Raw genomic sequence first — 70,457 nt, forward strand, 5'->3', positions numbered from 1 at the left:
TACAAACTATTCAAACACATTTACAAACTATTCAAACACATTTACAAACTATTACAACAAATTAGGAGAATTACTTTTATTAATGATTAATTATCAATTACTATAACTGTGAAGCAAGGCTGTACAGCAGGCTAGGTCCAGTATAAGTGGGTGAAAGGTGAATTTATCGTGTACCTGGCGGCATAATTCACTGATTAGATGATCCACAGACACGTCACATCTAATGTCTAATAAATCTTTGAATGTGTGATGTCAGGGTCCAGACACCTCTGTGTAGTTTTACTGCTCGCCACAATCACAACACGCTGATAAACGCTGAGGTGAAGGCCAGCAGAGGAGCTTCAGCCTCAGGGTTAATGACCTCCACCTGACTTCCATTCCTGGTCGGAGCCTGCGTTGAAAAGATAAAAACATTTTTCATCTCACAAGTAAAGGTTTTTGAAGAACTATTTTGCAAATGTGTTTATTTTATTATTATTTTTAAATGTATGCTTTGTAATATTAATAAGATAGATAGATAGATAGATAGATAGATAGATAGATAGATAGATAGATAGATAGATAGATAGATAGATAGATAGATAGATAGATAGATAGATAGATAGATAGATAGATAGATAGATAGATAGATAGATAGATAGATAGATAGATAGATAGATAGATAGATAGATAGATAGATAGATAGAGTTTCTTTCAGGATCAACTTTAAAATTCTGGTTCTTACTTTCAGATCTATTCATGGTCAGACCTTCCATCAGTGATCTGATCCAGCCTTACACCCCAGCTCGGGCTCTGAGGTCTGTGGATCAGAATCTACTGATGGTTCCTGAACTTCAGGACCAGAGGAGAGAAATCCTTCCAGGCTGTTGCTCCTAAGCTTTGGAACCATCTCTGTGTTTGATGATCTACTGACTCCTTCAAGAAACATCTTACGAAGTTTTTATTTGTTCAGGCTTTTCCTTGATTTTCTGGAACTCCTGTTGTGTTATCAGTTTTATCTTGACCTTTAAAGTATATACTTTATTGAATATTGTTTTGATTGTTTAAGCGCTTTGTGACCCTGGTCAAATAAAAATGACTTACTTACTTACTTACCCTGTTTCATGAATAAAAGTTTGCTGATTCTGAATCTGTTAAAGTTATAGACAGATAAGCAGATATAAATGTATTAATCCCAATTAGCTACAGATAATACATTTTCAAATTTGTTATTCATATATATTAATATAAAAAAATGATATAATATTGTCTTAAAGATGTATTTCTTATTTAAAACAACAATATAATTACAACAACAATACAATTACTAAAATAAAAATAACGGTAGTTGCATTTTTTTAATTACTTTTTTTGATATCATTATCCTCCCATAGTAATCGTTAATAAATAATTTGATTTTTCTTTTATTTGTTCATAAAAAAATTCCTCGCCTAATCCGAAAGCGGATGTGACGCGTTGACTACACGTGACAACACGTGACGTCAGTGTTGGTAGTAGAAAACAAACATGGCGGACTCTGAAGCTGTCCCTGTGGTGTATTTTGTCGTCAGTAATATTCCTGCCATGTTTCGCTCCGCGGACCTTAGGAACTACTTCAGTCAGTTCATAGAGAGCGGAGGCTTCCACTGCTTCCACTACCGGCACCGACCGGAGCGTCTGCGGGAGGCGGAGAGCGAGAGAGCGGTGAAGGAGGACCAGGCGGTGGTGGAGGGAGAAGCTTCGGAGGAACCGTCCTCGGACAGCAGCTCCTCCAGGAAGGAACCGTCCTCGGACAGCAGCTCCTCCAGGAAGGAACCGTCCTCCGACAGCAGCTCCTCCAGGAAGGAAGCGTCCAAGTCGTGCTGTTGTGTCGCGGCGGTGAGGGCGAGAGACGCCGAGAGGTTCTTCAAGATGTATTCTGGGAACCATTGGATCGACAAGAAGGGGAGCTGGCTGTCGAGGAGATGTGTCATCAGACGAGTGAAGGTCTCACAGAAGGAAGGTGAAGAAACACAACGAGTGTAGTAACAAGTATATGTTTGTAGTATTGTCCAGTACTTGACTCTGGTGTTGTGATAGTGTAGTAACAAGTATATATGTGTAGTATTGTCCAGTACTTGACTCTGGTGTTGTGATAGTGTAGTAACAAGTATATATGTGTAGTATTGTCCAGTACTTGACTCTGGTGTTGTGATACTGTAGTAACAAGTATATATGTGTAGTATTGTCCAGTACTTGACTCTGGTGTTGTGATACTGTAGTAACAAGTATATATGTGTAGTATTGTCCAGTACTTGACTCTGGTGTTGTGATACTGTAGTAACAAGTATATATGTGTAGTATTGTCCAGTACTTGACTCTGGTGTTGTGATACTGTAGTAACAAGTATATATGTGCAGTATTGTCCAGTACTTGACTCTGGTGTTGTGATACTGTAGTAACAAGTATATATGTGTAGTATTGTCCAGTACTTGACTCTGGTGTTGTGATACTGTAGTAACAAGTATATATGTGTAGTATTGTCCAGTACTTGACTCTCGTGTTGTGATACTGTAGTAACAAGTATATATGTGCAGTATTGTCCAGTACTTGACTCTGGTGTTGTGATACTGTAGTAACAAGTATATATGTGCAGTATTGTCCAGTACTTGACTCTGGTGTTATGATAGTGTAGTAACAAGTATATATGTGTAGTATTGTCCAGTACTTGACTCTGGTGTTGTGATAGAGTAGTAACAAGTATATATGTGTAGTATTGTCCAGTACTTGACTCTGGTGTTGTGATAGAGTAGTAACAAGTATATATGTGTAGTATTGTCCAGTACTTGACTCTGGTGTTGTGATAGTGTAGTAACAAGTATATATATGTGTAGTATTGTCCAGTACTTGACTCTGGTGTTGTAGTATTTACAGACCACATGACTCTTGACGAAGTCGTAACTGCTTTCATTTGTTTTCAAACCAAAATTTGTCCAAATATCAGCTTTAAAAGTTGCTGTAGTCACTGTATCCTCTCGTTCTCAGTCATCATTGTTCATATCTGCTGAGGACGCTATATGTGGAATGAACAGATATTTAATTGCAACACAAAGATGAACAAATGCTGTGAATATGTGCATTTTATTGTTGATTATTTTATTTTATCCAAATATAGAAATCATTTACAATTTTAACAACTATTATTAGGTAAAAAAAAGTAAATAATTCAATATATAAGTAATAATAGATTGTTGTAGTTGTGTTTTTTCTCTATTTTGAATTCATGTTATTTTTTAAAGAAGGGGTGTCTCTCTTTGAAGGGGTGTCTCTCCTGCCACAGGGTTCTTTTAAAGACAAATATCTTGTACATACATTAAAGTTGTGTGTTTACTTCCAGACGAGGACTTGTTTCCCTACAAGACCAAGTTCCAGCAGCGCCACCGTGTGTCCACGAGCGAACACTTCACGCGAGCCGACCTCAGGAGCCTGTCGGAGCTCAACCCTCCCGCCCTGATGCAGAACGGTAACGTGGGGACCCCCATCAAGGTGTTCCTCCAGCTCATCCAGTCCTGCCGTCTGCCTCCGCGCCTCATCCGGAAGCTGGGTCTGGCTTTTCCCAAGACCAGCTCCAATCGTCGCTACGGCAACGTTCACTTCCAGTACTGGGACACTGACACGATGCCGGCCACCGAGGACACCATCTTGACGGCGGCGGGGCACGAGATAGCGGGACCTGGAGTTTTGGCGTCTCGATCGTCGAGCGGGAAGAAGGAGGAAGTGGATGAAATGACCAGCGAGCCGGAGAGAGAGGAGGATGAAGAAGGAGAAGAAGAAGGGAGCGATGATGTACAGTCGAACGCAGACGATGTAGGTTTAACGCGTTTGTTCGAGTGTGATTGTCGCTTCTTCACGTGTTTTCGAGTGCGATTGTTTCTTCCTCACGTGTTTTCGAGTGTAGTTGTTTCTTCCTCACGTGTTTTCGAGTGTAGTTGTTTCTTCTTCACATGTTTTCGAGTGTAGTTGTTTCTTCTTCACGTGTTTGAGTGTAGTTGTTTCTTCTTCACGTGTTTTCGAGTGTAGTTGTTTCTTCTTCACGTGTTTTCGAGTGTAGTTGTTTCTTCTTCACGTGTTTTCGAGTGTAGTTGTTTCTTCTTCACGTGTTTGAGTGTAGTTGTTTCTTCTTCACGTGTTTTCGAGTGCGATTGTTTCTTCTTCACGTGTTTTCGAGTGCAATTGTTTCTTCTTCACGTGTTTTCGAGTGCGATTGTTTCTTCTTCACGTGTTTGAGTGTAGTTGTTTCTTCTTCACGTGTTTGAGTGTAGTTGTTTCTTCTTCACGTGTTTTCGAGTGCGATTGTTTCTTCTTCACGTGTTTTCGAGTGTAGTTGTTTCTTCTTCACGTGTTTTCGAGTGTAGTTGTTTCTTCTTCACGTGTTTTCGAGTGCGATTGTTTCTTCTTCACGTGTTTTCGAGTGCGATTGTTTCTTCTTCACGTGTTTTCGGGTGCGTTTGTTTCTTCTTCACGTGTTTTCGAGTGTAGTTGTTTCTTCTTCACGTGTTTTCGAGTGCGATTGTTTCTTCTTCACGTGTTTTCGAGTGCGATTGTTTCTTCTTCACGTGTTTTCGAGTGCGATTGTTTCTTCTTCACGTGTTTTCGAGTGCGATTGTTTCTTCTTCACGTGTTTTCGAGTGCGATTGTTTCTTCTTCACGTGTTTGAGTGTAGTTGTTTCTTCTTCACGTGTTTTCGAGTGTGATTGTTTCTTCTTCGCGTGTTTTCGAGTGCGATTGTTTCTTCTTCACGTGTTTTCGAGTGTAGTTGTTTCTTCTTCACGTGTTTTCGAGTGCGATTGTTTCTTCTTCACGTGTTTTCGAGTGCGATTGTTTCTTCTTCGCCTGTTTTCGAGTGCGATTGTTTCTTCTTCGCCTGTTTTCGAGTGCGATTGTTTCTTCTTCACGTGTTTTCGAGTGCAATTGTTTCTTCTTCACGTGTTTTCGAATGCAATTGTTTCTTCTTCACGTGTTTTTGGGTGCGATTGTTTCTTCATCACGCGTTTTCAAGTGTGATTGTTTCTTCTTCACGTGTTTCTCTCGCCGCAGGACGACGACCGCTGTGAGGAGTGGGAACGCCACGAGGCGCTGCATGAAGACGTGACGAGTCAGGAACGATGCAAAGAAAGACTGTTCGAGGAGGAGATCGAGCTGAAGTGGGAGAAGGGCGGCTCAGGCCTGGTGTTCTACACCGACGCCCAGTACTGGCAGGAAGAAGAAGGAGGTAAATGTACACACAGGAAGTCTGTCAAAGGGTTGAGTGGTTTTATTTTGAAAATAATACTCAGTTCGTGAAGAGAGGGTTTTTATTTTTAATGAATTCGTTTTTTAGATCAGGGGTCCCCGGCCTTTTTTGCCTCACTGGTTTAATGTGAGACAAGATTTGGCAAGTACCATTTCAGTCCAGACACTTCCTACATGATGACGACTGACGTCACAAACGCTGAAGTCTCTTCAAAAGCTTTTTATGAGTAAAAAAACATAAAAAACATTCAATATAAATGTGAAATATGTTGTCGAAATTATCCTTCAATCGCACAACTGAAGTTAATTTTCACTCATCAAAACCTTTTTTTTTAAAGACGTTAGCAACGTCACCAAGTGTCCGGACCAGAATAGTGGGCGATGCAGCGTGTGGCGGATAAATAGAAAAATGATACGACCAGCGTAAAAACTGTTTATTGTGTGTTCAATATAATAACAAGACACCTGAACCCACTGTGAACTCTTTTACAACTTTATTTACAGCGCACTCGTAACATCACGCTAAAAACATAACAGAACGTAACATCCACTCTCTGTTGTCTCTATCATGCTCTTCTGCGTGCTCTCTGGTCGCCAAGGTAACGTGTAAACATACCTTCAAAATAAAATGATGAAGGTGAAATACAGATGCACCACGAAATGAGCATAGAATGTGTGTTTTACTCACCATAACACGCTAACATATCACTTGAGAATCCGGTTATCTTTCAAAATAAAACATTGCGACTTGTTTAATTTAAAAAAGCAGAGATTATGCAAATGTTTTATCCTTTCTCTGTGGACCGGTACCTAATGACCCACTGCATATGTATTTATGGAAGCCATAAACACATTTATTTGGAGACCTTGAGAGTTATAACAAGGGTTAAGGACGGTTAAAGATCTCAGCTATTATCTTCGTATGTCACAATATCAACAAGCCTTAAATGTCCTATATTTTTAATTTGCAATAAAGATAGTATTTTATTTTGAAAGGCTTTTTGGGCCAAACAAAATGACGAGTTTTCCCTTATTAAGCCCCCATTCCTTAAGTTTGAAACCCACACCTAACATGATATATATTTAACTCGCTCTTAAATGTGTTATTCTATAAATGTTATTTGAATTGAAATATTTCTTTTGCAGATTTTGACGAGCAAACGACGGACGACTGGGACGTGGACATGAGCGTCTACTATGACAAAGGTAACGGTCAAGACTCTTTCCTGCTCAGTGTCGCAGGGCTTTGACCGCTCGACTGCTTCACCACAGACGGAGGAGACATGGACGCCCGTGACTTCATGAGGATGCGCTACGAGAAGAGGCTGCGCGAGGGTCTGGAGGACGGAGCGGGTCACAACCAGGCCATCGGCAACTTCGAGAAGTTCACGAAGGTACGAACGCGAGAGAAAAACACGGTGTTAAGATGGATGTTCTCACGAGTAGATGTTCTGGTGACAGGGTTTCGGTCGCCGCCTGATGGAGAGCCAAGGCTGGAAGGATGGCGAAGGTCTGGGGAACAGCCAGGTCGGGATTTCAGATGCCCTGGAAAGTGAAGGACAACATCCACATTGTAAACGAGGCTTCGGGTAAATCAAAGTGTTTCCATTGGTAAAAAATGACTCATTTGTTATAATAATAATAACATTATTTTGTTGCGCAGGTATCATGGAGAGAAGCTTCAGCGGTTCAACCATAAGAAGCCGAAGACAGATTTTCTCATCACCACCGTGTACGATAAACCTAAAGACATCGATGAAGGTGACACGTTGCAAAGACGACAACCGAACACCAGCATGAAGTACAGAGAGTGGCAGCAAGGGGGCAGCATTGGACTTCGAAGATGACCTCTTTTTTTTTTAATAAACGTATTTAAATTTTACTTTTGATGTATTAAATATTTTACATGACTTCTTTTCACTGTCGAGTGTTTTTTTTCTTAATGTATTTATTGTTTTCTTCTACCAATGTATAAAATCTATCTATTTCAGTTAATGTTATCATGTACTCAGGCGACTAACTTCCAGAAGAGAATTTAATGTTAAAATTGTAAAAGAAAAGTCACAAGATCCACTTTTAAATAAATAATATGCCATTTTGTTGCCGTATAACCTGAAACAAAAATAGCTTTTAATGTTGTTTACGAATCAGTGACGTCACCCGGAAGTAGTTCAGCATAGCTTAGCATGTTAGCATCTACGCAAACACATGGATAAAGCGGGAGGTTGTATCAATTTGTAGTCAAGGATACAAACATACTTTCCGCGTTGTGTTATTTTGTTTTGTGAACAATTGTTCTTTATTGTTTATTCAAAGCAACATGACGCGTTTTTATTCCACACGTGAAGTGAGAAAGTCTAATATGAGGACTAAGACTTGTTGATTTGATCCCACCGGGACACCGTCTCGGACAAAACTAATATCTCTTAAGAGATACTTTTTTATCATCATTTTGTCATAATGTCCGGTCGTTCTGCCCCCTCTCTGAACTTCGGCCAGGTGGTCATCGGTCCTCCGGGCTCAGGTAAGACCACCTACTGCCTGGCCATGCAGGAGTTCCTGACTCACCTGGGGCGCCAGGTGGTGGTCGTCAACATGGACCCCGCCAACGAGGGGCTCCCCTACAAGTGTGACGTCGACATCTCCGAGCTGGTGACTCTGAGTGATGTGATGGACGGTCTTAAGCTCGGACCCAACGGGGGTCTCCTCTACTGCATGGACTACGTGGAGGCCAACATGGACTGGCTGGAGAACAAGCTGAAACCCTTCAGAGACTCTTACTTCCTGTTCGACTGTCCCGGGCAGGTGGAGCTTTACACCAGCCAGAGCTCAGTGAAGAACATCTTCTCACAGTTGTCCAAGTGGAACTTCAGGGTACGTGTCAGATGGACCCGGAGCTTGTAATCCATCTGTTTGTAGCTTGAGCCGCTCTAGTAGAAGAACTCACATTTCTCTGATCCTTAAAACTCTTCACTGGCTGCCAGTTTCTTTCAGGATCGACTTTTATAATTCTGGTTCTTACTTTCAGATCTATTCATGGTCAGACCTTCCATCAGTGATCTGATCCAGACTTACACCCCTGGATAAAATCTTATCTTATCTTAAATTACCCTTTAAAAGTCTAAACAAGGTCTTGGTTCATGAAAGGCCTTAATTGACATTAAAATGTCTGGAATAAAACCTTTAAAAATGATTTTAAAAAAATTATAAGTATTGCACAAAATGAAAACATCGGAACTAAATTAAAAAACGTTACAACTAACATTTCGCCTGAGGAGGCGAGTACACAGTAAGGAAGTTTATTTTACCTTTAAAAACATGAACATTTTTGGTAAACTTGTCCCTAAAATGAATTCAATGTTCATTGATTGTCGATTAAGTCTTACATTTAATAACAAATGCTTCTTAAAATGACTTAAGTGGTAGAAACCCTAAGTGTTTATTTTCCTGTATTTGTTTTGTCTCTTCAAGCTCTGTTCGGTTCACCTGGTGGACTCTCACTACTGCGCCGACCCGGCCAAGTTTATCTCCGTGTTGTGCACCTCGTTGTCCACCATGTTGCACGTGGAGCTTCCTCACGTCAACATCCTGTCCAAGATGGACCTGATCGAGCAGTACGGCAAACTAGGTAAAGACCAGTTTCATAAGAGTCGTTATAAATCTGCTGATGTTGAATAAATGTTATTGATCGTACCTTCTCTGTCTCCTCCAGCCTTCAACTTGGACTTCTACACAGAGGTCATGGACCTCACCTACCTCCTGGATCACCTGGCAGCAGATCCTTTCTTCAAGAAGTTCCATCATCTGAACGTAAAGCTGGCGGAGGTCGTTCAAGACTACAGTCTGGTCTCCTTCGTGTCCATGAACGTGCAGGTTTGTTTCAGTCGATATTCAACTAACGGTCTTAAGGTCAATATAAAAACCAGTAGAAACAGAAGAAGAGAAAGGAGTAGAAAGAAGAGAGGAAGATTGTCGGTGGGAAGTTGGCGTGTAATCACAGAAGTAATATTACATTTATTTATTTCTGAATCTTTGATACGCTTCACAGCAGAGGAACATTTTATTCTCTTAATATCATCAACACTGATTAAAACAAGCGAAACAAAAACACGACTGTCCTTGGATCCTGCAGCAAACTGACCTCACTTTATCCCTCGTTTATTTTCATTTTATTAATACTTTTAAACCTTTATCAATCACAGATAAAATGGATTTTGACAAGGCTACGAATATCTTTCGTATACCTCAAGTAGAAAAGTGTAAATTCGGGCAGGATCAAATATAAATACACTTAATTTAAACACAATTTAAAGGTGATAAACACGTATAAATAAGGATATTATGCTCACGGATACTTCCTCTCTCAGCCAATCAGTGATCAACATACTTCTATTGTCGTATTCAACAATAATGAGCTTCACACAGGTTTGTGAAACTGTTCAATTATATAAATACTTGTAATGTAATGTATTTCAATATGTTTTTAAGATGACAAAGATACATGTGTGAGTCTAGAAATGTGATCAATTTATTGGTTAAACACTCTTTAACAGGTTCTTCAATTAGTTCAATCAATAAATACATTGAACGAGTGACATCACACTGTAATTGAACTAAATGATGATTGAAATAAGAATTAAACTACGTTTATTTGGAGCATTTTCACGTCAAAATGATCTAACTTTTATCATGCAAATTTACTTTTATGATTATTTTTTTATTGATAAACCTTTTTTCTTTTTTTTTATAATTCAATAATTTATATATATTGAAATCTTGATTTTTTTTTTTTTGTATTATTTAATAGTTGAATGATAAAATGTAAACATTTTCAAAATAAATATAATTATTTTATTGTCAATAATACTAATTATTAAAAGAAATACTAGTTATATTTTCTTTATTTTATTCGATACGCAGAATTGGACTTAATATGTAGAGTTTAGTATAAGATGATGGTATAATAGCACCTTGTAATTTAATTTAAACGTCTACGAATGAGAAAATATTTTAAAAAATGGATTTTTTAAATATTGGAAGTAGAACATCAAACATTATGTGTTTAAATAAATTAACTCATTTTGAAAATGTAATTATTAAAAATAAAAAGAACAAATTGAACCTTACAATACAAAAAAAATTCAATTAATTGAAATTCAATGCTTTAAAAAACAACTTCTTAATAATGTGTAACTTTGACAATTAAAAATTGTCACGACACTGATGCTCAAAACAACACATTTATCGAAGCGAGAGAAATCAAGTTTCTGAACGTCCGGCGTAACTTGTGTCGATCATCACTTTAGTTTCAAACGAGGTTGGACTCGTCCTCATATATTCCTTCCTTTCGTCGACTAAATCATCCTGAGCAGTTGAAAATGCACGAGCGGATCAATTTGCTGCAGATGGATGGCTCTGTTAGAGCCGAGTGGGCCGCCTTGTCATCGCTCCTTTATGGAGACGGATCGGGTCCAGAGACGGGAGTCTGGGCCGGTGCCGCCCGTCACTTCAGGTGCGCCAGTCGTTTATAGGAATGGAGGCGCGTCAGTCTTGTTTGTTCAAGGTGAGGAGAAGACGTCTTAATGTTCACGTCTTGAGTAAGAACACATTTAGCTTCAAACGACCACAAGAAAAAAAAAAAAAAGCCTTGAAATCATTTTCTTTTTTATCCCAAACTTGGCTGATGAGACGTTTTCTTCTCCAGAAGAAACAGTTCACAGCTTGTAAACCTCTCTGAAGATGATTGAATTGCAACTTTATTGTCGGATTTCTGGAGAGAAAGTATGTTATTGTGTCTCGAGCAGCTGAGCCGTGTGACCAGTGATGTCATTCAACGACGCCGCAGATGTTTTTGTTTTTTTGTTCATTTCGCCAAGACTAGTAAAAACCGTGTTAATCCTGGAGTCTCCTTCAAACAAATACACATTTCTTCTCTCGGCTCCACAGACTTTAACATTTTGCTCCTCATTTAAACCAGTTCCAGAAAGTGGATCAAAAGTAAAAATGAGGCAAATAAACATTGATCATTGACATCAGAATATTGTATTAGATTTAACAGTTTTTAACTGAAATCTTTTTAAGCTTTTAGCATATTTTCTTTGGTATGATTTGAATTAATTTGAAAGGTTCATTTTAGGATATTTTCTAATAATCAAATTTAATAATTTGAATATTTAAAAAAACGAATTATTCTTACAAATAGGGTTAATTATATGATTCCAAATGTTCCAAAAATAAAATGTCTAAATTCAATATAATTTAATTTGTATCGCTTTAAATTCAATATAAAATGTTGGTGTGTAATAGTAACTACACTCAATCCCATTGGTTTGGATCCACGATGATGATTTGACAGCTTATATGTCGTCACATGATCATCTGCGTGTTGAATGATTGGCCGAAAGTTCCGTCAAGTAGCTCGGTGCTCTGTTGGTCTTGTCTGGTGACTCTATTATACCAATTGTATATTGAATTTAAAAGGGTATAAATAAAATAGCATTACATTTTGAAAATGTATTTTTTAGTTATTCGAATTAGAATATTAAACTTTATGTGTAAAAAAAAAAAAAAGAATAATAATAATTTTGAAAATATTCGATTAAAAAAAAAAGAATAAAATTAGCAAAAAAAAAATTCTTTCACTGTAATAGTAATTTCATTTAACACAATTAATATAACTAAATAAATATAATATCAATATAGTTATAAATATATAAAAAATATAGTTTTATTTTGTTTATAATATAGTTATAAAAACTTAGTTAAAACTTTGTAATGTTGAATATATTCTGATGACACTGACGTACTTTTGTACTTAAGCGATAACGACGTGAACATGTTTATCTGCAGGACAAGGACAGCATGATCCAGGTCCTGAGAGCCGTGGACAAGGCCAACGGCTACTGCTACGGAGATCTGGAGGAAAGAAACGTTCAGGCCATGATGTCAGCGGCTGTGGGAGCAGACTTCCAGTTCAACACGTATCCTTTCCCACCATCATCTTCGTCATCTTCGTCTTCTTCGTCCTCGATGACTCACTTAACGTGACTCACTTTATAAAGTCCAGCTGCAATGAGTTCAGACTCCAGGATGTCACCGAGCACCTGGAGATTTTTGTGTATATATATATATATTATTAATATATTTGTTTTAGTCCAAAGAATAAATACAAATATCAGACAACCAGGAAGAAAAAATAATAATATATATATTATGATATTCAAATAAATATATAAAAACATATAATAAAAACAACAATGATGGTTATAAAAAATACTAATGGACACAAATGTATACAAATACATAAACAAAGTAAAATTGTGTAGAAATATCTCTATATATATTGAAAAAACAGAAAGGGAAAAAAAAGTTTTTTCGTACTTTTATCACAGAACTTCATTTACAATGAATTTACTTTTTTTTTTATACAATTTTAGTGGCACAAGAATTTTTAAATTTAAGATTTTTTAACTTAGCAAGTATAGTTATTTTGGTTCATCAAAAAAGCAGTTAAAAAAAAAAAGAATTTCCCTTTTTTTTCTTTCTTTGAAACGTCATCATTTCCTATCTCTGCTTGAAATACATTTGTCTAAACAGATACGCTGCCCTCTAGTGGTGGGAGGCCGTCACTTTTCAGGAAACCTCGACATCCATAGTGGAAACTTGTGTCCTTAAATGATATTAAACATTTCAGTATAATTATCACCTGAACTACAGTTTGAAAACCGCTAACCTCCAGAACCGTACACCTCTGTGTGAGTAATGATTGCGTGATCTTTCTTTAACGCTTCACCCTGCAGTACTCCGGAGCGTTACGTCGACACCAGTGGAAAGACTGTCGAGGAGGAAATGATGGACTTGTGAAGTGAAAAAAAAACCCTAATAACCTCGGAAAAGAAACGGATCATGGTTTCGAAGCGTCAACATCCATCACGGTTGGCCTGAATTCTGAGGAAATATATTTGGGTGAAACATCAACTTAATGAAGGACTTTACTGAGGGAAAATAATGACAAGACTTTTCAATAAAATGTTACAAATACAAATGTGCTTCTCTGGTTTTTGACGGCATACATTTTTATTCTGTGAATACCTTTTACTACATGCTACTAGAAATATATTCAGGGAGTATTTTTGCCTTTGTACAAAGTCCTTTGTGTGTGTGTTGTGAAGGGTCTGGCGATACGATACGTATCACGATAGAGGGTCAATAAAACGACATATAGTGATACTGTAGTAACAAGTATATATTTGAAGTATTGTGGAGTACTTGACTCTGGTGTTGTGATAGTGTAGTAACAAGTATACAGTATATGTATAGTACTATCGAGTACTTGAGTCTGGTGTTGTGATAGTGTAGTAACAAGTATATATGTGTAGTATTGTCCAGTACTTGACTCTGGTGTTGTGATAGTGTAGTAACAAGTATATATGTGTAGTATTGTCCAGTACTTGACTCTGGTGTTGTGATAGTGTAGTAACAAGTATATATGTGTAGTATTGTCCAGTACTTGACTCTGGTGTTGTGATAGTGTAGTAACAAGTATATATGTGTAGTATTGTCCAGTACTTGACTCTGGTGTTGTGATAGTGTAGTAACAAGTATATATGTGTAGTATTGTCCAGTACTTTACTCTGGTGTTGTGATAGTGTAGTAACAAGTATATATGTGTAGTATTGTCCAGTACTTGACTCTGGTGTTGTAGTATTTACAGACCACATGACTCTTGACGAAGTCCTAACTGATTTTATTTGTTTTCAAACCAAAATATGTCCAATGATCTGCTTTAACTGTATCCTCCTGTCCTCAGTCATCGTCGGGATCTCACAGGATTTCATTGTTCCTTTAGCTGCAGAAGGCATGACTTATGCATAACACTTACTTTCTAATATTTCTAAATAACAATAATAATAATAGTGTTACAATTAATGCATTAAATAAATACATTTAAATGTACATATATATATATATTTTTTCTTTTTTTTACAAAATTAAGGTAAATATACATTATGAATTGAATTAAAACCAGGAACAAAATAAAAATGTATATCTTTAATCAACATTTACAATTAGAAATATACATCGTAGGACTTGTTGGCACCTTAATGCATAAAACACCAAATATGTCACCTGCCTGTCGCCCTGTGCAGCTGGGAACTCTGTATATGACAATCTAGCAGTAAAGAGAAAATGCATATGAAAAAGCACATGTTAATCGGGGTCTTCAACTTATCTTTTCCATCAGCAACACTTATCATCCTCTCGTCAAATCTAGTTAAATCCCTAAATCATCCGCAAACATCATCGCCAAATAAACTTTTTTTTAGGGGATCTGAGGGGGGGCGGGTATCTACGAGCTCAACGACTGACACGTCCCAGAAGAAACCGCTGATGGAACGACCTCTATCGTTCTTGTCTTCCTCTCCTCCGCCTGCAGGTGGCGCTAGGCATGCTTTTCAAAATCCTCGTTATTTCCTCCCCCCACCCCCAGTACATCCACTCCGTGTTTCCCCTGCAGCCGGAGCAGAAGAATGAAGTCAGGCGGGGAGAGGAAGCCACATTAAATCTGTCTCTCTGCACAACTGTGTCTGCTCTGGATGAAGATCCTCTGCTGGTCCAGGGTCCTGGTCCCTCATCCTGGTCCCTCATCCTGGTCCCTCATCCTGGTCCCTCATCCTGGAGGTGTCCCCTCAAAACATCAGTCCAGAACAGCCCCTGTGTGTGTGTGTCATAAATGCCCTTCAAACGTCTCTCACTCTGTGTGTGTGTGTGTTGTCACGCAACAGTAATATAATTGAGTGTATGGAGTGTGTGTGTGTGTGTGCGTGTGTGTGCGTGTGTGTGTGTGTGCTGTGGTGCGGAGGAGAATTTACAAGAGCAGCTTGTGCAAAAGCTCAGTGCTGCTTCAGGGGGTGTGTCAGGCAGAATGTTAAATTGTGTTGCGATGTTTGTACATGTGATCAAGTGTGTGTCTTTTCTCACTGGCACTTCCTGCCTGCTCTGCCCCCCCTAGAGGTGTGTGTGTGCGCGTGCGCGCGTGGAGGTTATATGGAACTGAATATAAAGTGAAGGAGAGGGAGGATAGGAACGGCTGCCCCACTTTAGTCGACACACATTTCTCTTCTTCTTCTTTTTTTTTTAAACACACTCTCACACACACACTTCCCATGTTCGTGCACACACACACACACACACACACACCCTGCCAAAATATCTGCTTCATTTGACCGAGGGGAGGAGACAAATGCTCCCATTTTTTTCTCCCCCTAAATTGTTGAGAGACTTTGAAAGTGTCCATGCATCATCCGTCTGCTAGATAAGGTCTGCGAGTGTGAGTGTGTGTGTGTGTGTGAGGGGGAGAGAGTGTGTGTGTTTTTTCTTTCCTCGCAGTTGTGTGTTCCAGGCGCCCATCCCCCCACCGCGAGCACAGAGTGTTTCTGCTGGAGTGAGAGACAGACAGAGGAGAGGAGAGGGGGAGGAAGAGGAGAGCAGGCAGGGGAGGGAAAGAGAGGGAATGTGCATTGCTAGTCTCTTTTGCTGCAAGGCTTCCTCCTTCTGCCGTGGAAAAAACACTGTCTTTTTTATGTTTAACTCACACAATGTGGCCCCAAAACACACCATTTTCTGATTCAAAACCAACAAATAAACCCACTTTCACTTGTGAAATACTTTTAAAAAATAGAATCCGACTTTACTCATATACGTGTTGTTGGGTTTAAGAGAAAAATTATGAGATTTTGAGGATCAATTGCGTGATTTTTGACTGTTTATTCAAGAGAAACTTGATCAAAACAATATTGCGCTTGTAGAGAGGAAGAGGAGGAAAAAAAAAGCCGCTCCGGATTCCAGTCCGGGTTTTGCATCTCCCCGCGCGGGTCAGTAAAATGGCTGTATCTAACGAAGCCTCGTGTTGGTTGGGTTCGATTCCTGCCTCTGCCCGGGCTCAGTAACTCCCACAACAATCTCTGTCGCTTCTCCTTCGCCGCGTTTGTATGGAACCTACATCGCCTCTTTAAAAAAAACAACAACCGCGGAACCAAGGGGAAGGGGGGGTGTTCGGAAAGCCGGGATTCGGTTCCGGCCCAAAAAAAGCGATGGGAATGAAGGTGAAGGATAAATGGTTCTAGAGAATAACGTTCGATTGTGAGAGAGAGAGAGAGAGAGAGAGAGCGGTGGGGGGGTGAGTATCATGGCCGCTCAGGTCGCCACTCTCAACACCAGCCCGCCTTCCGAGCTCAAGAAACCCGAGTCCAAGGAGGACTCGGCACCGGGCGAGACAAAGCAGTCGGAGAAAAAGCAGCCGGGTCTGGACGGCGGGTCACCGGGTCGCGGGGGAGATCTGCAGGACGGCGGCGACGCTGGAAATGCAGCGGGAGGAGGGGAGCCCGAAATGAAGAACGGGAATGGGAACCCGCCCAGGGCTAACAATAATAACCAGAATGACTCCCTCGGACCGGAGGGGAGTAATAATAACACCCACCCGGCTATGGCCCACCATCACGGCCCCGCGTTCACGCCCGCCTCGCACGGCTACAGCCAGCACTACGGTCGGGCCCCTTTTCATCAACATGGCGGACAACAAAGCCCTGGCATGGTCGCTCAGTCGAGCAACATCATGGACCCGTATCAGCCCCACGACTTCTCCAACCACCAGTTCAACAACTACAACCCGAACCGGACACCGTATCCGGGCCAGGGCTACGGCATGAACTCCCCGCGGGCGCCCGGGAAGCAGCAGCAGGTAGCGGCGGCGGCGGGCGGACCAGCCGCCGGATCCTACAGCAACCAGAGATATAACATCGGGAACCCGCAGCCCACGTCCACGCCGACGCTCAACAAGCTGCTCACCTCGCCCAGCTCCACCCGGGGCTACTCGAACTACCCGTCGGGGGACTACAGTAGCCAGGAAGGAGCTAGCAAGGGAGCCGCGGACACTAGCGGCCAGTACGGAGGCAGCAGCAGCCCGGCCTGGCAGCAACAAAGGGCCCATCACCCGTCGCCGATGAGTCCGGGAAGTGCCGGGCAACCCTTAGCTAGAAGCCAGGTAAAAACCCCCCACAAAAACAAACCATATGAATGTTTTTTAAGACTTTTCTCGCCGCTTTTTCCTCGCGACTAGTTGAACAACGTAGCAGCCATTGTCTGGTTCTCAAAGACTCTAAAATGGCGTCCTCTCCCCGTGTGTGTGTGTTTTCTGCTTCACGACAGACCGTTAAATGAACGTTTTAGCTTCGGTTCTTTAGTCTTTAAGTCCACCGTGTCGAGGGGAGAGACGACGGAAGGTTAAGTTGGTCCCGGGGAGGCGAAGGAGGCCCGAGTTTTTTAGTGAAGGAGGCTCAGAACCGGAGGAGCGAGCGGGTCGGTTTCTGTAGCTTCCATGGCTCTGCTCTGAGGTCTCTGCTCTCTCGCTTTTATCTTTAAAATACGTCGAATATGAACCAATAAAGGTATTTTTTTTCTTCTTCTTAAAGTTCAAAGGAATAGTTGAAGCCATTTCCCACGCACTCGTATCTGAAGTATTTCTTAGTAATGTGTGTTTTTTCTGGAGTTACACGTTCATATAATGGTCGTGAACGAGGCTCACTTTTCTTCAAACTTAAAAATGTCAAAATACTTTCCTCATACTCGCCTGTAATGTCCTTCTTGTGTTGAAATCCCAACGTGAAAAAACTGTAAATAAGTTTATATTTGAAGCTTGATTGTAGCAGGTGTCTATAAGAAGCAAGAATTGGGAATAAACACAAATAATGGAGTCTCAAGATGTGCTGAGATGCCACTGTTTCTGCTACAAACACGCTTAAAATATATGGAATTATTATCATTTTTGTCTGAACAATTTCTCATATCCAAGCTTCAATACATACGTGACCTAACAGACCAGTAGTATTGGGGTATTTGTATGTTTTTAAGTGTCTTTTTGGACGTAGAAAAGTGAGCCCCCTTTAGCGACCATTATACGAACATACATTTCTGCCTATAACTCCAAAAAGGCACAAATTACTCTTTCAATCCTTAGTTGACATGATGGCGAGTAAAAAAACGAGTTAAATTTTGGGGTTACCATGACTTTAAGTAGGTCCAGGGAGGCTTGACCTGGTACAGAAGAACGAGCAGGTGGTTGTAGGTTCTATTTGTAACTTCTGGTCGACCCTCATTATTTTTATATATATATACACAGTGTTAAAAATTAACAAATTGCTTTGTAACGTCTGTATTTGGCTGAATTGGATTCAGGAAATACGGTGTAAGAAATGTCTAAAAAGAAAATTTGAATTAAAACGTGTCCTTGAAGCATTTGAAAAGATGGTAAAATAACGTGTAATAGTTGTCTACACTCAAGTTAACTTCTGGTCCAGTCACCAAAGTAGTTTGTGTGATCATAGTGTTGTGTGTGGGTGTGTGACGGGCGTCCGGGATTTGAATTATGGAGGTAAAAAATGTGTCGGAGCCACGAGGTAGATGGTTGGTCTTGGGTTGAACGTCAAACCGGGATCTGATTGGCTCCTCATTCGATGCTCATTGATCATGATGTGTTGCGACAGCAGCTGATACGAACACACACACGAGCTAATACACATGCATCGGTTACGTTTTATGGGCGATGAGGATGTTTTCAGATGCCGTACAGGGATCAATAAAGTTTTACCTTACCTTACCTTACCGACCTCTATGACTCATGTGAGGTGTTACGACTTCAGCTAAACTTGAATCCTTGTGACTAGTAAAGTTTTTATGTCGGATCCTCATTGTTCAGACCCAATAGATGGTGCCCTCTCCTGCCCGGGCCTGGACACTGGCGTGTAGCCCGTCTGTCTAGAATGGCACACAAGTTCAACTGTGTGACTGCAAGAATTCCCCCAATACGACCCCCCCAACCCCCATCCAAGCCAATCAGGAGTCGGTCCACCATCTCTCACCCACCAAGGGAGTTTCCTCTGTCTTATGCAGATTAGCCATGTGCAGCTCTTATTTATTTCATTTAGATCCGTTTGTAAAGTCAGTCGCTGGATCCGGTTTGTTATTGTTTTTTTGGCAAAGGCTACGCTCTGGGATTCGGTCGCGTTTAAATGATTCAAAATATTCACCCCCCCCCCCTGTAGTTGAGATTAAAATTGATTTGTATTACAACACTTGACGATAAAATTGCTTCTTATGTTTCGTGAAAAGAGCCAGAGAGTATGTTCCCTTTCCCAGCTCGAGGTTGTGAAAGTACTTCCTGATTTTTATGTGTCATTCGTCCTGGTCGTGTGACTAACATGAGAAAACGTATCACTTTCAGTCGGTACTGCTGTGTGTTGAGTGGGAAAGAAGATGTTTCGTGATACAGTTGGAACAAGGATGTGTTGAGCTTCTTGTGTAGTAAAAATGTCAGAGTTGACACAAGATGAAGACTGGGTTGGATCTACAGTATAGTTGAATTTCACAAGAGAAGAAATGAAGCTTGAAGGTTGATTTATTTACAGTTACGAATACAAATATCAATAATATGTAAATGTATTCTGTTCTCATACTCCTAGTTAAGTGTAAATGTTTTTTAATAAAACTTAAATTGGTCATTTTGACGACACCATCACATCTTAAAATGATTGATTCTAACACTAATAATCTGTTTTTCTACATCCTAATGTGGTTCCTTCTCTCCTCAGCCCTCTGGTCCGATCGATCCTATGGCTAAGATGAGAGGACAGCCTTATGGTTCTGGCAGTCCGTACGCTCAACAATCGCAACAGGGGCCGCCCACTGGTCCCCAGCAGGGTTCGGGTTACCCCGGTCAGGGGTACGGCCCGCCGACTCCCCAGCGATACCCAGTGGGAATGCAAGGACGTACCCCAGGCAGCATGGCTGGCATGCCTTACGGCCCTCAGGTACGTGATCGGAAGATCGTTCGGTGTCTTGTTTTCTGGTTTTAATCCGAGTCTGTGCTTCTCAGATGGGATCTTACGGACAGCAGGGGCCCGGCGGATACGGCTCTCAGGGCCAGGGACCGTACTATGGTCAGCCGGGTCAGGGCCCTCATCCTGGGCAGCAGCAGCAGCCTCCGTATTCTCAGCCTCCACAGGCCCAAGCGGGAGGACAAACGCCATATCCTGGGCAACCTCACCCGCCTCCAACGTCTGCCCCGCACGGTCAAAGTGGCGGTCCCCCTTATCAGCCCACACACATGCCCCCGCAGTCGGGGCCAGGGTCATCCCAAGGACCCCCGCAGACCCAGCCACCTTACTCCCAAACCTCAGCCCAACAGCCCGGCCAGCCCCCCTACGGCCAACAGCAGGGTCCACCTAGTCAGGCCTCGCAGCAGCCCGGTTCTCAGGCCCCTCCAGGACCCCAGGGGCAGTCAAACTACCCGGGACCGGCGCAGGGACCTCAGCAACCCCCGTCGCAGCAACAACAGACACAGTCTCAGCCTCCTCAGCACTCGCAGGGGCCGCCTGCAGGGTACCCCCCGAACCCCCAGCAACAGCAAGCACAACAGACACCTTATCAGCGGTTCCCACCTTCACGAGAGCAGGTACCCTTCGCTCTAAATCCTCCACGTGCGGAAGTGTATCTGTCTGTGAATATAACTTCATAACTGTCTCTCAGGAGGTGTCCCAGGACTCCTTCCAGTCCAACGCCTCGTCGTCCGCGCAGGCTAAGATCGGACCGGAAGACGGTCAAGGCCGACCCTCCAGCCTTCCGGTCAGACACGCTTATGTAATTTTCAGCTTTACTTTTGAAAGCTTTTTTTACTCTATTCATGCATGTCACCCATGTTCATTTGTGTTGACGAGAATGTTCAATATTGTCCTTCGTGTACAAGATGAGGATTTATTCTCCTCAAGTTGAGTCGTCACCGAAGTTCACAGAAAAGATTAAACGTACATTATATTAAGACATACAGTACATGTATTAAAATAAAAATGATAATAACATAAACGACAAAAAATAATCATTATTAATAAAAAAGTGATAAATATTAGCAGCAATAAACATTAGTACAAGTACACTCACTACAAAAGTACTTAAGTGATAAGTTAAATATCTAGCTTTGGTAAGTATTGGCCATTAACTAGTAACTAAGGGCTCTTTAATTATTAATGTGCAGCATTGTGGCTACAAATGTTTAAACAACCAAATGTACAACTGAAGAGTCAGTTTGTTTTTGTGTGAAAAATCACATGGCAAGGATTGAGCTACATGCTGACTCAGCTGCCATCCTACAAACCTTTGTTACCATGACAACAGCAAGAGCCGTGCACGAGTTTCTCCCTTTGAAAAAAAAAAAGAAAAAGAGAGACATGAGGGGATAAAAAAGCAACCCTGGATTTCCGAGATGAGCCTATGTTAGCAACCCGCGATAACGTCTCTGACGTCTCGTATTGATCTTCTCTTGTTGTGCTCAGGACTTGTCGGGGTCTATCGACGACCTGCCCACGTGTACAGAGGGGGCTCTGAGTCCCGGTGTGAGCACGTCGGGGGTGTCGAGCAGCCAAGGGGAGCAGAGTAACCCGGCCCAGTCGCCCTTCTCCCCGCATACGTCCCCACACCTGCCGGGCATCCGAGGGCCCTCGCCTTCCCCCGCCGGCTCCCCCGCCAGCACGCCTCGAGCAGGACCCCTGTCCCCTGCAAACATGCCTGGTATACGACTTTTAATGAATCATTTCGTTCTCTATAGTGTTTTATATGAGCCAACTTTGTAGTGAATTTCAAATTAGTAATTGTATTTCAGTGTTTACTGTCATACATAACTTGAAATATTCTTCCACAGTAACCCAGATGCCTCCTCGGCCCTCGAGTGTGCAGTCGGACGGGAGCCTTCATCCGGCGATGAGTCAATCTCCCATGGCTCAGGAGAGAGGTGAGTTGTGGATTAAAGTTCACGTCTGAATAAAGTTGCTCATGTTCTCTGTGGCTCCCCTCGAAGGATTCATGCAGAGAAACCCTCAGATGCCCCCGTATGGCTCCCCGCAGTCGGCCTCGGCGCTGTCCCCCCGCCAGTCGTCAGGGGGCCAGATGCATTCTGGGATGGGACCATATCAGCAGAACAACTCTATGGGCGGATATGGACAACCAGGAGCACAGTATGGCCCTCAAGGTGATTTCAATATATACATTTTATCTCCCATTTATTTCTATTAAACCTTTTAACTTGTATAGAGATTCATATGAGAATTTGTAGAACATTAATTGTAAAAGAAATCTTTCCGAATAGTATATATTTGTTACAATATATATTTAAACATTTAACAAATGGATAAAAACTATACATGTAATGAATTGAACCAGAACTATCGATGGATTTGTTGTTGAAAACCAAGTACAAATACCAATCTACATAAGTATAAATGTATACATTCATGATCCTTTTTTGCTTATTTACTCATTTGTTGTGTAATTTTCGTTATCATTATTATATAAAGTATTAATTTCCAGTTATCTCGTTTATATTTATGCCATTTTAACCAGTCTTTCTCTAAAATATTGTATTAATCTCCATTTATAAGCGAGTCTCTCCATTAATTCTGTATTTTAAACAATGTTAATCAGCTGCTTCAAGTCAGCAGGTTTGAACCATTTCTTAGTTCTTACTTTCCATGATTTTTAAACCAAATATTGATCCTCTTTTGGTACAAATCTCACAATACATATTACGACAATAAGGTGGGATCTTATATCCCAACATCCAAGAAATTGTGTATATTATTCCGACTGTATTATTATACAATTCTAAAAGATGTTTCTATATAATCCCTAACATAGTTGTTGTTCTTTCAGCTAATTCCATTAGTTTTTAATCAGAATGAAAGGGTGTTCTTTAAAAACATGATGTTAAAAAAGTGTTTTTTGTCTGGTTTTCAACTTAAGTGCCTGTATTTCCTTGTGTGGGATGCATCCTTGCTTCATAGCAATGCTATTGTAAGTCCCTCCCTCTGACTCTGTCGCAGCTATTAATAGCAGCGAGGCAGAGAGTCAGCTGACGTACCAGAGCCTCCTGTCAGTAGAGCTCATGCTGTGACGAAAGCTTGTTGCTCCGAGAGCTAGCAAAAGATCTCCCTGAACTTTAGTGTCATTGTTCCTCTGACGACCAACACCATTGTGTCACTCAAACAACCCCCTCCACCGTGTGTCGCCCTCCTCAGGTTATCCTCGGCAGCCCGGCTATGGAAACATGCCCAACACCAACTATCCCGGGCCAAACATGGGTCCGATGGGTCAAGGTGGCGGGCAGCAGTACCCCGGCATGCCCCCCGGACGCATGCCTCCCAATCAAATGGGGCCGCGTCCGTACGGCCCGAATATGAATCCCAACATGGGTCCAAATATGAATCCCAACATGCCGCCCAACATGGGGAACATGCCGCCCCAGGTGGCCTCGGGAATGTGTCCTCCTCCAGGCATGAACAGGAAGCCCCAGGACCCCGCCGCCATGCAGCACCACGCCTCCAACTCCATGCACAACAGGTTTGTTGCGAGTTCTTCTCCAGGGGAGTCTTGACATAAAATTTGAAACCTTTGCTGAACACTTTATTTTTATGACATTTTTAATGTGCAAAGACATCAAAATGAGATTCACGTTCGAATTTGTAGAACATTTATCCTGTTTTGTCAACATGGAAAGAAACTTGTTTCTTTTCAAGTTAAAATATTGTAACTTTCCAAAAGAATGCATTAAGAAAAATAATAATAAACATATAATTGTTATTTTTGGAGAGCCTCAACTGGCAGAATTTGTTTTTCTCCCTAGCAATGTTTTTTCAGGGTCAAAGTGACCCAAAGGCCTAAAACCAAATGTGTTTGTGGCATCCCTTGTGTTGTCTCTGGGTCAAGGTGAACAAACCTCCCTGGCTTCCATAAATACTTATGCAGTGGTGGAGGTCGTTTACCTTGACCCTGAGACAACACAAAGGATACCACAAACGCATTGTTTTAAAGCCTTTGGGTCCTCATTTCCACTACATTTTCAAGTAAAAAAGAATAAAACTAGAAATACAAAACTCAGTTTTTAAAAAAAAAAAGTGCAGAAAAGGTAACCTAGTCAAACCCAGAATACTAAATTCACTTGAATAACTGCCTATTTTCTTTAAAAATATTGGAAAAATTTGCAATTGTTTGAAAGTCCATTTGATATTTTTTTGTTTTAATTTGTTCTTTGAAGTTATTACTGTTTACTGTTCAGTTATAGTGTGATATCCTACGCTCTTGAACGCACCACCTCAATCTCATCTTTTGTCCTCCAGGATGCCCGGGTATCCCAACATGTCTCCGGGTATGATGGCCTCTGGTCCACCGTACGGTCCTCCGATGAACAACATGCCGGGGATGATGAACGCTCAAGGTGGCTCGCCGTACCCCATGGGGCCGAACATGGCTAATAACTCGAGTGGTGTGTTTGAGGGTTAAAAATGATTTATGAATCCATGAATGTCTTCATATTAACTCGGTACCTTCATGTTTGCAGGTATGGCCCCCAGTCCTGAGATGAACAACAAGATGAATAACAAAGTGGAAGGCGGCGCGCCACCCAAGCCTGAACCTAAAGCGAAGGTACGCTGATCTTCTCTCTGAAGAACACTTGATAAGAATGTCGGTTTTCTGAAATATTTTTTTCTCCTCGTCTCCGAAAACAGAAGTCCAACTCCTCCACCACCACCAGCGAGAAGATCATGCGCTTGTACGAGTTGGGTCCGGAGCCCGACAGGAAGATGTGGGTGGATCGTTACCTGGCCTTCATCGAGGAGAAGGCCATGGGCATGACCAACCTCCCGGCCGTCGGGCGGAAACCCCTCGACCTCTTCCGGCTGTACGTGTCCGTCAAAGAGATCGGAGGCATGACGCAGGTTAGCGACGACACCCTCGTGGATCATCGACCGCCTTTTTGCTTCGTCGTAATCACATCTTCGTTTTCAGGTGAACAAGAACAAGAAGTGGCGAGATCTGGCCACTTCTCTGAACGTGGGTACATCCAGCAGCGCCGCCAGTTCTCTGAAGAAACAGTACATCCAGTGTTTATATGCCTTTGAGTGCAAAATCGAGCGTGGCGAGGACCCTCCCCCGGAGATTTTCACCGACAACAAGAAGAACCAAGCTGCTAAGGTCCAGCCTCCCTCTCCAGGTCAGTCCTTCATCTCGTCCATCATCTCTTGTGACACTTCTGTCAAACACCCGAGTCGGGCCCGGTTCATTAAAGTCTGTGCTGTATCTTCTCTACTTCCAAACTGAAGCGTCACTCTGCTCCACAGCTGGGTCGGGATCCTTGCAGGGCCCGCAGACGCCCCAGTCCACCAGCAGCTCCATGGCCGAGGGTGGCGACTTGAAACCTCCGACCCCGGCCTCCACCCCTCATTCCCAGATGCCATCCATGCCACCAGGGTCCAGGTGAGTCTTTCTTATTCAAACTCTTTATCTCTGTGGCGTCGACGGCACTAACGCCATTCCCCGCGTTCCCTCCTTTTTCCTCCTTCATATCCGCTTCTTTGCCAGGAACAGCGTTAACCTCCAAGACCCCTTCTCTGATGGAAGTGACCCGGCGTTCCCTCGAAAGAACTTGACACCCAACTCGGCCTATCAGCCGGGAATGACCCCCGAGATGCGCATGAGCGGCTACGAACCCAACAAGGATCCGTTCACCAACATGCGGAAAGGTAAACACCAGAGCCACAGCAAGTGCGTCTCAGACGTCAATAACAACGATGTGAATGATTTGTTTCAGTCGGGGAGCAGTTTCTACCTGCCAGCCAGGGACCCAACAGTGGCGTGGGCGACCAGCAACAACAACCGCAGCCTCCATTCAACCGAGGGCCACCTGGGGCGATGGGCTCGATGCCAATGGGGCCCAGACACCAGTACCCTTATGGACCAGGCTACGACCGGAGGTAGGAACATGTTTCTGTTTTTTGGAGTTTTTATTTACCAAAGCTGGAGTAAAGAAGATGATTTATGTCAGTTTGTAAAGTTAGTGACTCTTACAATGTTTTTTTATAATAAGCCCTGGATTTGTGAATGGTTTCCTCACTAAAATATGTAGGTAGGTAGAACTTTATTGATCCCTCAGGAGGTCTCCTTCGGGAAATTGTTTTTCCTATTAGACACAGCAATTCAGACGATTAATCATAAATATAAGAACAAGAACAAAGAGAAATAAAAGAAAAGAGATGCACAATCTAAGTCTAAAGATAAAGAAAAAAGATCAAAGACAAACGATACAAAGATGTAACATAGAACAGAATGTCACAATGCTTCACTCCTGCCTCTAAACTCAGAATTGTACAATCTAATAGCCCGAGGAATGAATGAGTCCTTGAGTCTATTAGTATTGCATCATGGGAGGAGCATTCGTGCTCCATCTGCCTCTCTGCTCACTGAGGACGGTGTTCAGAGGATGACTGTCATCATATACGTAAATACAAAAAAATAAACTATTGATTGAACATTTGCTGATATATCTGATTGTTGAAGCCTTGGTCTTTCACAGTCGTCCCTCGTTCATTGTGGAGTTAACGTTATGAAAACTCTTTTCTTTTATACGTACATCATAATTATTGGATAAAGATAAAGGACAAGGTTTAAAACAACTAATTTATTTGATCTTTCAAACTCAACATATGAGATGCTGTCCCTCTCAACAACACTCTCTGTAACATCAACCTAAAGAACTTCCCGTAATGCTTTGCCGCCCAGCCAACCAATCACAGTTGTTGATCATATTTGATGAAACCGTAGCATTTAATTTTAGTATTTTTGTGACCAATCAGCCGTCGCTAAATAGAGAAGTGTTTGGAAGGGCATCATGGGAATTCAGTTTTGCCGGCACTATAAGTAAAGGGGTAACGATGATTGTTACCTCCTACTAGGTATTGTGGTTGTGTTGTAAAATAAATCCCTTTTATGTGGGAAGATATCATTTTGCTGTAGGTCTTCGACTTCGACGTATAACGCCAAATCAGTTTGATAAATATTTAGATTAATTGATCTGTTAATTGTTTTGTTGCAAAATTCAACATATCTGTGTGTTTAAAACGATCCGTATTAGAAAATGTTTGAATTGTTTGAGGTAACATTAAAACGTATGTATTAAATAAATATAAAATGAGATGAACAACATACAAGATGCCCGTACATGGGCATTTAAAGATTAAATAATTGGGCTAAATAGCATTTAAAACTTTCATCGACTTTCTAAAGAATCAGATTTTTGACTTAAACTAACGGATCCCTCACTTTGTATAGAAACGAATGACGGCTCCAACAATTAGTCTGAGATTGTTTCCCCGCCTTCAGTTAAACAAAAGTATGTATTGTAAAGACAAATGTATGCAGCCCTGGAATGCTCCTTATTTAGACTCGTGAATCAAATGAAGCTGTTGAGAGACATGTTCTCTGATGTGTCTTTGTAACGGATTTCAAAGTGCAGACATTTATATGATGTGTGCGTATTAGAAGCGTCTATGCAAGGATCACATGTTTTTTATTCTAGGACTCGTAGACACAACACTGCCCCCGGCTCCTTATCTTCATGTTCTTGTGTTCATTGAAAAAACTAATGCCAATGTTTGAAAGTACTTTATAGAGGACTTTATATTATTATTTTCCATTTTCACAAAGCCCCTTTGTCACTAATGGTCAGCGGAATCTGGCGATACGATGTGTATCATGATACAGTGACAACAATGTGATGTATTGTGATACTGTAGTAACAAGTATATATGTGTAGTATTGTCGACTACTTAACTCTGGTGTTGTAGTATTTACAGACCACATGACTCTTGACGAAGTCGTAACTGATTTAATTTGTTTTCAAAATATATCCAAACATCAGCTTTAAAAGCTGCTGAAGTCACTGTATCCTCTCGTCCTCAGTCATCATAACATTGCTTATATTGTGTTATTTAAGTATATTGATATATATTCTTACTACTAATGTCGCTGTTTAGTTTTAGTGAAGTTGGGGAATTAGCTACTTTAATCGGTGAGCTTTAAAGCAAAGTCTAGTTGTCATGGCAACAACAAAGGTACAACTGAAATAAAGCTAAAATGACATCACAAATGGAATAGAATTCTGAACGTTGAGTTCTCCCATCGTTACGATCAATACCGTGCGGTAGTTGCTGTGAAGTGGCCGATTAAGATGATCTGATCCGATGCTGCTCCTTGTCCTCGTCCTCTACATCGGGGACACTCGAAGTCGTCATTAACGACGATTTTCTTTTCCAGACCAGAGCCGTCTATGGGCCCAGAAGGCAACATGGGAGCAAGCGGTTCTCAGCCTAACCCGATGATGCCCGCCAACGCCGATGCAGGGATGTACTCGCCAAACCGCTTCCCACCGCAGCAGCCACGGTCAGTGGACTATTGAACCGCTTGAAAAGGTTCTTAATGTTGTGGACGACGGGTTCACGGTCAGGATTTCATTAACTGGGTTTTAAATGTACTCGGAGTGAAAACTATAAGAGCGACACAAGAATCCAGGAACTACTTATTTTAGCGTTAAACGTTGACTCAGTGTTCACTCCAGTCCGATCAGCAGCCGTGTACTCTTGATTTGATTTAGAGCATAACGTGTATTTTTCCATTGAAACTCACGAGATTTGACTTCTCAGGCATGATTCCTATGGTAATCAGTATCCTGGGCAGGGAACGCCCCCTACTGGCGCCTACCCAAACCAACAGCCTGGAATGTATCCACAGCAACAACAGGTATTTTGTAGAAGTATATCAGTGTCTTCATCAATAATTTCTATTATTTGATGGTATTTTTTTACCTGAGGTGGTACTATGTGTAGAAGTATATCGGTGTCTTCATCAATCATTTCTATCATTTGATGGTATTTTTGTATTTATTTGACATTTAAACATTTATTTTTATTTCAATTATTCAAAAATATGTTTTCCCAATTCAGTATTTAATCTGTGGCTTTTAAATTCTCCATAAATATGTTGGTATATATATAATAGTGGCAACATTTTTATGTCCCATTAAGAATGTTATGAATTAAAAATGGATCGTTTTGTATTGTATAAATCCAAATATCAAACTGTGTATAAAATGTTTCTTTAAAAAAAACGTGTAATTCTAAAAATTAAATGCTTAACAAGACAAAACTTCAGTAGAAAAATTTGAGTTTTGACATTCTTATCTGATTGATGAACCTTCATACTATGCAGCTAATGTATTTAAATAGATTTCAATCAATTAGCTGCTTTTTAATTTGTGACGTTTTCATTTGTGCTCAGGCGTACAAGCGTCCAATGGAGGGAGGCTACCCTCCATCCAAGCGACATGAGGCCGACTACAGCGGGCCTTACCCTGGTGGACAACCTCCATCACAGCCGCAGCCAGGAGGCGCCACTGCGCCCTCTTCAGGACAGCAGGAGTCCTACAATCAGTACAGTGCCACCGGACCCTACCCCGGGTCTGACCGCAGACCCCCTGGTCCTGGCAATCAGTTCCCGTTCTCGTTCGGCCGCGAGCGGATGCAAGGAGGGTCGGGACCCAACTCTCAGCCTTCCATGCCTCCTCAGATGATGCCTTCAGGCCCAGACGGTCCTCAGGGAGCCATGTGGCAGGGACCACGAGACATGAACTATCAGAACTACCACAACCGACCCGGCTGTCCCGGGGGCCCACCCCAAGGACCCGGGTACCCCGGCATGAACCGCTCGGAAGAGATGATGTCCGCTGACCAGCGCATGAATCACGACGGGCAGTGGGGGGGTCAGATGGGCCCGCGGCAGCCTCCGTACGGTCCACAAGGACCCGGGCAGCCCATGCCCAGATCGGTGCAGTCCAACTACCAGCAGCCTCAGGGTGTCCAGAACCACATTCCACAAGTGTCCAGCCCAGCGTCCATGCCTCGCCCCATGGAGAGCCGGACCTCCCCGAGTAAATCTCCCTACATGCACGGGGTCATGAAGATGCAGAAGGCCGGCCCCCCAGTGCCTGCCTCGCACATCGTGCCCCCCCCAGGACAGTCGCCGCTAATAAGACGAGACATGCCTTTTCCCATGGGCTCCATAGAAGCTTCGCATCCCATCCTGAAGCCACGGCGGAGACTCACCATGAAGGAGATCGGTACGTTCTCTACTCACTCACGATATTTCAGTGCCAGGCTTGAACCTCTTTCCCCCCAAAACCAGGAACCCCTGAAGCGTGGAGGGTGATGATGTCATTAAAGTCCGGTCTACTGGCTGAGAGCACCTGGGCCCTGGACACCATCAACATTCTCCTCTACGACGACAACAGTATTTCCACCTTCGATCTTAACTTGGTGAGTATTTATCATGAACTGTATAGCAATAAAAATGTATTAAGGGGCCACATTTTATACAGTGGCTACAGTGGCTCTTGTCAATCAAAAATGATGGAGAAAAACAATTATTTAATTGTTTTATAGAATTGTATCGTATATAAACCTTAACAATGCAATATTTTTTTAACGATGCTGTAGTAAGCACCAGCACTGTATTAAAACATTTTTCGTCTTTCAAATCATGATTTAAAAATGTACAAACGGCTTTCTATAATTTATATTACAATTAACTATAAAATAAATAAACCAATCACGTGCAAATATTCAGAAACTTTACTGCCAGTGTTGTAAACACAACACAGGATTTATTTTGTCCTATTCCAAAATAAAACAATGAAATAATATAAATGAAATCAATGAATGGCATTTGTTCATTTTTGTGTTACAATTTAACCCCATACATAACAAGATCCAGGTGATGACTGAGGACGAGAGGATACAGTGAGTCCAGCAGCTTTTAAAGCTGATGTTTGGACATATTTTGGTTTGAAAACAAATGAAAGCAGAGTCGAGAGTCATGTGGTCTGTAAATAAATGTAAACACCAGAGTCAAGTACTGGACAATACTACACATATATACTTGTTACTACACTATCACTATATATCGTATCATGGCCCCCTAGTCAGGATTGTTGTGGTCAGTTGAGAAATCTGGTCGTCTAATGTTTTGGTTCTTCTCTTTCTAGTTGCCTGGTCTCCTGGAGTTGGTGGTGGAGTATTTCAGACGATGCCTCATAGAAATCTTTGGTATTCTTCGGGAGTACGAGGTCGGGGACCCCGGCCAGAAGACGCTTCTCGATCCCGACGCCTTGAAGCTAGAGTCTGAAGACGGGGGAGATGTACCCCAAACCGAAGACATGGACGACGAAGACGAGGACGAGGAGGACGAGGACGAGTCGGAAAGAAACGAAGTGCAAAGACCCGTCATCAAGCAGGAGAAACTACCGGAGTGCTCGGAGAGGAAAGATGAGAAGCCCGTGGACGAAGACGTGAAGGCCAAACCGTCTTCAGCGGAGCCCTCGGAACCCTCGACGCCGTTGACCAGCGGCGATCGACCCAAACAAGCCAGCAAGTTCGACAAGTATCCTCTGAAGGTGGTCCGAAAGAGAGACCCGTTCGCCGCCTGCCTGGCCAGAAACCACCCCAACGGTTTCAACAGTGGTCTCCTCCATTGGAGCGCCGGAGGAGGAGACTCTACCGAGCACATTCAGACACACTTTGAACCCTGCAAGGACTTCCTGGAACCAAGAGAACGATTTCCCGTCCCTCAAAAACTGCTGAAAAGGCAAATCCGAGAAGATCTGCAGGAGTCCTGTTTGCCGCCGGAGCCGGAGAAGGACGAGAGCAAAGAGCCCGGAGAGGGTCCTCCCTCCGAGAAAGAGCCGGACTCGTCCTCCCTCGACGGAGAGAAGAAACCCGACGAGACGGACGAGAAGAGCATCGACGAGAACGATCCACCGCTCTCTTCTATCGGCAGCATGTTCAGTCCGCGGCCCCGGCAGACGGGTCCCATCCTGGAGGACGAGCCCCACAGTAAGGACGAGGGTCCGTTGATCGCTCTGGCGCACTGGCAGGATTCACTAGCCAAGAGGTGCGTCTGCATCTCCAACATCGTGCGCAGCCTTTCCTTCGTGCCCGGGAACGACCACGAGATGTCCAAACACCCGGGTCTCCTGCTCCTGCTGGGTCGTCTGATCCTGCTTCACCACCGGCACCCCGAGCGCAAGCAGGCGCCGCTCACCTACGAGAAGGACGAGGAGACGGAGGAGGGCTCGGGCCAGAGGGACGAGTGGTGGTGGGACTGCCTGGAGCTGCTCCGAGAAAACACGTTGGTCACTTTGGCGAACATCTCCGGCCAGCTGGACCTGTCCCTCTACCCCGAGAGCATCTGCCTGCCCCTCCTGGACGGTCTGCTGCACTGGGCCGTGTGTCCGTCCGCAGAGGCCCAGGATCCATTCCCTAGTCTGGGCCCACACAGTGCGCTCTCACCTCAAAGACTGGTCCTGGAGACCCTGAGCAAGCTGAGCATCCAGGACAACAACGTGGACCTCATCTTGGCCACGCCCCCCTTCGGCCGGCTAGAAAAGCTGTACGGCAACCTGGTGCGTCTCATCGGCGACAGGAAGGTGGCGGTCTGCCGGGAGATGGCGGTGGTTCTGCTGGCGAACTTGGCCCAGGGCGACACGATAGCGGCGCGAGCCATCGCCGTGCAGAAGGGCAGCGTGGGGAACTTGCTGGGCTTCCTCGAGGACAGTCTCGCCGCCACCCAGCTCCAGCAGAGCCAGACCTCCCTGCTGCACCTCCAGGGGATGCATTTTGAACCCACGAGTCCGGACATGATGCGACGAGCCGCCCGGGCTCTGCACGCCTTAGCCAAGGTGGAGGAGAACCACTCGGAGTTCACGCTACACGAGTCCAGACTCCTCGACCTGTCGGTGTCGCCCCTTATGAACTCGCTGGTTTCTCATGTTATTTGTGATGTACTTTTTTTGATAGGCCAGTCATGACAGCTGTAGGGAGCCACGGCTCCACTCTAAGGCGGGGGGGACGGGGGGTCCTCTTCCCCCCCTTCCCTGGTTAACCTGGCTTGTGTATAACGGGGCAAGGAAATTTCAAATGACTGTTTTAATTTATGAAACTCCTTCAGATTCCATTCTGAGCCCTCTTGTACTCTGTCAGTGGATCACACACACACACATACACACACACATACACACACACACACACACCAGGATGCCCAGAAAAAGTGACACTACTTACAAACGCCAACTGGACGACGCGGAGCTGAGCACCACGATTGGGAGACTGTTCTGCACTAAAGGGGGGGAAAAAAAGTACTTTTTTTTTTTTTTGATAAAGATAAATAAATGATTAAATAAATAGCTGAAAAACAAAAACTGTAACCAAAGTTGCTGTCTCGTTTACAGTGAGTTTGGGAGCCCTCGCTTTTCCCCCGGAGGGCGTCCAATGAGTCTGTAACTGGCCCACGTTCAGAGGTGAAGCAGACTTGACAAGTGGCCTACTGGTTATAGTTGCCGTAGTTTGGATGATCACCAGTCAGCCTGACGACACGGGCGACCTGCTGTCAATAGAAACCTTCACCGGGGAGGCCTGTGCAGTGTGCAGTAGATTGTAGGACTTTTTCTGTACTGTACTGCTCTTGAGTGTAAAAGCATTCTGTAAAACACACCGTTTCACGCGGAGGCCGGCGACGCCGCTCGTCTAGAGTTCCGAGGTCATTTATAGTTTTGGTGTTCGACAGAAAAACGGCTTTCTTCCCCAAAGTATCAAGAACCTACAACACCCTTACCTCCTCTTATCCCTTGATTGTATGAATACCCTATTGAAAAAGAAATCACCTCTTAGGACTGGTTTTCGACTCGACAACAGCGTTGCTGTGGTGTATATATCACGTTGTACATTACACTCTCTGTGTCTGTCTCTGTCTGTGTCACTCTTTCTCACTCTTGTTCTCGGGGAGTGACGGGAGGCGCTCGCCGGTGCAGACCCACTCTTCTGGTCTCTGTAGGACGACAGACACAGCTCAAAACATGTTCTTCTGGTACAACAAAAATAAAATAGATGAAGTACACACTTGACAACCTTTTTTTTTTTTTCTTTTTCTTTTTCTTTCTTTCTTCCTCCGGTCATGGATTCTGCATATTTGTATTTCAGACTATGTAGCTAAGACAACATGTAAATCTCCCCCCCCCTCCTTTTTTTTGGCTCAATGAATATCATTTATTCAGTATGAAATCTTTATACTATATGTTCCACGTGGTAAGAATAAATGTACATGAAATCTTCGTAAGCTGTTTGATGGGTTTTGTTCGTACGAAATATACAAGTATTTATAAAACCACACTTCACACACTATCATGAAGAGTAAACATCGTCGACTTGTGATGACGTTAAATGGGGGGATGTGACTGATGGATGCATTCACCTCTGCCTACATTTTTTATTTTTTTTAATGGCATAAATATATGACTAAAATACTTCATTTTTAATAAGTTGCCTTATTAATTCATTAAGGTGCGCAGTGACGTCTTTATTATGCGTCGGTGAACACACTGGTTACGTAGTAGACAAAAGTAATAATTGGAAAAAGAAAGATATCAGAACAAAAATTGTTTGCATTTTGTCCATAACATAAAACTATTTTCCACATTTATATTTAATTATTTATTAGAAGACGAGGTCAAATGATTTAAAGAAGGTCATCGCCACATTTGGTAAGTAAACAACTATAAAGTTACAGAAAATTACATTTCTTGAGCTAAAAAAAAAACACTAAAATAGACCGAATATAATTTGTAACGTCGTTAATTTTACCTGGTCAAATTTAAATTATTTTTAATTCCTGAATAAGACCATACACTCCGGTGTACAAGTCAAGTAACTTGACCAGTAAGACGTGTTTTTTCTTAAAGAGTGGGTTCATTTTAAATATTAATACCGTTTCTAAAAAATAAGATTCGCGTCAATTTAAACATCAGTTATTAACGGACGTTAGTGATTTTCTCTACATTTTTTGTGCGACATTTTACGCGGCACAGAGCGCCATCTTTCGGTAGAGGTGTGGAAATGCAGACTCAGATTGACCCGGAAACTGTTAACACACAAGTTTCACCTTTAATTATATTTAATTATAAACACTGTGGTGATAGATGTGTGAAGCGAAACGTTATGTGAAAACGAAAAAAAAAAACGTTTTAAAAACTGAAGGTGTTTTATGATGGAAATCTTGAGCGTCGCTAACCCGGAAGTGAACGAGCGATCGGAAACGAGCTGATGCGGTGTTTGATACACAGACAAAAGGTTTCCTCTGATCGACATATTCTCTGTTTTTAAACGTTCACGGTTCTTCTGGGTCGCGTGTCGCCATCTTAGAATGTCTGTCCGGTGCAGAAACGCCACATTCACCGCGAGACGTTCACGGAGGAGGAGCTCAGCGGCGGGAATGTGTCGATGTTGACAGTGTTCCGGCCTGAGAGTCGTCGCTGTCGCTGACCATGGACGTCAAGACGGTCCTGGAGTTCGCGTCTCTCACCAGGACTGTGTCGCTGCTGCTGCAGGTACGATCCTCCTGGTCTGGTTCTGTCTTCTGGCTGCTGGTCTCGCAGCTGCTCAGTGGTACAAACGTTCCAGTTTTACAGATAATCCTACGATCAGATAAATACTACAATGATGGTCACAATTTTATTTGGTGTTTATTCGTCTATTCACTCTAAAGAAAACTTGCTTTAGTTATTTTTTTTGATCACTTATTTCCTTTATTTTCATTGTCCTTTTGGGCAATAATTAAAAAGGACCTTTAAAGTATATACTTTATTGAATATTGTTTTGATTGTTAAAGCGCTTTGTGACCCTGGTCTGGAAAAGCGCTATATAAATAAAAATTACTTACTTACTTAATGCATTTTACGTAGAAAAATTATATTTGATAATTTATTTTAAAATGTTTTATTTTACAGTATTTATGTGGCCTTCATGACGTCAAAGATTGATCTTTTTATATTGTATTTATTTATATTGTCCATCACTAGTTTATAAATATTAGGTTAGGTAGAACTTTATTGAAATTGTTTAAATTATTATTATTATTATTAGTAGTATTATCTTGACTTTTAAAGTATATATTTTATTAAGTATTGTTTTGATTGTTAAAGCGCTTTGTGACCCTGGTCTGGAAAAGCGCTATAAAAATACAATTTACTTACTTATATGGTTATTGTTTTAGGAATGTAGTCATTTTTGTTATTTAAAATGGTTGAAGTGAATCTCAAAGACGTTTTTTCTAAAGTGATAATAAAAACAATAATAAATACAATAGAATATTAATTTAAGCGTATTAAGCCATATTCTATTATTTATTTATTTTACTTTTCACTCCTTTATTTTTGGTTGATGTCCCTTTTAAACAGTGACTACACTGTATAAAATAATACATTGGAATAGAATATTCCAATGTATTATAGAATACATTCTGTTAAATGCTCTTAAAGAACATTTTTATTCAATATTAAATTCCGTGTTTATCTTTCAGGCGGTCTTGAACGCAGCCATTCCCGACCATGACGCGGACGCCTTCAGGCCCCCCCGGGCCGAGGAGCCCCTGTACCTGGACTCGGCCGTGGAGTGGATGTTCGGCGGCCTGTCCCGCTGGGACGCCGAGCACTTCCTGTTCATCGCGGAGCGAGGATACCTCTACGAGCACAACTTTGCGTTCTTCCCGCTCTTCCCCATCGTCCTGCGGGGCCTGGTGGAGACGCTGCTGTGGCCCCTGAGCGGCTGGCTGAGCGTCCGCGGGCGGCTGCTGGTGGCCGTGGCCCTGGGGAACGCCGTCTTCTTCCTGCTGAGCGTGGTGGCCCTGCACGCGCTCAGTCGGCTGGTTCTCCAGGACCGACGGCTGGCGCTGCTGTCCAGCCTCCTGTACTGCGTCACGCCCGCCAACGTCTTCATGACGGCCGGATACTCCGAGAGCCTCTTCGCCGCCCTCACCTTCGGGGGGCTCTATCTCCTGGAGAAGGGGTTCACGTTCCGAGCGTGTCTGGCGCTCGGTATCGCCACGGCGGCGAGATCCAACGGGCTCGTCAACATCGGTTTCCTCCTCTATCTCCCTTCACTTTACGCCATTTCCCAGATCCGTGTCCACCGGGTCACCAGGAAGGGTCACGGGAAAATCCTGCACTACCTCTGGACCGTCCTCTCGCTCCTCTTCACCGCCATCTTGGGCACGGCCATCATCGCTCTGCCCTTCTGTGCGTTCCAGTATTACGGCTACCGGACATTCTGCACGCCGTCGGTGTCCCTGGACAGGATCCCGCCGCCTCTGCTGGCGCTGGCAGAACTGAAGAGCTACAGGGTCCCCGATGAGAACAGCCCCCCTCCTCTGTGGTGCATGAGACCTCTCCCGCTTATCTACTCGCACATCCAGGACGTCTACTGGGACGTCGGCTTCCTGCGCTACTTTGAACTCCGGCAGATTCCCAACTTCCTGCTGGCGTTGCCGATGGCGACGCTCGGGGTGATGGCGGCTTACGCTTACTTCCAGGCGAACCCGGAACTCTGTCTCAGACTTGGACTTTGGGGGAGAGACTCGGGTAAGAGTCTGGATAAACCCACACCAGGATTCTTCAGCCCGAGGGTTTTCGTTTACGTCGTACATTCTACCGTCCTGCTGGCGTTCGGAACGTTGTGCATGCATGTGCAGGTGAGTCTGTCGCTGCCATCATCACCAGAGTTGTTAAGAAAGATATAATCTTGAAACATTGGATAAGATCAACCTGATCCCGATACACTGTTTTTAATATGAAAGAACAAAAGAACAAAACACAAAAATAACTTAAAAAATTATATTTATGATGTATTTTAATGACCACTTATCAGAGTCAAAACAAATGTAAAATAATACATTTGAGATATTTTGAAAAACTCTTAAATAGAAAAAAGCTAGTGTCCAATATTTACCAAAGTCAAGTCAGGGTTGGAAAATATTTTGACGGTTTAAAAAAAAAAAGAAGTTATATACAGAAATGAAGGAAATAAATCTTGAATATATAGTATTTTGTTTTTTTATTCAACTCTGGGGGTTTAATTAATGGGGACAAGATCATTCAAATGTATACTTTATTATACTGTAAAGCTTAATTAGTAGCCTATACCTACATGATGCAACTTTTAAACTAATAAAGTGCATAATATAAATAAAAGTATTAGAAAAAAATGATAGAATTTGATCATTTGACCTTCTTTTAAAAGAAACTTCTATATTTCCTTTCCTTAAATCCACATTGAAATTCTACTTCCTGTTTGGATCATGATAATCCTAATTTATTATTCAGATTTTACTGAAATGTTTTGATCTTTGAAAACAACAGAAACTGAAGGTTTGATCCAGATTTAAACTAAAGATTTTATTATTTTTTATTCTGTTATTTCTGAATAAAGTGTGTTTAATTGACGCGACAACATTCAGAGAAGCAGACTTGGTTCAGATGTTCAGGTCTAGATGTGTTGTATCTAGAAAGATGGAGGAAGAAGAGAAGTGGGTAGTAATAGTTTGTTTCATGAGGATGCGTCTAAAAGTAAACTTAACTCATAGTTTTGTCCGAGTCGACTGACCTTGATTTCATCTGGTTCCAGGTCCTCACCAGATTCATGGCTTCCTCGACTCCCGTCCCGTTCTGGATCAGCGCTCACCTCCTCCTCCTCAACGAGCCGCTGCTCCACCGCCGGAAGTCCTCGCTGCAGCCCAGCGTTCAGCTGCAGAGAGACTCCAGGAACGGATGCAAGCACAACGCCGCGAACCCCATCACTGCGCTGCTGCCGCACTTCACCAGCAGCTCTCCGACCACGCAGAGCATCCTGGGATACTTCCTGTCCTACTGGGTGATGGGTCTGGCTCTGCACTGTAACTTCCTGCCATGGACATGAGCTGTACATGCAATATTCCTCCACCGGAGCAGCTGTTTACTTTTCTAAAAACTACTGTGGTTCATTTAAAACTATTTTTGTTGCACTATTATGACATAGAATGTGTCTTCAGTTCCTGAGCTTTATTTTGTCTGTTGCAGATTCATCGAGGCGATGTTTAATTTGCACAACTTCTATTGTTTTTTTGTTGGTTTAAATCTGTCGACTCAATAATGTAAATTACACATGAATCTTCCAGTTCTGCATTTTCTGATTCTGTATTATTGCACTGCATGTTTTGAGGAATAAAAACTGAGTGGATTTAATTGAGTGAATCATTGTGTTGTTTTTAATGTTAAGTTTCCTGTGATTGAAACAGTTGAAAAATGTTTTAAAGGTTCAATATTATGTCGGTAGATTTGTTTCTTGACTATTCAATAATAAAAAGCTTTAGTCAAAGAAAACAAAATAAAGTAGTTTCAGTAAAAAAGGATTAAATGCTTCACTAAAAAATTAATGAAAAATATACATATTTATTTTCAAACGGATTTGTTTCATTCAAGTCACATTTTTTTTGTGTTTGAACCAATTTATTTGTATGACATCTGTGTGTTAGTTATTCAGTCCCAGAAATAGTTGTTTTAATCAATTATTTATTTTTATTTATTTAAGTATTTATACTCAAAAAAGGTCATTTTATCACGCGACGTCACCTGCTGACGAGAATTTGATATAACGTTTTCGCAACAATAAAAAAAACGAATTATTTAAGTTTTATTGAAAGACGCTTGTCTAAAAATATATTAACTATTTTGCATGAGCGTTTAAATTCTATAATAATCATTTTGGCAATAAGTAATTTCTGTCATTAATTACGTATTTTTTGCGTAAAATAACATTACAATAAGTTATACTTAAGTTTTTTTTTACACCTGAATAAATCTACATTTCTAGAGAGGAATTTGAATGTGTGAACTTTTGTTATTTTTATTTAAATGCAAACGAGTGATTGTTCTTCTGTTAACGTCGAGGTGTTAATAAAGATTCAAGAAGAAAAGAACGTGACGTGCTTTAGTTATTTTTTTTGATCACTTATTTCCTTTATTTTCATTGTCCTTTTGGGCAATAATTAAAAAGGACCTTTAAAGTATATACTTTATTGAATATTGTTTTGATTGTTAAAGCGCTTTGTGACCCTGGTCTGGAAAAGCGCTATATAAATAAAAATTACTTACTTACTTAATGCATTTTACGTAGAAAAATTATATTTGATAATTTATTTTAAAATGTTTTATTTCACAGTATTTATGTGGCCTTCATGACGTCAAAGATTGATCTTTTTATATTGTATTTATTTCTATTGTCCATCACTAGTTTATAAATATTAGGTTAGGTAGAACTTTATTGAAATTGTTTAAATTATTATTATTAGTAGTAGTATTATCTTGACTTTTAAAGTATATATTTTATTAAGTATTGTTTTGATTGTTTAAGCGCTTTGTGACCATGGTCTGGAAAAGCGCTATAAAAATACAATTTACTTACTTATATGGTTATTGTTTTAGGAATGTAGTCATTTTTGTTATTTAAAATGGTTGAAGTGAATCTCAAAGACATTTTTTTTCTAAAGTGATATAATAAAAACAATAATAAATACAATAGAATATTAATTTAAGCGTATTAAGCCATATTCTATTATTTATTTATTTTACTTTACACTCCTTTATTTTTGATGTTTGATGTCCCTTTTAAACAGTGACTACACTGTATAAAATAATACATTGGAATAGAATATTCCAATGTATTATAGAATACATTCTGTTAAATGCTCTTAAAGAACATTTTTATACAATATTAAATTGTGTTTATCTTTCAGGCGGTCTTGAACGCTGCCATTCCCGACCATGACGCGGACGCCTTCAGGCCCCCCCGGGCCGAGGAGCCCCTGTACCTGGACCCGGCCGTGGAGTGGATGTTCGGCGGCCTGTCCCGCTGGGACGCCGAGCACTTCCTGTTCATCGCGGAGCGAGGATACCTCTACGAGCACAACTTTGCGTTCTTCCCGCTCTTCCCCATCGTCCTGCGGGGCCTGGTGGAGACGCTGCTGTGGCCCCTGAGCGGCTGGCTGAGCGTCCGCGGGCGGCTGCTGGTGGCCGTGGCCCTGGGGAACGCCGTCTTCTTCCTGCTGAGCGTGGTGGCCCTGCACGCGCTCAGTCGGCTGGTTCTCCAGGACCGACGGCTGGCGCTGCTGTCCAGCCTCCTGTACTGCGTCACGCCCGCCAACGTCTTCATGACGGCCGGATACTCCGAGAGCCTCTTCGCCGCCCTCACCTTCGGGGGGCTCTATCTCCTGGAGAAGGGGTTCACGTTCCGAGCGTGTCTGGCGCTCGGTATCGCCACGGCGGCGAGATCCAACGGGCTCGTCAACATCGGTTTCCTCCTCTATCTCCCTTCACTTTACGCCATTTCCCAGATCCGTGTCCACCGGGTCACCAGGAAGGGTCACGGGAAAATCCTGCACTACCTCTGGACCGTCATCTCGCTCCTCTTCACCGCCATCTTGGGCACGGCCATCATCGCTCTGCCCTTCTGTGCGTTCCAGTATTACGGCTACCGGACATTCTGTACGCCGTCGGTGTCCCTGGACAGAATCCCGCCGCCTCTGCTGGCGCTGGCAGAACTGAAGAGCTACAGGGTCCCTGATGAGAACAGCCCCCCTCCTCTGTGGTGCATGAGACCTCTCCCGCTTATCTACTCGCACATCCAGGACGTCTACTGGGACGTCGGCTTCCTGCGCTACTTTGAACTCCGGCAGATTCCCAACTTCCTGCTGGCGTTGCCGATGGCGACGCTCGGGGTGATGGCGGCTTACGCTTACTTCCAGGCGAACCCGGAACTCTGTCTCAGACTCGGACTTTGGGGGAGAGACTCGGGTAAGAGTCTGGATAAACCCACACCAGGATTCTTCAGCCCGAGGGTTTTCGTTTACGTCGTACATTCTACCGTCCTGCTGGCGTTCGGAACGTTGTGCATGCATGTGCAGGTGAGTCTGTTGCTGTTCATCATCACCAGAGTTGTTAAGAAAGATATAATCTTCAAACATTGGATAAGATCAACCTGATCCAGATACACTGTTTTTAATATGAAAGAACAAAAGAACAAAACACAAAAATAACTTAAAAAATTATATTTATGATGTATTTTAATGACCACTTATCAGAGTCAAAACAAATGTAAAATAATACATTTGAGATATTTTGAAAAACTCTTAAATAGAAAAAGCTAGTGTCCAATATTTACCAAAGTCAAGTCAGGGTTGGAAAATATTTTGACCATTAAAAAAAAAAGAAGTTATATACAGAAATGAAGGAAATAAATCTTGAATATATAGTATTTTGTTTTTTATTCAACTCTGGGGGTTTAATTAATGGGGACAAGATCATTTAAATGTATACTTTATTATACTGTAATGCTTAATTAGTAGCCTATACCTACATGATGCAACTTTTAAACTAATAAAGTGCATAATATAAATAAAAGTATTAGAAAAAAATGATAGAATTTGATCATTTGACCTTCTTTTAAAAGAAACTTCTATATTTCCTTTCCTTAAATCCACATTGAAATTCTACTTCCTGTTTGGATCATGATAATCCTAATTTATTATTCAGATTTTACTGAAATGTTTTGATCTTTGAAAACAACAGAAACTGAAGGTTTGATCCAGATTTAAACTAAAGATTTTATTATTTTTTATTCTGTTATTTCTGAGTAAAGTGTGTTTAATTGACGCGACAACATTCAGAGAAGCAGACTTGGTTCAGATGTTCAGGTCTAGATGTGTTGTATCTAGAAAGATGGAGGAAGAAGAGAAGTGGGTAGTAATAGTTTGTTTCATGAGGATGCGTCTAAAACTAAACTTGAACTCATAGTTTCGTCCGAGTCGACTGACCTTGATTTCATCTGGTTCCAGGTCCTCACCAGATTCATGGCTTCCTCAACTCCCGTCCCGTTCTGGATCAGCGCTCACCTCCTCCTCCTCAACGAGCCGCTGCTCCACCGCCGGAAGTCCTCGCTGCAGCCCAGCGTGCAGCTGCAGAGAGACTCCAGGAACGGATGCAAGCACAACACCGCGAACCCCATCACTGCGCTGCTGCCGCACTTCACCAGCAGCTCTCCGACCACGCAGAGCATCCTGGGATACTTCCTGTCCTACTGGGTGATGGGTCTGGCTCTGCACTGTAACTTCCTGCCATGGACATGAGCTGTACATGCAATATTCCTCCACCGGAGCAGCTGTTTACTTTTCTAAAAACTACTGTGGTTCATTTAAAACTATTTTTGTTGCACTATTATGACATAGAATGTGTCTTCAGTTCCTGAGCTTTATTTTGTCTGTTGCAGATTCATCGAGGCAATGTTTAATTTGCACAACTTGTATTGTTTTTTTGTTGGTTTAAATCTGTCGACTCAATACTGTAAATTACACATGAATCTTCCAGTTCTGCATTTTCTGATTCTGTATTATTGCACTGCATGTTTTGAGGAATAAAAACTGAGTGGATTTAATTGAGTGAATCATTGTGTTGTTTTTAATGTTAAGTTAAGTGATTAAAACAGTTGAAAAATGTTTTAAAGGTTCAATATTATGTCGGTAGATTTGTTTGTTGACTATTCAATAATAAAAAGCTTTAGTCAAAGAAAACAAAATAAAGTAGTTTCAGTAAAAAAGGATTAAATGCTTCACTAAAAATTTAATGAAAAATATACATATTTATTTTCAAACGGATTTGTTTCATTGAAGTCACATTTTTTTTGTGTTTGAACCAATTTATTTGTATGACATCTGTGTGTTAGTTATTCAGTCCCAGAAATAGTTGTTTTAATCAATTATTTATTTTTATTTATTTAAGTATTTATACTCAAAAAAGGTCATTTTATCACGCGACGTCACCTGCTGACGAGAATTTGATATAACATTTTTACGACAATAAAAAAAAACGAATTATTTAAGTTTTATTGAAAGACGCTTGTCGCTTGACGCTAATAATATATAAACTATTTTGCATGAGCGTTTAAATTCTATAATAATCATTTTGGCAATAAGTAATTTCTGTCATTAATTACGTATTTTTTGCGTAAAATAACATTACAATAAGTTATACTTAAGTTTTTTTTTACACCTGAATAAATCTACATTTCTAGAGAGGAGTTTGAATGTGTGAACTTTTGTTATTTTTATTTAAATGCAAACGAGTGATTGTTCTTCTGTTAACGTCGAGGTGTTAATAAAGATTCAAGAAGAAAAGAACGTGACGTGCTCGACGGAGCTCCTGCTCGAGGAAGACCGTTATTTGTCTTTATTTTCATCTCACCGGAGAGAAACTCCGCCGCGAGCTGTTCGTTTGCAACGCGGGTTTTTCTCAGAACCATGCTGGGTCACCTGGACACGACCGGAACCGGGTCCAGGTGATTTGAAGCCCGCGGCTAACATGCTAGCGCTAGCATCGTAGCTGATGTTAGCATCATAGCTAACGTTAGCATCGACGCTGTAGCTGCCCATCAATGACTCGATTGTGAAGTTGGTTCGGAACCAGCGGGTGAGACTTTCTTTGTGCCTTCGTCCGCCTCGGGACTTTTTTTTTTTTTTTTAACCCGAACACTTGAAAGGAATGAAGAACTGCGAGTACCAGCAGATCAACCCGCGGGCGCTGTCCGTGTCGCCCGCCTCGGCGCAGCAGCTCCAGCCCGAGAAGAAAGACCAGAGAGTCCGCAGGAAATGGGAAGTGTTCCCGGGGAAGAACCGGTTCTACTGCGATGGACGGATCATCCTGGCCAGACAGAGCGGTGTCCTGCCTCTGACACTGGGCCTTATTGTTGTCACCTGTGGCCTTTTCTTTGCATTCGAGTAAGTAGGTGTTTGTGGACCGTGAACGCAACACGGTTATTGTTGATGCTATCAATGGGTTTTCTCGAGAAAATGCCTTATTTTTGACTCCTATTGAAGGAAATATGACACAAATAAAGCATCAACACAGGGTTCGTCAGATAATACGTTTCTATGGAACATTTTTCTCTCTCTTAAACTACACATCGACAAACATCTAAAAAATATCTCACAATAAGAAAGAGAATTTTGTTTTGAGTAACTAACTTGAAAGTATACAAAGTTTAATGTTTGTATATGATTTTTAATTTCTCATCATGAATGAAAGATATCTCTAACTAACTAATAATATTCTCAGTTTCAATATGAAACCTTTCCATTTCATAAATTTCTTGTGTTCTTTAGGTCACAATGGACGAGTTCTATTCTAGCTCCTCAAGAGGATGTTGACATCAGTTTTTAAAGTTGTCCTTTGCAACCAACTTGAATCCAAATAGAATTCAAGAAGTGTTTGGATAAATAATACATTAACATATGGAGACTATTTCCTCAAGGGATTATTTGCATCATCTTTGACTGTTTATTCATCATTCTCTTGTATTATTAAATCGTGAGACTCGTAAGAGTCCCAGTAAAGTTCAACCTCTTGTTATTTATATATTTTTTTAGTTGCCCGTTTCTGGTGAAGCACCTGACAGTTTTCATCCCCGTCATCGGAGCCGTGCTGTTCGTGTTCGTGGTCTTCTCCTTGCTGAGGACCAGCTTCACAGACCCCGGCATCCTCCCCAGGGCCACCCCGGACGAGGCGGCAGACATCGAGAGGCAGATAGGTAAGAGGCACCCTGGTGGGGACAGATGGGTCGGCGGAGCTTTGCCATCTGGGACCGGCTCGCCATTAATCAGATTACTTTTTTGTGATGCTTCTAAAACGATGTTCAAAACCTAGACTTTTAAATTATTTCCCAACCATTTTTATCATCAATGTTTAATGTCTCTTGTAATGTTTTTTTTCGTCCACTACAAGACACCTCGGGCTCGTCTTCGTACCGGCCGCCGCCGCGCACCAAGGAGATCCTTATCAACCAGCAGGTGGTGAAGCTCAAATACTGCTTCACGTGTAAGATGTTCCGACCTCCACGCACCTCCCACTGCAGCCTGTGTGACAACTGTGTGGGTAAGAAAGTTGACTTTAACTCCACTCTAGGTACCGCTAGTAAACCCACACCAGGTGTTCATCACATGGTTCTGACCAAGATAGAAAAAAAACAACCTTCATGGACGTAAGAATTTGAAAGAAATATATTCTCAATCCTTAAGACGTAGTAAATATTTTAAATATAATCTTCTAACTTTTTTTTCCTTGGCATATGGAGTAACATCAGTGCCACCAGTATATTAAATGAATTAAAAATTATAATATTTTCTAAATAAATGAACTTAATTACACTTTGATATTCTAATTCCAGTAACTCCAAAATATTTTTTATTTAATTCAAGGTTTTTCTTTTAGGATTTGTAGCCTTTTGAAATCCATATACGAGTGTTTAATAGTTTCACCTTTTGGTTTTGTCTTGTGGCAATAATGTATATTTTATTTGATATTCAAAAAAGAATAAATCCTTAATCGTAGACATTTTTGCACTCAATTATTCAATAAAAATGCAACCTTAAATATAATAATTATTAGATTCAATAATAAAAATAATAATAATAATAAAAATAATAATGCCACTGATATACTTCCATATGTACATATCATCAAGTACCAACTACATTTTAATCATTTACCAGAAACATGTTTCATATTATCGATTTACTTTCTATTAAGACGTACAGTTTTGTTATTTTCTCGTGACCATGGATCTGGTTTTGTGTTCACAGCCATGTTCAGGATGAACTACTATTGTCTTTAGATAAAAAATGCTTTATCGTGGTCACAACATTGTGTATACGTAAGATATTCAGTCGGGACTCGTGTTCTCCCGGCGTGTCTTGATGTTGATCCTCCCTCGTCTCACCCCCGCTCTCTCTGGTCTCCCCCCTCAGAGCGCTTCGATCACCACTGCCCGTGGGTGGGCAACTGTGTGGGCAAACGAAATTACCGCTTCTTCTACAGCTTCATCATCTCCCTGTCGTTCCTCACCTCCTTTATATTTGGCTGCGTGATCACACACATCACTCTACGTGAGTACAACGACCCGCCGTCACATGATCAACACACGTCAGAATAAACACACTTTCGTCTCCGTCAACAGGATCTCAGTCGGGTCAGAACCTCGTCCAGGCCGTCCAGGAAAGCCCGGCCAGATATCCTTGATAAGTGTTTGTCACGAGAGGAAGTTGTGGTGTTGATGGTTGACGAGGCGTTTTCTTCTCCTCTAATCCTGGACTAACAGGATCAGCAGTCGTGTGCTTTGAGGCAGATGGTTTCACAGATGATCACACACCTGATCTGTCGTTCAACAAGTCTGAGCTTTGACCTGCTGCTTGTTTGAACGAGAGTCAAGAGAAGTTTAACTTTACCAAGTGACATCTTAAACTATTTTGATACATATTTGTTTGGAAGTCAGTGTCATAAGAATGTTGAATTTAACATTTAAATGTTTTTTTTAATTATTGAAATGTTGTTTTTTCTAATGATTGAATTCATTTCTAATTTCCATTAAAGAATAATATATATATATATATATTAGCTATAAACTTTATTGATCCTTCTAGAGATCTTCTTCGGGAAATTGTTTTTCCAGAACACAGATGATAGATTCATGAAAAAAGAACAAGGTGAAATAAAAAGAAAGAACAGGATGACACATGATCTAAATCTAAAGATGAAGAACATGAATCAAAGAAAAATAACAAAGATACAAAGATTATCATAGAATCATCTTTTCACTTCTGCCCCCAAACTTAGAATTAAACGAACAAATAGCACGAGAGTGAATGAGTCCCTGAGTCTATTAGTGTTGCATCATGGAAGAAGCATTCGTGCTTCATCTGCTTCTCTGCTCACTGGTGATATATATATCTATATCTATATCTCTATCTCATCATGCCCCCCAGGTACCAATCTGACGATACCACCATAATACCATATGTCGTGATACTGTAGTAACAATGATGTATTTGTAATATTGTGGAGTGCTCGCCAGGATCACTGTTACTTTCTTATTGTATCGTTACTATGATTTTTATTGGCAAGAATCTAGTGATACTATATATATATATTTTTAAGTAAGCAAGAAATGTATATTTTTAGAGCGTTTTTCCAGACCAGGGTCACAAAGCGCTTAAACAATTAAAACAATACACAATCAAATATATACTTCAAAGATTAAGACATATAAGACAAACACATATTCAAATTTAAGTAAGTTTGCTTTTCTAATTCCAATAATTAAATTATATATTTCTAAGTGTGACATTTTTTTTTATTCATATTCTTTTGAATTTCATATAGAAATGTTGGTCTAATAGTTTAAAGTTAAAAACTTTTTATTCGGAAATATGAAGGCTATGAAAAAGAAATGTATCGAATTTAGAAAATGTATTTTAATGTTAATGTATGTATTTTTTTATATTCACTTTTTCAATTCGATTATTAAAAGAAAATTAAATAAACAACATAATTTCAATAAGAAAGTTTTAACAATTCAAGCTTTCAATATCCTGATGACACTTGTACTTCCATATATCGAGTTTATTCTCTTCGTAGTACGTCAGTAAGATTTAGCTTCAAATGTTGTTTGATAAAAGTGATATTATGTCCACAAAACCTTTTCAACATGAAGCCTTGACTTCCTCTTGTACTGTGGTGGAGTTGGTCATTTGTTTCTTCTCCATTTGGTCAATTCTGGGCCTGTCGGGCTTCCATACCTATTTGGTCGCTTCCAACCTGACAACAAATGAAGACGTGAGTATTTTAATGTGCACAAAACTATCTTTTACACAGATGTACTCACTAAATAAATGTGATTTGTCTTCTAGATAAAAGGCTCCTGGTCCAGTAAAAGAGCGGAGGAGACGGGGAACCCTTACAGTTACAACAACATCTTTGTCAACTGCTGTGTGACCTTATGTGGCCCCATGCCCCCCAGGTACCGATCTGACGATACCACCATAATACCATATACTGTGATACTGTAGTAACAAGGATGTATTTGTAGTATTGTGGAGTAGCGCCTGTTAATTTGTTATTGTATCGATACTATGATTTTTATTGGCAAGAATCTAGTGATACAATACATATCACAATACAATGGCAACAATAGGATATATACTGTATATATAGTGATAGTGTAGTAAAAAGAATATATATGTGTAGTATTGTCGAGTACTTGACTCTGGTGTTGTAGTATTTACAGACCACATGACTCTTGACGAAGTCGTAACTGCTTTCATTTGTTTTCAAACCAAAATATGTCCAAACGTCAGCTTTATAGCTGCTGGAGTCACTGTATCCTCTCGTCCTCAGTCATCACAGGGATCGTAGTTTAAGTTTGGAAGTTTAATTGTGACACAAAGAAAATAAACGCTTTGAATATTTGTTCATTGTAAATCCCAAATTATCTGGTTTTACACTTTATTGAACAATAAACCATAAAATAACTATGATACAAATATTTAAATTCTCATTTAAAAGCCAAATGTAAAAAGTAAAACAAAAAGTTGTAATATTGATACAGTATTGTAAAAAGAATGTTGCAGAATTTATATTTGCATGTTAATTGTAAATAAAAAAAATGCTTAATTAAAATATTAACCATAAAACAACTAAACATTTATTTTTCATTTGTTCAAAAATATCAATACAATGCTGTTGAACTTCTATGAGGCATTTAAAAAAACCCAGTTGTTATTATAGAAGTTTATTGATATTTTCCTACACAAGTATTAACAAACTTGTTTTCTCTCAGCTTGATTGACAGGCGAGGCTTCCTCCCGGCAGAAGAAGTGCTTCCGGCCGCGTCGGCCTCCGACATCGAGTTGCCTCCTTTCCCGGCCAAGAGCGACGCACACATGGTAGGGTGAACCCAGTTCTGGTCCCTCGTCCCGACCCGCCCGCTAGCCATAGAACGTTCCGTGTGTGTCGCCCCCTGCCTGCGAGACGCTGAACTGACCGGCAAGTCTAGTCCAGCTGCGTGTGCCTTTAAGTTGAACCCCGAGAAGCCTCCACTTCCACATATTTCAGGATCTGCTGGTGAATCCTAACATGTCGTCTACCTCATCGTCTGCTGCACTTTACTCATGTGTCGGAACATTCTCCAGAAACTATGTTTTTACGTTTTAAATAAACATCCTTTTGTATTGATTTGTGTATTTGTAATGTCGGCGCTGCTCAGTGTGTCGGACGATGATGTAACGCTGAGTGTTGCTGTTTGTCAGGAGGAGAACTGTCAGGAGTTTTCTTTGTCCTGCACAGCCTGAGCTGTAGACGCTCCATGGTAAGAGTGGATGGAACGCCGTGTTTATTCATTCGTGTGTCTGGACTCATCCTCACCTCATCGTCTCTAACTGTGAAGCTTCAGCGGCTGCAGGTCGACACGGCTCTAGAGATGGTTCACTCTCTGTGTTTCTCTGTTGACTTTATTTTCATTTTATACTTCTTGACAATTGAGGCAAAATATCTCAAATATTGGAGCAGTTTTAGTAATTGTATGGAGTTATATCAGTGCCATTATAATCACAATTTTAGTAATTGTATGGAGTTATATCAGTGCCATTATAATCACAATTTTAGTAATTGTATGGAGTTATATCAGTGCCATTATAATCACAATTTTAGTAATTGTATGGAGTTATATCAGTGCCATTATAATCACAATTTTAGTAATTGTATGGAGTTATATCAGTGCCATTATAATCACAATTTTAGTAATTGTATGGAGTTATATCAGTGCCATTATAATCACAATTTTAGTAATAGTATGGAGTTAGATCAGTGCCATTATTTCCAATTGTTACATTTGACAATTTAATTTATCTTTTTTTTTTTTTTAAGCATTTCATTACTCTTAGTTAAGTAAAGTAAATTAATTAAACACTTTGAATTCAGAAACTTATTTATTAAAAGGTGGATTATATACTTGTATACTTCCATACTTGTATACTTTTATACACTTCAATACTTTTATACTTCCATACTTATACACTTCTATACTTCCATACTTTTATACTTCCATACTTATACACTTCTATACTTCCATACTTTTATACTCCCATACTTATACACTTCTATACTCATACACTTCTATACTTATATACTTCCATACTTTTATTCTCCTATACTTATACACTTCTATACTTTTATACTTCCATACTTATACACTTCTATACTTCCATACTGTTATACTCCCATACTTATACACTTCTATACTTACGTACTTTTATACTTTCATACTTATACATTTCTATACTTTTATACTCCCATACTTATACACTTCTGTACTTCCAGACTTTAATACTCCAATACTTCTACACTTCTATACTTCCATACTTGTACACTTCTATACATATATACATATATACTTCCATACTTTTATACTCTCATACTTTTACACTTCTATACTTGTATACTTCCATACTTGTACACTTCCATACTTGTATACTTCCATACTATACAGTTCTATACTTCCATACTTGTACACTTCTATACGTATATACTTCCATACTTTCATACTCCCATATTTATACAGTTCTATACTTCCATACTTTTATAATCCCATACTTATACACTTCTATACTTCCATACTTGTACACTTCTATACGTATATACTTCCAAACTTTTATACTTACATACTTAAACACTTCCATACTTTTATACTCCCATACTTGTACACTTCTATACTTGTATACTTCCATACTTGTACACTTCGATACGTATATACTTCCAAACTTTTATACTTCCATACTTTTATACTCCCATACTTATACACTTCTATACTTTCATACTCATACACTTCTATACTTATACACTTATATACTTCCATACTTTTATTCTCCTATACTTATACACTTCTATACTTTTATACTTCCATACTTATACACTTCTATACTTACATACTTCCATACTTATACATTTCTATACTTCAATACTTTTATACTCCCATACTTATACACTTCTATACTTCCAGACTTTAATACTCCAATACTTATACACTTCTATACATATATACTTCCATACTTTTATACTCTCATACTTTTACACTTCTATACTTCCATACTTGTACACTTCCATACTTGTATACTTCCATACTATACACTTCTATACTTGTACACTTCTATACTTCCATACTTGTGCAGTTCTATACGTATATACTTCCAAACTTTTATACTTACATACCTAAACACTTCCATACTTTTATACTCCCATACTTGTACACTTCTATACTTGTATACTTCCAAACTTTTATACTTCCATACTTAAACACTTCCATACTTTTATACTCCCATACTCATACACTTCCATACTGATATACTTCTATACTTTTATACTCCCATACTTATACACTTCTATACTGATACACTTCTAAACTTCCATACTTTTATACTCTAATACTTATACACTTCTATACTTATACCCTTTTTACTTGTATACCTCCATACTTGTACACTTCTATACTTCCATACTTGTATACTTCCATACTTCTATACTTCCATACTTGTACACTTCCATACTTGTAAACTTCCATACTTGTACACTTCCATACCTGTACACTTCCATACTTGTATACTTCCATACTTGGCCACATGGATGGATCATTTCATCTTGTTCACCTCGACATGTTTCTTCTTCTCTCACCAGCTGCATGTTTGTGCTCGACTGCACGATGCAGCTTCATCTGAGTCGCAGCTTCATCTCCAACATCTTCTCCATCCTTCACGTGTTGCTGCTCAAACTCATGCTGTGTTTCCTCCACCAGTGCACGCGGGGTACCAAGGACATGCTGGAGAGGGTGGTCCACTCCTCCCACTTTCATTGCCTGTGTCCTCCCGGGACACCCAAGACCTCGCCCCTGGGCGTGGAGGTCTCCGGCGGCGCGACGTCCCCCGAGGACGGACCGTCCTGTCCCGGGTTCACCAGGAAGAGGCGCGACTCGCTGCACTCCATCAACCCGGCGTTCCGCCTGGCGTCGCCCTCGCCGTCCCTGAGCCGCGCCGTCATCCTGGGAGACGCTCCGGACGAGGGATTTGTTCCGCTGGCTTGACGCTCGTGGAGACGAAACTTAGTAAAACTTAAAGCACAAGAGAGATTTTCTTTCTTCGTTTGCGACGCTGGCATCTGCACCGAGAGAACCTCAAGATCGTCTGCTTCTGTCTGACGGGGAGAAGATCTCATCGCTCTGCATGTTCCTGTCAAGGTCACTTGAAAACATGTGGAAACTTGACTCAACACGTGAACCTCTTGACATTTAAACAAACAGCAACATTATGACCACCTGGTGTGGAGTGGGTGTGTCGTGCCTGCAGTGGTCAGCACCAGTTGAGTTGTCACAAGAGAATAAAATAGAATTAAAAAGTTTGTCACACTTTTGTAAACACTGAACACCGCGTTTTTTTTTCTATTCAGTTGTTTGTTTTATCGTTAAATTAGATTGAAAATCAATAATTTACACATATTTCCACTGAATATTATTTATTTGTCTTATGTGTAATATTTTGACATTTATGATGAATGTATAATAGTTTATATTTATACATGAATCATGTCAAAACTACAGTTTACAGTTATCAATACATGTTTTTTTCCTCCACAAACCAACATTCCTCTTTATTAAGATTTTAGAAACTTAATTTGACTTTATTAATTTGTATATATTTTTTAACAATTAATTTAAATTATTTTTTAAGAATAACGCTGGTCATTCACCACAAAACAATCACGAAGCACGTGGTCATAATGTTATGGCTTGTCTGTTATCCAAAAACACCTGTCTCTTGACTCTTCACTCGATTAGTGATGCCTCCGGACACCTGTCAATCACAACAGGCCGCATGTTGATGTTTCTGACGACGTAAATCTTCTGCACGACCCGCTGTGAGCCACTAGGGGGCAGTATGTGACCGAGACAACGGCTTAGTTCTAGCGATGCCTTTTTTTTAAGAGTAGTTTGAGTGTTCACCAGTCACGTGGTGGTGTGGGGGGGGGGGGGGGGGGGGTATTTTCATGAGGTGACGTCACAATGTTTAATAAAGTTTGTTACAGTGCGCGTGACTTTTTTATTTGTTGGAAAAACAAAAAATGGATGTGTTCGTGGGTCACGTATGTCCAACACGTGTTCTGTGATGAGTGACACATGTATTTCCATGGAAACGCAGACGAAAAGTTTTACCTCATAAATGTACTTCAAACCATCACACGAGCGATTTGGGTCGTTATTAGTTACTCCGGAATGGTCGCCATGGTAACAGCCATGGTAACAGGGGCATCTTTGGATGATTGAAAACTATAATTTCATTGGGATCGAATGAAAGAAAAAATGAAACCAGCGTCTCAGTGATAATAATACAAAATAATGTCATAAATAATCAAGGTCATATAGAGGGATTTTGTATTAACATCCTACTTCTGACACCTTCTGTCGACTGACAATTTTGTGCTGAGCAACTCATTCGCAACAACATCGTAATATTTCTTAACCCATATTATTTCCTTACATTAGGAAATGGAATAATAGTTCATCGTTGGATCAGCCAGCAGGGGGGAGTAGTGAGACGATCGACGATAGGCGAAGAAGAGTTTTAGCTTAGCTTTAGCTAACCATAGAAGAGAGGCGACCTTGAACCGTTAGTGTCGGATTATTAGGAGTTTGTATTGTCAAGTATCTGACGATATGTATTGGTTACATTGGTAACGATACGATATACTGTAATAGATATAGTGATACTGTAGTAACAAGGATATATGTGTAGTATTGTCGAGTACTTGACTCTGGTGTTGTAGTATTTACAGACCACATGACTCTTGACGAAGTCGTAACTGCTTTCATTTGTTTTCAAACCCAAATATGTCCAAACATCAGCTTTAAAAACTGCTGGAGTCACTGTAAGTAAGTAAGTAAGTAATATTTATTTATATAGCGCTTTTCGAGACCAGGGTCACAAAGCGCTTAAACAATCAAAACAATACTCAAAAAAGTACATACTTTAAAGATCAAGATAATACTGTATCCTCTCGTCCTCAGTTATGACTGTATCCTCTCGTCCTCAGTTATTACTGTATCCTCTGGTCCTCAGTCATAACTGTTTTCATTTGTTTTCAAACCAAAATATGTCCAAACATCAGCTTTAAAAACTGCTGAAGTCACTGTATCCTCTCGTCCTCAGTTATCACTGTATCCTCTCGTCCTCAGTTATCACTGTATCCTCTCGTCCTCAGTCATAACTGCTATCATTTGTTTTCAAACCAAAATATATCCAAACATCAGCTTTAAAAACAGCTGGAGTCACTGTATCCTCTCGACCTCAGTCATCCCTCGATTTCATTGTTCCTTTAATTGTGGTGGAATTAATAACTGCTGCCATCTACTGGCCTAAAATGAATGCCCTTATTATTTGATATGTTTATATGAAAATAATAAAATACTTGTATCATAAAATAAATATAAAGATAGTAACTAAGTAAAATAACTATCATAAATATTGAATATAAATGTCTATATATCAGTATTTTCTCACTTCCGTTACACTCAGACTATAACTCCAGCCAGCAGAGGTTATTATCTACTAAATAATCTCACAACATTTTCCAGAATTAAATCTAACACCACCAATGACTCAACACAAATATTAATATACGAGTGAATCAAAGCCAGATTTGTCAAACAATGTTCTCTCAACATTCCAAACAAATTTAACACGAACAAAGTTCATGGAGTTGTTAAAAGATGATTTGAATACTGAGAAATCAGACCAAACCAGTCGAGCAGGATTTTCTTCATACTCTGAAAACTTGAACCAATCTGAGCGACTTCTATCGCCTGGACTTCAAAAGACGTCGGCGTGTTGGTATAGCAACCTGTGAATCTCCTCCAGACACGAACCAGATGCTCAATCCGACGGCACATGTCTCACGTTTTCACTCACGGCCTTGAAGAGCAGAAACACCGTCGACATTTACAACCCGACGCTGTCGAGAGGTTGTTTTTCTTTCAATCCTCAAAGATAATCGACAAGTTGCTTTCTTAGACGTTTCTCTTGCCAGCGTCTTCAGTCGTGATGATGGAGACAAGAGTATCAGTCAGTGAGAGTGACAACCTCATCACGCGACGACTGTCGGATTCTCTCCAGTCTTGTTCGCCAGATTGAAAGTGTCACCTGGAGTGAGTTCTTGACGCCTCATGATTTGTTTCACGTCTCCTGTTAGTGATGTTGGATTATCCAATGATCCAGATGACAAAATAGGACCATGAGTTCTATTACAAGCCTGATATCAGCCATCAATCCAACCTTTGCACTTAGATATGTATTCGAGAGGTTTTCACAAATTTTTGTTAGAGATTTTCTTCTGTGGTTATGAAAGATTTGCATGTTTTTTCTCTGAAATATTTTTCAAGTCCATGTTTATAGGTTTTACCCTGTAAGGTTCTTCCTGGTCTGGGCTTGGATTGATCACTTCATGTTCACGAGAGGTTTTTCAAATATCTGTGGCAGAGATTTTCTTTTGTGTGTTAGAGGGTTTAAAAAATGTTGGTGTAATGAAATAGTTGCATCCAAGAGGTTTTCACTTACATACCAAATTTATATCTTAGTGCAAAAGGGAAAACCTCTTGCAGTTAGACGCATATCGTTAGCGAGGGTTACAAAATATCTGAGAGATTTTTATTTGTATTTTCTATGAGCTTCTGTGTCTACTCTTTGTACGTGAGGTTTGGTCTTCGATGTCTGTCTGAGAGATTTTCCAGTGACACATGTTTCAAGATTATTTTGACCCTTGTTTTTATCCTTCATCTTTTTCACTTGCAGGTTTCTCTTCTGTATGGCATTTGAGAGAAAGTATGAGAGGTTTTCTCTTATGTATAACATTACTTTTTCCTTGTGTTTGCGAGAAAGTGTGGGAGGTTTTCTCTTGTGTATAACATTACTTTTTCCTTGTGTTTGCGAGAAAGTGTGTGAGGTTTTCTCTTGTGTATAACATTACTTTTTCCTTGTGTTTGCGAGAAAGTGTGGGAGGTTTTCTCTTATGTATAACATTACTTTTTAACTTGTGTTTGAGAGAAAATGTGAGAGGTTTTCTCTTGTGTATAACATTACTTTTTCCTTGTGTTTGCGAGAAAGAGTGGGAGGTTTTCTCTTATGTATAACATTACTTTTTCCTTGTGTTTGCGAGAAAGAGTATGAGGTTTTCTCTTATGTATAACGTTACTTTTTAACTTGTGTTTGAGAGAAAATGTGAGAGGTTTTCTCTTGTGCATACCATGACTTTTTCCTTGTGTTTGAGACAAAGTTGAGAGGTTTTCTCTTATGTATAACATGACCTTTTCACTTGTGTTAAAGAGAAAGTGAGAGGTTTTCTCTTGTGTATACCATGACTTTTTTCTTGTGTTTGAGAGAAAATGTGAGAGGTTTTCTCTTGTGTATAACATGACCTTTTCACTTGTGTTTGAGAGAAAATGTGAGAGGTTTTCTCTTGTGTATAACATGACTTTTTCCTTGTGTTTGAGAGAAAGTTGAGAGGTTTTCTCTTATGTATAACATGACCTTTTCACTTGTGTTAAAGAGAAAGTGAGAGGTTTTCTCTTGTGTATACCATGACTTTTTTCTTGTGTTTGAGAGAAAATGTGAGAGGTTTTCTCTTGTGTATAACATGACCTTTTCACTTGTGTTTGAGAGAAAATGTGAGAGGTTTTCTCTTGTGTATAACATTACTTTTTCCTTGTGTTTGCGAGAAAGTGTGGGAGGTTTTCTCTTATGTATAACATTACTTTTTAACTTGTGTTTGAGAGAAAATGCGAGAGGTTTTCTCTTGTGTATAACATGACCTTTTTCTCTTGTGTTTGAGAGAAAGTGTGGGAGGTTTTCTCTTGTGTATAACATTACTTTTTCCTTGTGTTTGCGAGAAAGAGTGGGAGGTTTTCTCTTATGTATAACATTACTTTTTCCTTGTGTTTGCGAGAAAGAGTGGGAGGTTTTCTCTTATGTATAACATTACTTTTTAACTTGTGTTTGAGAGAAAATGTGAGAGGTTTTCTCTTGTGCATACCATGACTTTTTCTTTGTGTTTGAGACAAAGTTGAGAGGTTTTCTCTTATGTATAACATGACCTTTTCACTTGTGTTAAAGAGAAAGTGAGAGGTTTTCTCTTGTGTATACCATGACTTTTTCCTTGTGTTTGAGAGAAAATGTGAGAGGTTTTCTCTTGTGTATAACATGACCTTTTCACTTGTGTTTGAGAGAAAATGTGAGAGGTTTTCTCTTGTGTATAACATGACTTTTTCCTTGTGTTTGAGAGAAAATGTGAGAGGTTTTCTCTTGTGTATAGCATGACCTTTTCATTTGTGTTTAAGAGAAAGTGAGAGGTTTTCTCTTATGTATAACATGACATTTTTACTTTTGTTTGAGAGAAACTGTAAGAGGTTTTCTCTTATGTATAACATGACGTTTTCACTTGTGTTTAAGAGAAAGTGGGAGAGGTTTTCTCTTGTGTATAGCATGACCTTTTCACTTGTGTTTAAGAGAAAGTGAGAGGTTTTCTCTTATGTATAACATGACATTTTTACTTTTGTTTGAGAGAAACTGTAAGAGGTTTTCTCTTATGTATAACATGAAGTTTTCACTTGTGTTTGAGAGAAAGTGGGAGGTTTTCTCTTATGTATAACATGACGTTTTTTACTTGTGTTTGAGAGAAAGTGAGAGGTTTTCTCTTATGTATAACATGACGTTTTCACTTTTGTTTGAGAGAAAGTATAAGAGGTTTTCTCTTGTGTATAACACAACTTTCTCACCAGTGTTTGAGAAAAAGTATGAGAGGTTTTCTCTGGTGTCTATAGGTAAAACAGTAGATGCCTCAGTTAAAAAACCTCCTTCAACACCTTCTACAAAACAGCTGTTCTCTTCAAAATAAGAGCGTGGACCAGGACAGCTGGAACTGATTCACTCGTGTGACCTGCTCACGTACGACGGACGTATGGATTACTGCGACATGAAGCAACTCTTTGAACGCGTCTTCAGTTACAGACGTGATATACACTCTTGTCCGGAGTCTTAATTTTAACCCGAGCAGCAGGTTTGACAGAACATCTAAAGAAAAAAACATTATGACCAGCAGAGACCGTAAATCCAACATCCGTCCTGGAGGCTACGAATGTATCGTCAGCGTGACTGAACTAAACTTTATTAGCTGTTTGTCAACATGTTTTTTCTTTGACCATGTGAGCTAACATGGTCACTGAGCTATTAGCTTAGCATGCTAGCTACATTTCTAGCATGAGTCAACAGTACTGTATCGATTATTTGGCCTGATATCATATTTTATCACAGATCTTTTATGATTTATATTTCAATAAAGTGTTTATAAAATTTTGCGAGATCCCGGGGATGACTGAGGATGAGAGGATACAGTGACTCCAGCATCTTTTAAAGATGATGTTTGGACATATTTTGGTTTGATAACAAATGAAAGCAGTTACGACTTCGTCAAGAGTCATGTGGTCTGTAAATACTACAACACCAGTCAAGTACTCAACAATACTACACATATATACTTGTTACTACACTATCACAACACCAGAGTCAAGTACTGGACAATACCACACATATATACTTGTTACTACACTATCACAACACCAGAGTCAAGTACTGGACAATACTACACATATATACTTGTTACTACACTATCACAACACCAGAGTAAAGTACTGGACAATACTACACATATATACTTGTTACTACACTATCACAACACTAGAGTCAAGTACTGGACCATACTACACATATATACTTGTTACTACACTATCACAACACTAGAGTCAAGTACTGGACAATACTACACATACAGTATATACTTGTTACTACACTATCACAACACTAGAGTCAAGTACTGGACCATACTACACATATATACTTGTTACTACACTATCACAACACCAGAGTAAAGTACTGGACAATACTACACATATATACTTGTTACTACACTATCACAACACTAGAGTCAAGTACTGGACCATACTACACATATATACTTGTTACTACACTATCACAACACCAGAGTCAAGTACTGGACAATACTACACATATATACTTGTTACTACACTATCACAACACCAGAGTCAAGTACTGGACAATACTACACATATATACTTGTTACTACAGTATCACAACACCAGAGTCAAGTACTGGACAATACTACACATATATACTTGTTACTACAGTATCACTATATATCGTATCGTTGACACTGTGACTGAGAGAAAACCTCTCGCTGACACTTGTTGGATTGAAACATGTGGTTCTCAATTCATCCCAGAAGACCATGAAAGTGGAGAAGAACATGTGGTTTGATCTGAAACTTTGGACTTGTTTTATATCTTGTCAGTTCCTGGACCGTGCGAGTGGATCCCGGAGCCAAGAACCCAAAAGATTCCATGTGTCGGATCCTCCTGTTCCTCGCTGTGATTGGTCGAGCTGGTTCCTGCTCCAACTCTCTCTGGCCCGGTCGCCATGTGTCTCGTCCTCTCTGTGATCGATTGATCGTCCTGGAGAGGTTTTAATCATGAACCTCATGATGTTTCTACTCGTCAATGTTTTTGCTCAGAATATTTTGGTTTTACTTTCAACCAAATCTCTTCGAGCGAAAAGTATGGTCAGTGTTGACGTCAAAGTAAAAGTTATCAAAGAAAACACGGAGACAAGGCAGTAAAAATACTTTGACGATAAGAATTGATATCTTTGTTTAAAGAATAAACTGACGGTCGTTAAAATCTCATCTTGAATATGTTTTCTACTGATTTATTGAATCATTAAAACAATCTTGTTCTTAATCTTTCTTTAAAAAACATCATTTTCTGACATAAATAAAACAAAAGTTCACACAAAGTATCAAGTTCAAAACAAAGGAAGGGTTTGGTTTCGTTTATTCTTATGATTATCGTGGATTTTCAGAATTTCAAGTATTAAAAAGTTTTTAATATTAAATAAATATTATATTTTCATTGACATCTTAGAATAAGTTAAAGTAGGTATAAAAATACATGTTTCTCTGGAAACTCATGCTTTATTCTTACAGTCTGGAAAGTAAAAATTATTAAATGAAGATACAATTAAAAATGTCATCATTGAAGATAATAAATCTTTAAAAAAGGAAAATGACTTTAACGACCAATTCTAAGGATACAAAAATAACACCAACAACGTAACAAATACTTAAAACTCTGATGGAGCGACGTTGAAATACATTTTTATGGATAAAACAAGTGTGTGAGAGGTTTTCTCTTGTGTATAACATGAGGTTTTCCACTTGTGTTTTAAAGAAACAGTGAGAGGTTTTCTCTTGTGTATAACATGACATTTTACACTTGTGTTTTAAAGAAACAGTGAGAGGTTTTCTCTTGTATATAACATGACTTTTTCCACCTGTGTTTGAGAGGAAGTTGTGAGGTTATCTCTTATGTATAACATGACTTTTCACTCGTTTTTTAGAGAAATAGTGAGAGGTTTTCTCTTGTGTATAACATGACATTTTCCACTTGTGTTTTAGAGAAATAGTAATAGGTTTTCTCTTGTGTATAACATGACTTTCTCACCAGTGTTTGAGAAAAAGTATGAGAGGTTTTCTCATGTGTATAACATGACTTTTTCACCTGTGTTTGAGAGGAAGTTGTGAGGTTATCTCTTGTGTATAAAATTACTTTTCCACTTTTGTTTTAGAGAAATAGTGAGAGGTTTTCTCTTGTGTATAACATGACTTTCTCACCAGTGTTTGAGAAAAAGTACGAGAGGTTTTCTCTGGTGTATAACATGACTTTCTCACCAGTGTTTGAGAAAAAGTATGAGAGGTTTTCTCTGGTGTATAACATGACTTTCTCACCAGTGTTTGAGAAAAAGTATGAGAGGTTTTCTCTGGTAAGTCAGTGTTAGCTGAAGCTTCAATTCTGCATCCCGGAGCCGCCATTTTGACTTTCTGCTCACGTTAGACCCCCCGTAATGTCTCGTGACATGTTCTAAACGTAAAGACTTCAATCGTAAACTTGTGCTGAACTGGACTCAAGGTTCTGGTCTCAGGAAGACAATGGTTTGGACGCTTACATAAGAAGGTCGTTGAACTCGTGTCACGCCTAGACGCCTTATTGTCGTCGGTGCGAGGCCGGCAGATAAAACCTGCTGAGTCATGGACAAGACTTCACATAATTCAAGTGACGTCAATCAAATCTTCAGGTGGAAAGTTCAGCAGCTTCTGTTACGTAACGTGTGTCTGAAAAACAACAACGATCAAGACTCAGGCTGATCAGTCGATCCCTGATGCACAGATTCTAACTGGTGCAGGTGGATTCAAATAAATCGATTCGATTTTTAAAATCAATTATTTCTTCTTGTATGAGAAGGTCGTCGCTGGTTTGAATCCCGACCATGTGACCTGATCCTCAACAAGTTCTGGTTCTGATAAGTTTCGTCTTCCTATAAATAAGTTTCATCACTTTTCTTTCTGTGGAAACTGGTTTTCTTTCAAAACTGGTTTCTTTTGTTTTCCTGTCGATGTTCAGTCGTGAGTTCATGAGTTTATGTAACAACAAAGGTGTTATTGTTTCTTGCTGGAGGCGATCCTGACACTTTGATAACGACTCACTTTTAACGCCGTTAAATCATCATTTTACAATCAGTGCCATTGTTGCCGCTGATCCCAGCTCCCTAGGGCGAGACGCTCACTGACAGTGGGAGGAAATCAGAGTGAACGTGCCTCATACACATGATTTATTAACTATATATATGAGAAGAAGAGAAGTCGTGAAGCGTGTTCTGTTTGTGATTAAAAAAAAAAAGAAAAAAGAAAGTAATACATCATAAAAAATACAAGTTTATTTTAGAAAATCAAAATTAATTTTTAACTTTTTACACTTTCTAGACGTCAACAAGAAAATAATTCAATTGTTTTTTATACAAGAAAATAAATAAATTCTTTGTTTACTAATTTTTACTTTAAATCATAATCTTGGTCAAAATCTTGAATATAAAAAAGTTTTACTGCATCTTGAGTTCAAATTATGCCTTTTATAACAAAGTATAAAAGATACAATATTTCTCTATTTTTAACTCTTAAAAAATAAAAATGTTAATCCTGAATTAGTTCATTTTGAAGTTTTTTAAACATAATAAAATACTTAAAAAAAAAGAGTAAAATACTGAACGTTTTTCTTTCCATATTCTTATTTCCCTGCTGATAAAAAATGTTTTTTTTTTTTATCAAAAAACGTAAAATTTGAGAAAAAAAAACTAGAGAATTCTTGAATCGGTTCGTCAATGATTTTTAAAAAAATAAATAAAAAAAGAGATCATGAAAAAGAGAGAATATTTTATTTTACTTAAGGAATAAAATCTTTATTTTTTTAATAGTTTTCTTACACTCTCTCAACGTCAATGAGAAAGTAACTCAAATATTTGATGATACATAGTTATCAATATATAAATATATATAAACAAACAAAAAAATAAAGTATCGCGAAAAAATAAATACATCTGGAATAAGTTTTTTACTGAAACCATTAAAAACTACAAAGATACTCATAGAACCAAAGTTAAGAACCACTTTTAAACTAAATTTACATCCATTTTTCCCCATCGCCGTATTTTCTTAATACGTTAAGAATCAACGTCATATTTAGTTTTATGTAATATATATTAAATATACGTATATTACAGTGAAATTATGATTCAATATCAATAAGATAATTAAAAGGAATATTATTTGACACAATGTAAAAATAATTGAATTTAAAAAAGGGTTAAAAAACAAGTTAAAAACAAAACTTTTCTGAAGGCCTCATAACTCCAGTCAAAGGTCAGATGTTCCTGGTCTATGACGAGGTCGTGTGTTCAGAGTCACTTCTCTGTTGATCGAGCGTCAACTTTCCACCGTCGTGACGAGGATTTTCCACCGTGACGTTCTCATGGCAACGGCGTCCGCCGTCGCCGGGCGTCAGAGGCGAGTCGAGCCGACAGGTGCGAGTACGACGCCTGCGTCAGCGGCTGATAAATAATCTGACCGATGCTGTGCATCATGGGAAGAGGATGGCAGCGTTTTTTTAAAAAAAAAAACACTGTGAGGTGGACGGAACAATGACGGAGATGAATGTCAAGTCTCTTGACATTCTCAGGTTCCCGCGTCAGAGCGCAGAGAGACTCAAGACAATCTGATAATTCTGACACTGGATCCTGGACATCCTGCTGGATCCATGACAACCGACACTGTGAGTCTTGTAGGCGCGGCGGCAGAAACACGCCTTCGACAAACGTCACAGGGCGTCGATGGCCGCCCGGCGATCAAACACGCCGAGGTGATCCGACCCGAGCCACAAATCCCACGTCAAACAAGCGACAGTGATTTTGTCTCGCCGCTGTCAATCAAACTCTGACAGAGAAGCATCTGGAACATGTTGGAGAGAAAAACTTGTCAGGCCTGCAGACCCTGAAGGGCTTTTATTTTGTAGCTGTAAAAAATTAAATAGAGTTGAATTTAATATTTAAAATCCTGAACCTTTGTTTGTGAAGATTGAATACTTTAAGTGAATTATTCTGTACCGTTTAGAAAGTCAATTTTAATTAAATAATTTTCTATATTTAAATGTGTAATAAGTTTATAATTAAATAAAAACTTTAAAAATGAATTTATTTATTTTTACACATAGAGTTTGATATTATAATTACATTTATTAAAAAATACTGTTTTTTAATTCAATATGTTTTCATTTATTGTCTTTTAAATTCAATATTAAAATGTAGCGTCAACCAGACAAAAGTAAACGAGCAACGAGTTACTTCATGGAACTTTCAGCCAATCATGCGACGCGCAGACGATCACGTGACCGTGTAGAAGCTCTGGTGTTGAAATTAAAAAAATATAACATTTAGAATTTTTTTTTAAAATAATTGAATGTTAAATAAACTTTAATTTCATTACTGTTATATATTATATATATTTATATATTTTATAAATTAACTATTTTGTATTGAATTATAAATAAACTTAATTACCCTTCTAATAATACAAATATCTAAATGCCGAAAAAAGAACGTTCAAAGTGTAAACATTCATCAAAACTCCGATCATTCGCTTCATAAATCTTCATAAAGACGTGATATAAGCTGCGACGTCTCGGTTCATGACGCGAAGTGACACCCGCGTGACGTCAGCCTGCGCTTGATTGATGAGAGTCGAGCAGCAAAATAAACACTCATTGATTCAAGTGGCATCAGAGAATCAAGCTCTGGACAAACATGGACTTTGTGACGAAAGCAAACACAGGCTTTTGAACAACATCTGCCGCAGAAGCGTTTGTTCGGAGGAAGTCGCACTAGAGCTGCTTTTAAAGTGATCTGAAAGTAAAAAACTACTCAAATAAAGTAATTAAACATAAAACAAAGTCATATTTATCTCTTAAAAACTATAAAACAAAAACAACTTTATTTTCTTAATTCAAAACTAAATATTTAAACATTAAAAAAATGGGAAAAAACAAGATCTTAATAACTTTAAACTAGATACAAAATATATAAAATATTTAGGCAAAGATTTTGATGCAAGAAAATAAATACTGATGATTACAACTATTAAGGAAATACATTAAAAAGCAATAAAAAATACCATAAAAAGATAAAAGAAAGATAGAAAACATTAAGATGTTTGGAGTAAATGATTTAGGATCAAGGGAGAGAAAAAGAAAAAAAGTTTGTTTTAATAATTACAGTTTGATTGACAGGTGATCACAGAAACAAGTAGATGCGAGATAACACGAGATAACACATGTGAACATGACTTCATGTTCAGCAGACTCTCCAATGAAGCCTGAGAATAAGTGAGACGGATCATCGTGAGGAGAAACGTGTTTGAGAGTAAATAGACCCTTGAGTCGCCCGAGGGTCACCGAGTCACAAAGAGTTGAAACTGGAACGTTCACGTCAGTGTTTCTATTGTGACGAACAAACATCATGAACAAGAACAACAAGAGATTTTCTGCTGCTTTGAGCTCAGGTTTAAGTGTTGTTGACCTGGTCGGTTGGTCTGTGGGTAGGTACTGTAGGTAGGTAGGGAGGTTAATGGGTACAGTAGATAGGTAGGTAGGTGGGTGGGTACAGTAGGTAGGTAGGGAGGTAGGTGGGTGGGTACAGTAGGTAGGTAGGGAGGTAGGTGGGTGGGTACAGTAGGTAAGTAGGTAGGTGGGTGGGTACAGTAGGTAAGTAGGTAGGTAGGGGTGTGGGTACAGTAGGTAAGTAGGTAGGTGGGTGGGTACAGTAGGTAAGTAGGTAGGTAGGGGGGTGGGTACAGTAGGTAAGTAGGTAGGTGGGTGGGTACAGTAGGTAAGTAGGTAGGTAGGGGGGTGGGTACAGTAGGTAAGTAGGTAGGTAGGGGGGTGGGTACAGTAGGTAAGTAGGTAGGTGGGTGGGTACAGTAGGTAAGAAGGTAGGTAGGGGGGTGGGTACAGTAGGTAAGTAGGTAGGTGGGTGGGTACAGTAGGTAAGTAGGTAGGTAGGGGGGTGGGTACAGTAGGTAAGTAGGTAGGTGGGTGGGTACAGTAGGTAGGTAGGTAGGTAGGGGGGTGGGTACAGTAGGTAAGTAGGTAGGTGGGTGGGTACAGTAGGTAAGTAGGTAGGTAGGGGGGTGGGTACAGTAGGTAAGTAGGTAGGTGGGTGGGTACAGTAGGTAGGTGGGTGGGTACAGTAGGTAGGTGGGTGGGTACAGTAGGTAGGTAGGTAGGTGGGTGGGTACAGTAGGTAGGTAGGTAGGTGGGTGGGTACAGTAGGTAAGTAGGTAAGTAGGTAGGTAGGGGGGTGGGTACAGTAGGTAAGTAGGTAGGTGGGTGGGTACAGTAGGTAGATAGGGGGGTGGGTACAGTAGGTAAGTAGGTAGGTGGGTGGGTACAGTAGGTAGGTAGGTAGGTAGGTGGGTGGGTACAGTAGGTAAGTAGGTAGGTAGGTGGGTGGGTACAGTAGGTAAGTAGGTAGGTGGGTGGGTACAGTAGGCAAGTAGGTAGGTAGGGGGGTGGGTACAGTAGGTAAGTAGGTAGGTGGGTGGGTACAGTAGGTAGGTAGGGGGGTGGGTACAGTAGGTAAGTAGGTAGGTGGGTGGGTACAGTAGGTAGGTAGGTAGGTGGGTGGGTACAGTAGGTAAGTAGGTAGGTGGGTGGGTACAGTAGGTGAGTAGGTAGGTGGGTGGGTACAGTAGGTATGTAGGTAGGTGGGTGGGTACAGTAGGTAGGTAGGGGGGTGGGTACAGTAGGTAGTTAGGTAGGTGGGTGGGTACAGTAGGTAAGTAGGTAGGTAGGGGGTGGGTACAGTAGGTAGGTGGGTGGGTACAGTAGGTAGGTAGGGGGGTGGGTACAGTAGGTAGGTAGGTGGTTACAGTAGGTAGGTAGGGGGGTGGCTAGGTACAGTAGATAGGTGGGTGGGTGGGTGGGTACAGTAGGTAGGTTAGGTGGATGGGTACAGTAGGTAAGTAAGTAGGGGGGTGGGTACAGTAGGTATGTAGGTAGGTGGGTGGTTACAGTAGGTAGGTAGGGGGTGGGTACAGTAGGTAAGTAGGTAGGTGGGTGGGTATAGTAGGTAGGTTGGTAGGTGGGTGGGTACAGTAGGTAGGTGGGTGGGTACAGTAGGTAGGTAGGTAGGTAGGTGGGTGGGTACAGTAGGTAGGAAGGGGGTGGGTACAGTAGGTAAGTAGGTAGGTGGGTGGGTACAGTAGGTATGTAGGTAGGTGGGTGGGTACAGTAGGTAGGTAGGGGGGTGGGTACAGTAGGTAGTTAGGTAGGTGGGTGGGTACAGTAGGTAAGTAGGTAGGTAGGGGGTGGGTACAGTAGGTAGGTGGGTGGGTACAGTAGGTAGGTAGGGGGGTGGGTACAGTAGGTAGGTGGGTGGGTACAGTAGGTAGGTAGGGGGGTGGGTAGGTACAGTAGATAGGTGGGTGGGTGGGTGGGTACAGTAGGTAGGTTAGGTGGATGGGTACAGTAGGTAAGTAAGTAGGGGGGTGGGTACAGTAGGTATGTAGGTAGGTGGGTGGTTACAGTAGGTAGGTAGGGGGTGGGTACAGTAGGTAAGTAGGTAGGTGGGTGGGTATAGTAGGTAGGTTGGTAGGTGGGTGGGTACAGTAGGTAGGTGGGTGGGTACAGTAGGTAGGTAGATAGGTGGGTGGGTACAGTAGGTAGGAAGGGGGTGGGTACAGTAGGTAAGTAGGTAGGTGGGTGGGTACAGTAGGTATGTAGGTAGGTGGGTGGGTACAATAGGTAGGTAGGGGGGTGGGTACAGTAGGTAGTTAGGTAGGTGGGTGGGTACAGTAGGTAAGTAGGTAGGTAGGGGGTGGGTACAGTAGGTAGGTGGGTGGGTACAGTAGGTAGGTAGGGGGGTGGGTACAGTAGGTAGGTGGGTGGGTACAGTAGGTAGGTAGGGGGGTGGGTAGGTACAGTAGATAGGTGGGTGGGTGGGTGGGTACAGTAGGTAGGTTAGGTGGATGGGTACAGTAGGTAAGTAAGTAGGGGGGTGGGTACAGTAGGTATGTAGGTAGGTGGGTGGTTACAGTAGGTAGGTAGGGGGTGGGTACAGTAGGTAAGTAGGTAGGTGGGTGGGTATAGTAGGTAGGTTGGTAGGTGGGTGGGTACAGTAGGTAGGTGGGTGGGTACAGTAGGTAGGTAGGTAGGTGGGTGGGTACAGTAGGTAGGAAGGGGGTGGGTACAGTAGGTAAGTAGGTAGGTGGGTGGGTATAGTAGATAGGTTGGTAGGTGGGTGGGTACAGTAGGTAGGTGGGTGGGTAGTTAAGGGGGTTAGGTAGGTATTTAGGTAGGTACGTAGGTAGGTTAAGGTAGGAAGGGAGGAATGGGTGAGACAAGGAGGGAGTAGGAAGGTAGATAAATGGACAAGCATGTAGGTTAGTAGGAGGTAGGTAACCTACCTACGTAGGTTGGTACAAATGTAGGTAAGTAAAGGTAGGTAGGGAGGAGGGAGAGAGGGAGGAGGGAGAGAAGGGGTAGGTCAGTAGGAGAGAAGATGTAGGTAGGTAGAGAAGGGGAATGGGGTAGTTATGTAAAGGGAGGTAAGTAGAATGTTACAAGGTAGGTGGGTAGGTAGATAAGTAAAGGTAGGTAGGTAGGAATGGGTAAGAGAAGGAGGGGTAGGAGGTAGGTAAATGGATAGGTTTTAAAAAATTCTTGTTCTTACTTTCAGATCTATTCATGGTCAGACCTTCCATCAGTGATCTGATCCAGACTTACACCCCAGCTCGGGCTCTGAGGTCTGTGGATCAGAATCTACTGATGGTTCCTGAACAACAATCTTCAGACTCCTTCAAGAAACATCTGAAGACACTTTTATTTGTGCAGACTTTTTAAATGATTAAGTTGGTAAAGTATGTGGTTAGTTATATTGTAAGGTATGTAGGTAGGTAGGAAAGTAGGAACACTGGTCAGGAGTTAGTTGTGGTAGTTGAAGTCAGGGAAGTGTTGGTCTATTCTCAGGATGAGGAGACCACACTGGTATGAAGCAGAAGAACATGTGGCCCTCGTAACCGACACCCCACCTCTCTCTTGACTCTGGAATATGCAAACTTGGACAGCTTCCTGGACTGCGACTTAAATCATGTTACGTAACGACCCCACAACCATCTGAGCCAGTTCTCCAGAAGATCATCTTTTCACTCGAGCACAAAGAAAGACAAACAACCAGCTTTCGTCGTCTTTCAACGACCATCACTCAGCGGCCGTTTGTAACCCGTGAACGCCGACACAACACTCGAAGACAAGAAGGTTGTAAAAGCGCTGGACTCCCCCCCTCGGCCCGGGACAGTTACAGGGTCGAAGACAGAGAAGAAGCAGCTCCTTTCACTCAGTATTTACCCAGAGTGCCAAGGGACCCTATTTAGCAGCGAGCTCCGGTTTCACCCCCAGAAATCACGCCGCGGGGGGAAGATCTTCCTCAGCGTCACTCATGAGAGCAGCTGGACCCGTTCACCAGACCTTCCTGGAGTCCAACACGCAACCAGTTCCCTCGTGATGTCATCATGTGTTTTCAAAACGCAGTTCATACGCACGACTGGGTCTAGATCCTCTTGAACGAGCCGCCATGTTGCTACTGGTTTCACAAAAGGGCCACATTTTTTTTTAGTATCTTGCAAAGTTGCAAAATACAAGAAACATAAATTTCTTTGTATTTTATAATACAGGATTATAAAAATATAATACAAGATTATAAAAATATAATACAAGATTATAAAACTATAATACAAGATTATAATACTTAATACTTAAAGAAGTAGAGTTGTAACAGTTATCCGTCTTGACCCCATGGGCGGTGCTTTTTAAAAAGAATGTTGAAAAACGAGTCTTTTCATAAAAAAATCGTTAAAAATGTAGAAAATAGAAAGTCTCTGTGGTAGGAATGTAGTCTGTGGATGTCAAAGGTAGATCCAAAACCAGGTTTCTATACAATAAACA

The 70,457-nt window shown here is 40.7% G+C and overlaps 5 protein-coding genes and 1 pseudogene across 13 annotated transcripts; all 6 read left to right on the forward strand.

The window, feature by feature from the left end:
* The first annotated feature begins 1,505 nt into the window (after positions 1-1,505).
* On the forward strand, positions 1,506-7,160 carry gpatch3 (G patch domain containing 3). The gene is made up of 7 exons (XM_087813206.1): positions 1,506-1,981; positions 3,356-3,825; positions 5,056-5,230; positions 6,397-6,456; positions 6,523-6,644; positions 6,712-6,839; positions 6,914-7,160. Exons 1-7 carry the CDS (start codon positions 1,507-1,509, stop codon positions 7,095-7,097), a joined length of 1,614 nt encoding a protein of 537 aa, XP_087669332.1. The 5' UTR covers position 1,506; the 3' UTR covers positions 7,098-7,160.
* Positions 7,161-7,435: 275 nt separating this feature from the next.
* Positions 7,436-13,285, forward strand: gpn2 (GPN-loop GTPase 2). Its single transcript, XM_087813207.1, has 5 exons — positions 7,436-8,124; positions 8,722-8,878; positions 8,963-9,123; positions 12,100-12,230; positions 13,050-13,285. The coding sequence occupies exons 1-5, from the start codon at positions 7,711-7,713 to the stop codon at positions 13,111-13,113; spliced, it is 927 nt and encodes a 308-aa protein (XP_087669333.1). The 5' UTR covers positions 7,436-7,710; the 3' UTR covers positions 13,114-13,285.
* Positions 13,286-16,100: 2,815 nt separating this feature from the next.
* arid1aa (AT-rich interaction domain 1Aa) lies at positions 16,101-34,342 on the forward strand. 7 transcript variants are annotated; one of them, XM_087779147.1, is made up of 20 exons: positions 16,101-17,293; positions 19,896-20,114; positions 20,180-20,758; positions 20,833-20,943; positions 21,633-21,867; positions 21,998-22,087; positions 22,154-22,324; positions 23,370-23,691; positions 24,468-24,613; positions 24,689-24,774; positions 24,858-25,067; positions 25,138-25,342; positions 25,452-25,605; positions 25,711-25,871; positions 25,940-26,102; positions 28,441-28,566; positions 28,827-28,923; positions 29,461-30,298; positions 30,364-30,494; positions 31,223-34,342. In XM_087779147.1, exons 1-20 carry the CDS (start codon positions 16,439-16,441, stop codon positions 33,041-33,043), a joined length of 6,720 nt encoding a protein of 2,239 aa, XP_087635273.1. In that variant the 5' UTR covers positions 16,101-16,438; the 3' UTR covers positions 33,044-34,342. The 7 variants fall into 7 exon arrangements, with proteins under 7 accessions (XP_087635273.1, XP_087635274.1, XP_087635276.1 ...); XM_087779148.1 differs by having other exon boundaries at positions 25,717-25,871; XM_087779150.1 differs by having other exon boundaries at positions 25,470-25,605.
* A 976-nt stretch (positions 34,343-35,318) lies between these two features.
* LOC148062906 (GPI alpha-1,6-mannosyltransferase 2-like) lies at positions 35,319-39,280 on the forward strand. Its single transcript, XM_087778762.1, has 3 exons — positions 35,319-35,614; positions 36,586-37,752; positions 38,685-39,280. The coding sequence occupies exons 1-3, from the start codon at positions 35,552-35,554 to the stop codon at positions 38,973-38,975; spliced, it is 1,521 nt and encodes a 506-aa protein (XP_087634888.1). The 5' UTR covers positions 35,319-35,551; the 3' UTR covers positions 38,976-39,280.
* An 81-nt stretch (positions 39,281-39,361) lies between these two features.
* On the forward strand, positions 39,362-43,413 carry LOC148062907 (GPI alpha-1,6-mannosyltransferase 2 pseudogene; annotated as a pseudogene). The gene is made up of 3 exons (XR_015713612.1): positions 39,362-39,367; positions 40,831-41,997; positions 42,928-43,413. The product of XR_015713612.1 is annotated as a GPI alpha-1,6-mannosyltransferase 2 pseudogene (transcript).
* An 848-nt stretch (positions 43,414-44,261) lies between these two features.
* Positions 44,262-53,957, forward strand: zdhhc18a (zDHHC palmitoyltransferase 18a). Of its 2 annotated transcripts, XM_087812669.1 has the most exons (10): positions 44,262-44,862; positions 45,511-45,671; positions 45,866-46,015; positions 46,888-47,025; positions 47,097-47,148; positions 48,649-48,751; positions 48,826-48,935; positions 49,755-49,860; positions 50,224-50,282; positions 52,761-52,890. In XM_087812669.1, the coding sequence occupies exons 1-9, from the start codon at positions 44,627-44,629 to the stop codon at positions 50,263-50,265; spliced, it is 1,098 nt and encodes a 365-aa protein (XP_087668795.1). In that variant the 5' UTR covers positions 44,262-44,626; the 3' UTR covers positions 50,266-50,282; positions 52,761-52,890. The 2 variants fall into 2 exon arrangements, with proteins under 2 accessions (XP_087668795.1, XP_087668794.1); XM_087812668.1 differs by lacking the exon at positions 50,224-50,282 and having other exon boundaries at positions 52,761-53,957.
* The last annotated feature ends 16,500 nt before the right edge of the window (positions 53,958-70,457 follow it).

Source organism: Callionymus lyra, chromosome 17, assembly GCF_982586985.1.
Source record: "Callionymus lyra chromosome 17, fCalLyr1.hap1.1, whole genome shotgun sequence".
Taxonomy (NCBI): domain Eukaryota; kingdom Metazoa; phylum Chordata; class Actinopteri; order Syngnathiformes; family Callionymidae; genus Callionymus; species Callionymus lyra.

Excerpts from the sequence above, each read along its gene's own strand:
- gpatch3 (XM_087813206.1), top strand. The coding sequence starts at position 1,507 with ATGGCGGACTCTGAAGCTGTCCCTGTGGTGTATTTTGTCGTCAGTAAT. Across the intron at positions 6,457-6,522 it reads GAGCGTCTACTATGACAAAG|ACGGAGGAGACATGGACGCC; the intron begins GTAACGGTCAAG and ends GCTTCACCACAG. Across the intron at positions 6,645-6,711 it reads ACTTCGAGAAGTTCACGAAG|GGTTTCGGTCGCCGCCTGAT; the intron begins GTACGAACGCGA and ends TTCTGGTGACAG.
- gpn2 (XM_087813207.1), top strand. The coding sequence starts at position 7,711 with ATGTCCGGTCGTTCTGCCCCCTCTCTGAACTTCGGCCAGGTGGTCATC. Across the intron at positions 8,125-8,721 it reads TGTCCAAGTGGAACTTCAGG|CTCTGTTCGGTTCACCTGGT; the intron begins GTACGTGTCAGA and ends TGTCTCTTCAAG. Across the intron at positions 12,231-13,049 it reads GCAGACTTCCAGTTCAACAC|TACTCCGGAGCGTTACGTCG; the intron begins GTATCCTTTCCC and ends TTCACCCTGCAG.
- arid1aa (XM_087779147.1), top strand. The coding sequence starts at position 16,439 with ATGGCCGCTCAGGTCGCCACTCTCAACACCAGCCCGCCTTCCGAGCTC. Across the intron at positions 20,759-20,832 it reads TCCCACCTTCACGAGAGCAG|GAGGTGTCCCAGGACTCCTT; the intron begins GTACCCTTCGCT and ends ACTGTCTCTCAG. Across the intron at positions 24,614-24,688 it reads CATGGCTAATAACTCGAGTG|GTATGGCCCCCAGTCCTGAG; the intron begins GTGTGTTTGAGG and ends TCATGTTTGCAG.
- LOC148062906 (XM_087778762.1), top strand. The coding sequence starts at position 35,552 with ATGGACGTCAAGACGGTCCTGGAGTTCGCGTCTCTCACCAGGACTGTG. Across the intron at positions 35,615-36,585 it reads CTGTGTCGCTGCTGCTGCAG|GCGGTCTTGAACGCAGCCAT; the intron begins GTACGATCCTCC and ends TTTATCTTTCAG. Across the intron at positions 37,753-38,684 it reads CGTTGTGCATGCATGTGCAG|GTCCTCACCAGATTCATGGC; the intron begins GTGAGTCTGTCG and ends ATCTGGTTCCAG.
- zdhhc18a (XM_087812668.1), top strand. The coding sequence starts at position 44,627 with ATGAAGAACTGCGAGTACCAGCAGATCAACCCGCGGGCGCTGTCCGTG. Across the intron at positions 44,863-45,510 it reads GGCCTTTTCTTTGCATTCGA|TTGCCCGTTTCTGGTGAAGC; the intron begins GTAAGTAGGTGT and ends ATATTTTTTTAG. Across the intron at positions 48,936-49,754 it reads TGTGGCCCCATGCCCCCCAG|CTTGATTGACAGGCGAGGCT; the intron begins GTACCGATCTGA and ends GTTTTCTCTCAG.